Below are 72,089 nucleotides of genomic sequence, written 5' to 3'. Positions count from 1 at the left end.
TGCTGAAGCACTTTGTGGGATCAGGGCCTAGGAAAGTTTTTTAAAAAAGAGAGAGACAAAGAGGAGGTAGTAATGGGGATCACTTAACATTTTGGAATTATGGAAGAGGGGGAGAGCTAAGGTTTCTTAGGTGTGTTTAGTGCTACCTTAAGCTTTGGGTTCTGTGCTTACTGTTTAAATACCATAGTGAACAAACGTGACAGATCAGATTGTAGTGAACTTCACAACAATACCTGTTGTTTAAAATAGCTTTAAGCATTATAGCAGCTGTCTCCTTGTTTGTACCTGGAAGTGGATCTCAGGGCGCAAGACTAATATATTCAACATGACGTACTTTGCTGCAAATTTCGCAGCTGCATCCCCTGCCTCCCCACCCTCTGCAGTGTCAGGAGAGTTCCAGTTTTAAATGGGCCATGTAGCCCAGCAGTGATGGGCTTTCACAAGAAGTCTGATGATCATCTGCACCACTGAAACTTCAGACGTGGCTGAAAGGTTTTCGGGCTGGAAGTTTCACTTTCCACTTTCCGCATGCTCCTGCCACAGAGTGAGAAGGCATTAGTGACTTCAGTCTCCTGGGCTTCTCCACTTCTGCAGAGCTCCCCACATGACTCAGCAAGCCAGAGAGCAGTCTTTCTGTGGCCATGGAACTAGCATTTGAATCCAGCTCAGACCTAGATTAACTGGTGCAGAAGGTTAGCATGCCAATAATAAAAAGCACTAAAGAAAATAGGGCTCCCTCGTATAAAAACTTTATAGTTCAATACAATGAACATTTAGGGCTTAATTCTAATCATAGATATGTAGGCGGGTACCATTTTATAGCACAAGTTGGAACGTCAGCTGCAGTGCTGACATCCTGTTGAAATGCAGACTAAGCTACTGGCCCATTAAAAGTTGAGCTAAAAGTCGGCGTACTTGCTTAGTTTGTAAACTGTTTGGAGCAAAGACTGTCTTCGTAATAAGGGTTGATTATGGTAGCTCAGTGCTTGAGTGGGGCTCTCAGGCACTCTCATAACACAAATAATAAATAATATTTAGAGTGCTCTTGGTACATATCTGAATCCTGAAGCACTGAAGCTATTCAGTACTTTAAATGTATGTGGTTCAACTGAGAAAAAATTCAGTTCACCAACTTTTTAGCACAATGCCTGCACTTCTAACAGTCCATGCTAAGGAAACCTGCAAAGATTCATATGGACACCAGTGCTCAAATCTCCAGAGCTAGTTTGAGGACACTTGCAAGACCCAAAATGACAGAGTGCTGCAATCTTAGGGCTCAGCAAGATTATCTGAAGTGATGGATTCTTGTGGGGTTTTGTAGATGGCAGCACCCCTGTTGGTTTTGGGACAGAAAGATGTGAGGAGCCCTAGTGACTACCCTCTTGAAGAGAAGTTTGGAAAGGAATAGCTCCCAGCGTCCAAAGCTGGCTCTGCAAGCATCTTAACATTGTTAGGGGAAATGTTTCAGTTCAGTACATAGGTAGATAGGTATAGATACACTAGATAGGTACAATATATGATTATATTTATATACCACTCCCTGTAGACTTCAGTTACCATCTATGACATTTATGAACTATTACTAATCATTTGAGTTAATAAGTTTTATAATTACTAAACATTATGAGCCAAGTTTTCAGACATGGATGCCTAAATTATGCGTACACACTTTGCACCTGGGCATGTGATGATTCAGTGCAAGGACCTTTATATAATATACATAAATGCAGTGTTTTAGTTGACCACTAGGTGTTCACAATTATACGTATGTAATCATGAGTGTAAAAATGCACATTACTAAATCTGGGATTATATAAATACCACATCCAGAATATTTTAGGTTGTTGTTGGAAGAGAAACTTCAGAACACTCCAAAGGCATTAGATAAAGCAGAATGAAAACTTAAATTTGGAGAAAGAAAAATAAAATATTGTTACTTTTATGCTGGAGATTTATCTCTGTTTGTAGTATGTAAATAACACCATGGCAGTGGTATAGAATGTGAATTGTTTTTAAACACTCTGGTTATCTACTCTCCTCCTTTGGAAGCTTGTAATGGTTCAATTGGTCAGAGAGTCTAATCTTTTTAACCTTAATCAACTGATCTGTTTTCATTTGCCTTTTAGTAAAACAGCTGATTGTCAACAGATTTCTTTCAAATTACTGTAAATTTTACCTCAATCATCTGATCAGAATTTCTCAGATCAATCAGACTCCTTAGACTTCAATCAGTCTACAGGTTATATTCGGATTCCAGTTTGAAATTTCCAAGGCACAAATATTAAAACTTTCCTATTGTGCATCTTTTATCAGTATTCTTCCCTTTCATGATCATACAAAGATAAAAACTTAAATTTTCAAAAGTGACTAGTAATATTTAGTGTCCAATTCTGGATGCCTGCGAAGGGTCTACATTTCAGAAGTTGGGGCTCAGCACTTTTTGAAAAGCAGTCCCCTTTAAAATATTTCAAATTGGGCATTGAAAAACTGGGGCATCCAAAATCACTAGTCACTTTTGAAAATTAAGTTGATAGAGGCTAAGAACTACACCCACTTATACTGATTTTACTGTCCATACTCTTGAAGGCTGTTGAATAAGTGTTTTTTTGGTAAAGCAATTAGGGCATGGGAAAGATAGTATTCAAGTGTAGGCATGCTAGTCTCATCCTCAACTCAATTAACTACAATGATTCTAAACTCCTCATGGAGCATTATTATTTTTCTGCCACCAAATTCATATTAACAAAAGCCCAAAGCAGAGTTAATCTGTGAGAATACCCTGCAGCCGAAAACATCAGTATTGAACTTCCACCAATAGACATAATACTATTCCTAGCTGTTATTTGTTTACACAATGAATGGATGTTCACCACTAGTTCCAATCTGTGTAGCATTTTTCTCTTGTAATTTCAAGACGGTTTTCGAAAAGTCCCTGCAATCCCTGCAATAGCTAGAGGTAAGATGATAAACACTACCCTATTTTTAATTAGAAATGTTCTCTTTCTGCCTCCCCCTCTTTGCCCCATTTTTCACGTTTATCTGAATTTGTTTTCCACTCTGCCCACTCCCTGCTCTATTTTTTCATCCATTTCTTACTCTGACTTTTTTTTCCCACTTCGCTCCCTCATCCAAGGTTGCACCAAGAGAGCTTCCAATCTTCTGCAGGGGATCCATAGGAGGGGTACTGGCTGAGGTGAACTGAGAGATGAGCTAAAAAACTATGACCTTCCAGTGACTAAAGCCTCAATCCTGCAAAGACTTCAGGGGATGGAGAAAACAACATTACAGTGGTGAGTAGGATAGACTTAACTTTTAGAAAAGACAGTACCATTCTTAATACAAACTTTATCAAGGAAGAAATTTTGCAATATAATTTCTGAAATAATAAATAATATAATTTCTGGAAAATCTCCTGAAACTACAGTGATACTTTATTATCTATATAGGGAAATTTGAGATACATAGCCAGACAGTAGAAAAAGTGTTGGAACTGATATACTGGGCAGGTGAAAAACAGATGACAGAAACTGCCCTGAGGAAAATCATTATTAGAGCAGGTAGAATTTTTTGTTTGGTTGAAATGTGTTTTCAACACAGAATGGCTTTTTTCATCAAACAGAAATTGCTATGGGAAATGTTCATTTTCATTAAAAAAAAAAAATCTTATGGCAACCAAAAATCACATCTGAACAAGTTTTGGTTAGTTTTGTATGTTGGGCAGAAATGTATCTGGTTTTGGTTGCTGAAAACAAACATTTTTAGTGTACTTCCAGCAGCTAAACATCTGCTTGGTGAAGGTTCAAAGCATTACAAACATCCCACAACCTATTCTCCAGTGGTGGGCCCAGAAAAAGGAGGAGACCTGCTTGGGAAGGTAGTGGGATAATGGCACATGGTAAATTTGATGATCTTCTAGAATCTTCTCTCTATTTTGTGGTTAACCATTCTTTACGTTTCTCTCCTCTGTCTTCTCCATTTCCCACTGGGGGTATTCCTTTCTTTTCTTTGTTAGCTGCAGGTCTTAGGGAATCTCATTATTTCTCTGATCTTGCATATTTTTGCCAGGTAGAGTTCATTTATTTTAATTAACCCTCTGAAATAATTACATGTCTGTGTTCTTTCAAAAGACAAAATACAGGAATTGAATGATGAGTCACACAAAACATACTGATTTTTAAAAATACATAAAATTCAACAGGACTAGTGCACAAAAATGAGCACCATAGAAACAGTTAAGTGTAGTGAAAAAACTGGTCTTCTTTTAGCTATCATTTATATATAAGAGAGTGAACTAAAAAATGAAGCCTAAAAGGTTATAGAAAAATGAAGCATCACAAGATATTATTGATATTTAGATAGCAAGATTGCATCAGATCTTTCAACAGCTGTATCCAGTTATTCACCTGTAAGAAGTACTATTATTTATTAAACTAATACAATTAGAGACTTTGCATTATAATAGAAAAAATATATCACTTATTTTGAATTGAATATAGTTTATGATAATGATAACACGGATGTCTAAAACACCAGAGAATATAAGTCAGATGATAAAGATAATATTTGTTGCATCAATTGTGTGTTATTTTAGCAATATCAGGAAAAAAGTGAAATATTATTTTCATTTAACTGCAGATGGCGTATGCATTTCCAGGCCTAATTATCTGATCTTTGTGATATGCTGTTGTGAAAATGAGTATAATATTTCTAGTTACAGCAGAAGTATTTTAAAAAATAGAGGATGTCTTAAAACATATATAACACACTTACAGTATGTTTAAAAGAGGCTCAATTGCAATCAATTAAATTTTAAAGGTTGAAACTTTAACTAAGAGCTTCTTAGCAACAATAAATTCAGGAATGCTCCCAAATCTAAATATTTGTAGATTTAATGAAGTTTTTAGTGAGTTCTAATTTACAGCAAACAAGCAAGTTATCTTTGATAAGTGTTCCAATTAGTGCTTTAGGCACCAATTCAGCAAACAGAGATGCGTGCACTTAACCTTACTCACATGAGCAAAGTTAATGATAAGAACATAAGAACAGTCATACTGGGTCAGACCAAACTCCATCTAGTCCATATCCTTTCTTCCGACAGTGGCCAATGCCAGATGCCCCAGAGGGAATGAACAGAACAGATAATTATCAAGTGATCCATCCCCTGTCGCCCATTCCCAGCTTCTGGCAAACACAGGCTAGGATCACCATTCCTGCCCATCCTGTATCATTCTGTACAGAAAATCCCTTAATCTTGCTGGTTTTCTCATCTACAGCTGTAGAGGCAAGTAAAGTCTGTACCACTTGCACTGAGTGATAAGCTCAAGTCCCCTAAAGATATCTCATTTAAAGATATCTCTTTCCAGCCTTCAGATTCTTTTATCACTAGCATCCTGATATAATAAGAATAAACCCACACATTAGTCCAATTTGGACCAAAACCAAACATTTAATTAGCTCTTTTTTGGTTTTAGATTTTCTCAAATGTCTGTGCTTATTATAGGTCACAACCTGGGGCGAAAATCCCTCAAAGAAGATGTTTCTCCCCCTGCATCTCCCTTGATCCAAACTTGAAAGTTCTGAAAATCTCACAAGAAAGACATCCTCACAAGATTTCCAGCCTGTTTTTTTCAGCCAAACTATTTCAATACGTTCAATAAGTTCCTGATAAGCATCTGGTTTTTAGATGTTTATCCAAAATTTTGAACCTACCGAGGTTTATTCTTGCTAATCTGTCACCACTGTATGTTAACATCGCATTTATCTCATATTCCTGTAACCACACAGCAAAGACGGAGATAATTTATAAATCTGCAACTTCTCCCTTGTCTTGGTTTAGATAATGAGGTTACCTAAGAAACCTAACAGTCACGGGCAAAAATTCAGACTGCTTCTCTGCTTTTCAAAAGTATGGAAAAGGTGAGTTGCTACAAACACCTTACTTTAAAAAACTCTTCACTGGCTTTTCTTGCATAAAATGCAAATTTTAATATTGATATTCATTTTCCATGTTACTGGGTCACCAACATGAGAGGATGTGTACAGGGAATGTTCTGTTACTGATTTTAAAATAGAAATGGAAAACTTAGGAAATATCTACAGGGGAAATATGAATTCACACTGTTGCTGCCTAGATGTTCTTAAAGTAAAAATCAATAACAATATGTAAAGCTTTTCACCTGCCAACACTTATACAAGTAAGCGGTCCCATTGGAGTCAGTGCAATTATTCATGTCAGTAAAGTTAAGCATGTGTGCACATTTCTGAAGGATCAAGGCCTAAGTCACTGGTTTTATTTAGGCTATGTCTACACTAGGGGGCTTATGGCAGTGCAGGTATACCGACTCTGTATGATCTCTCATGTAGCCACCCTATGCTGAAGAGGAAGAGCTCTCCTATCGACATAATTAATCCACCCTCAAAGAGCAGCAGTAGCTATGTCAGTGGGAGAAGCTCTCCTGCCAACATAACACTGTGCACAGTAGCGCTTATGGTGGCGTAACTTGTGTCACTCAGGGGAATGTAATATTCACCTCCCTGAGCAACATAAGTTTTGCCAACATAGGTTGTAGTGTAGACATAGCCTCAGCTTTCATAGGTGAAGTGTCCAAAAGTCATCACCATGTGACCAACGCATCACTGCAAGATACAAAATGAGTTGACCATCTCAGACTTCTTCCTTCTAGGCAGATCTCCATGTAGCAGAAACCCCCTCACACCCTAGCTGCCCCACCAGTAAGCTTTGTGCATCACCCTTTCAAGTGCACCACTTAAACGCATGTGAACCCTTTTCACCGCATTGTGGAGTTGCATAACTGTTTCTTTTAACCACCACCATAGCACTACCAGAAGTAGTAGAATGTTGCTCTGCACTTGTGTGAATGTTAAAGGTGAACATCTATATATATTTTTATTATATTGTTTGTAAATGCTGCTCTTAGCAAAGCAACTATTCTTCACTGGGAAAGAGCCACATGCAGTGTGGGAATCCTCCAAGTTCAACCATTTTTGAGTTATCAGTGTGCAAAACGAGGCTGAGAAAGTGCCATTACCTAACTCAGGGACTCTCAGCCTGGGGTTAGAACCACTATCCTTTAGGTGGGAGCACAGAGTGGGGGGAAGACTGCAATTTTTTCCTCTCATAACATGCGAGGGTTCACAATATAGAAAGGCTTGAAAAACCACTGACCTCATTCCAAAATGACGGAAGAGGTTTTACTCAAACCTGTGAGAAAAGTTTATCAAAGATGAAGGATGGAGAGTTTGGAAAGTTAGGAACAAATGACAATCAGGTGTTATAATGGACATCTGTATATAATCTTAACATGAGTGAATTCTACAATAACTCTAGTTCCCCAGGGAATCGTCAATAATGGGAGTTTTTGGAGCACAGCTCCCATAAGACAGCATTGATTCTTCACTTCCACTTTAACAAATGTATTAAAATGTTGATAATATTGCAGTATAATTCAGTCAGTATAAACACAGATTAAGAACCTGAGCCTGCACCCTTTGAAATCAGTGGGAATTTTGTCACTAATGTCAGTGGGATCAGGAATGGGCTCTTGAGGACCTGGGTAGTTTGTTACAACCCATATATATCAATGAGTAATGAAAACCAAATCCAGAAACCTCAAGAATAGATTTATCACAAAAAAACTGACTAGTTTATCACAAATTTATCACAAATAAATTTATCACAAATAAATGAGTGGGCTCCCTGCACATTTTCAGGCATCTGGGTCCTATGCCAGATGCCAATTGGAAAGCTAACTAAGCTAAAATGGTAGGTTTTTTATCAATGCAACCTTGCAATTCTCAGGAAACAACATCGTTTCACATTCAGTCATTCTGAAACTGGGACTCAGATTTCCATGGTAGAGTCTCACAAGTTCTCATAGACAAGGATACCCTAAAGTTTTAAGTGGGGCAACAGTCAAATATAAGTTTTCACTCAATTTCTTCACAGTATTTCAATCTGACGTATTTTTACTAAAACAGGGAGTGGTTTTTGGTTTTGAAACACTTGCCATGTGTCCATACCTCAATTTCTACAAAGAAAACTGGCCCAATTCTGCCAGTATTTAATCCTGCCCCTTAAATGGTGATGATATGTTTAAAGCAATGGTTCTCAACCTATTTACCATTGTGGAACACATATGCAGTTCTCTATGCATTATGTGGGCCACATCCACACAATATATATACTACCTGTAGGGCCTTCAGGATGTCACATAGGCTGCAGCTGTGTGCTGATCGGGCCACAAGTAATCCATGGGCCGCAGGTTGAGAACCATTAGTTTAAAGACTACTTTTGTTTATTTATTTGGGTGCGCTGTTGGGTTATTTTTGCTGAAGGAAAGTGAATGGTTGTTTTCAAAATATTTTTTATTTTCTCCCTGGAGGTGGGAAGGAATAGGAATACTTTTCTTTTTAAAAACATTCATCAATATATTCCTATTAATAGTAAGGAAACCAAAATCTGTATATTTCACCTGAGGATTGGTACCTAATGTTAAACAGAGACAGACTCCTCTGATTTACATAACTTCTGAAATGCTTAATACTTTTGTTCGTGATGAACATGCCTAATTGGCCAAAGCCACTCTCATTTGACTATCTCTGAAGTTACATATTAACAAACAATCCACACACCAGGAGACATATATTACAAATGTGTAAATGGATAGCGATGTATTACAGACACAGACCTGTTATCACCCCTACCATAGTTTCAATTACACCAGTTACCTATCCTGCACATGTGGCTTATTAGCAACGTTGTTCGATTTTCTTGAATTATGGTCAGGAATCTTAGGGATGGTATGTTATTTTCAATCTTATAGTTGCATATGTGGCATGTTGTTGGGTAGATGTCCTTTAAACTATACAACCCCTCAAGGTTGTATTCCAGGCTTTATTCTTTTGCACTTTTATAATCTTTCTCATGACAGCATCATTCATAGACCTGGGACTGATTGTAACCTCTGTGCCAATGTTAGCTCACTCTAGGGACCAGATTCTCCTCTCAGTTAAGCCTGTTTTATACAGATTGTAAATCTACTGACTCCTGAGTAACACTGAAGTGAGTAAGAGCAATATCAGGTCCTAGGTATCTATTGCTAGGGATCCCAATGGGGAAGATTTATTCAGCTCACCCTTTAGATTATTCAGATCTGGGCTTGGACTACTATTTGTATCTCAAAGCCACAAGCTGACATGATACAACCATTTTTGGGCAGCCCCTCTGGATATTTGCACCTTTCATTTGTCCAGATTTTGCATCCAGCAACAGCGGATATTAGACATGTCAGTGCTCTCATTGATTCTGGGTCACTTGTAAAGCATGGAAATGTCACCATTGAGAAACCCTGTGATTACTGTGACTAAGAGATAGTTAGGCTGTCACCCATACTTACTCAGCAAGATGTGGAAACTGCTCTCCAAGCTTTGGGCTTCACTATCTCTGCTGTGTGAAGTCCAGAAGTTGCTTTGTAATTATCTATGAGCAAAAAAGCAGGTCTGCTTGCTCTGTATTCTGAGGTGGCTCTTGCCCCCTCCCCACCCCCCCCCAGCCCCTTGTTCTCCCAGGTCACCCTAGTTTATGGATGATCTGCGATAAATGAAGCAAGAGGGAAGACATCTGGAGTGACAGTAGTGAAAGTCTCATGCCAAGGCTGATTGGTTCCAACATGCAGATTTTTTAAGAACTCTGTTGCTGAGGCTCCGGGTAGAGGGCAAAAAAAAAAGTTCTTTTCCTCCACCATAGCATCTACAAAATCTCAATCAGCAAGTTCATTTTAGATGGTAGATAGTTTGGATTTACCAGGCTATCTCAGCTCAGTAGCTGGTCTGAGATCTTCCCATTGAGAGGGCATTGTTTATTATTTTGCTGACAAGACTGATCACATTAGGGATAGGTTTTCTTCTTCAGTGGTCACAGTGCAAACTCCTGAGGGGACAAAGGCCTTGTCTTCTCTGCTAGAGTTTTGGCCAACAATGCTCCTGAGTTGTTGGAAGAACTTCATACCACAACCTGTGCTTTGGATCCAGAAGATTCATGTCTTTTCTGGTTGGTGAAAGGCAGTAGGGAAGTAATGGGTCCCTTTTGTGTGAAGATTGTCAAGGCCTCTTTCAGAGCGGGCAGGCTGCCTATTGCTTGCCTGGTCCAAAAGAGCTCAAGTGTGGTGACTTTGCGGGCATGCTGCAAAAGACAGCTGTTTGAGAGGCCTCCTAGAGAGAGCTGAGGATATGCATCCCACAGTGATGCAGAGGACCAGTGGCTGGCTGGCTGGCCAACCGCGTTCCTATGGAATGACTTTCAGATTGGCTGAGGTTTAAAATAATTGTGTTTATTCCATGATTAGTTATGGTAGCGTGCCTAGAGCTGGGGATAGTCATTGTGGTAAATGAAGGGAGGGGGGGAAGTAGCTGCTTTTTATGGACACCCAGCCAGTTAGCTATAAAGTCCTTCTTGGTGACTGTTTTCTGCTTGCTTTACATGCAAAGGGTTAAAAAGTCTCCCTGGCTATTTAAAAGAAAGGGAATGGGCACCTGACCAAAAGAGCCCATGGGAGGGCTAGAACTTTTTAAAATTGGGGAAAAAAACTTCCCTTTGTTTGCTGTTGTTCTCTGAAGAGGGGGGACAGAGTAGGACAGGGCTGGAGCTATGCTGTAAAAAGCTTTAAAACCAGGTAGGAAAAGCATCAACTCATACCTCAACCCTACTTATCTGAAACCCCAGATATGTAAGTAATAAGGGAATGTCTAGGAAGATGCAATTAGGGTTATTTCTTTTATTTCTTATTGGCTTGTGGACTCCTCTGTGCTAACCCCAGATGCTTTTGTTTTGCTTGTAACCTTTAAGTTGAACCTCAAGAAAGCTATCTTGATGCTTAATTTTTGTAATTGTTTCTTTTGTAACTTTTTGGATCTAGCAAAAAGCCTAAGTTCCAAATGTATTTCCTTTCTTTTTGGGATTTAATAAAATTTACCTTTTTTAAGATTAGGATTGGATTTTTGTGTCCCTAAGAGGTTTATGCATATGTTGTTTAATTAGCTTGTGGCAACAGCTGATTTCCTTTGTTATTTTCTCAGTTCTTCCCGGGAAGGGTGGTGAAAGGGCTTGAGGGTACCTCACAGGAAGGAATTCCCAAGTGTTCCTTCCTGGGTTCTCAAAAGAGCCGGGGGGAGAGCTTGCACTTGGGTGGTGGTGGCATCTAGCTATCCAAGGTCAGAGAGAAGCTGTGACCTTGGGAGCTTAATACCAGCCTGGAGTGGCCAGTATTAATTTTTAAAATCCTTGCGGGGCCCACCTTCCGCACTCAAAGTGCCAGAGTACGGAATCAGCCTTGACAGGCATCTTTATTATTTTAAAAGCTATATAAATAACTATTAGAACTAATAGAAAAATTAGGGCCAGACAAAGAATGGGCTATCCGTGGGTCACCCACAAAGGCTCACCAGCAGGCAACACAAAACGTTCCCTTTATGTTCTCCAGATGAGCCTACCAGTTCAGGCAGTGAACGACCAGCCTCAGGAGCCTGAATTACCTCTCACTTCAACCAGTGTAAATCAGGAATAACTCCACTGACGTTAATGTCCCTTCCCCAGTGCAAATCTATTACAAAAGGGCAGGTGGGAATTCATTACTGAGCTATAACCAGTGGAGTTGATAAGGTGGGGCAGGCAGGGATGAATTGCACTTGGCACAAGGGGGGTGCAGAGTTAGCTACACCAGCTTTGTGCCCAAATCCTGTGCAGCCGGACTCCCGAGCATAGGGCATTCCTTTACTCTGTCTGTTACTCACTGCTGCAATGACCATCCGGGGCTGATCTGGTTCCACCTGCCTGGTCCTGCATAGGGGAAATGCAAAGATGCCCCTCTGAGGCCCTGCACTGTTCTATTGAATTCTCACTACAGAGGGAGAAGCATGTCCCAGAACTTGACCCTGCATCCCCCATGATACTGTGCGGCCAGTGGACCGTCAGCCAAGCAGCATCTTCCTGCATGTGCAGGTGTTTGAGTTAGAAAGAAAAGCCTCAGGAAACTGCAATATTTGGAAAATCAAAGTATTTATTATAATAAATAACAATGAAAGAGATATCAAATAAGCAGCTCTTTCAAATGTATCATTCTATAAATATTATAATAACAGTTGTAAGTTATACCATATTTCATGTAAAAGCCTCTGGTACATTTTTATAAATAAATTCACACTATTAATTTATATAAATAAATGTATAATTATTGCTGTTCAATAAATTAGCATTAAATATTAAAAGCCTGTAAATACTTTTTGCTAAAAGAACCTGAAATACTTGTTTTCTAGAGAAGGATCAATTTGACAAAAGGACGGCAACATTTCCGAGAAAATTTTTCAAGTTAAAGACATTGGGACAGATGCAGGCAAGCACCACCGCATAGCTTTCAAAATATCCACTTGTGCTTGCGCACATAGGCCCCAATCAACAAAATACTTAAGCACTTGGTTGAAGTTGAAATGTTTGGCACTGTTAAATAAGTACCACTCCAAAAGGTGCTTTTTCCTAATAGATATATGGTTTGTATCATAGCAGTGGTTTCCTGGAGGTTCTTTCAGTTTTTCCTCTTGTTTCCTCCCTTACTAGTAACAATTTTCTTCGGTGCTTCAGTGCATGCATTTTCCAGGTAATCAAAGAGCAAATCCAGCTCCCCAATTGCTTTGTTCTTTCCACTAACTCCCAACTATATAGAGAGAAAAAAAAAAGAAAATTCTTTAATATCTCATTATGTCACCAAAGATTTAGATTGGAATATAATATTTTCATAGAAATAGGGCTAAATTCTGTTCACTTTACTCTTACAAATAATCCTGTTAATGTCAGTAGACATCAAGATGGAAACTACCTAATCCAAACCAATGCAATGCTGGATTGTTCCCTCCAGTCTGTATTCCAGGACCTTGCCCAATTCCATTTTAAATTACTCAAGAGATGTATCAAATGAACATAGAAATCACACAATATACAGTAGCATCATAACAGTGCTGAGGTTTGGCTTATGATGCTTTTAATATGACATCTGAGGAAGTTGTCCCTAACTGATTGCCCGATTGGCTGAACAGTCCAGCCTACAGTCTCTTTCCAATAAAAGATCACATTGTACACTACAGCAACCATGACACAGTTGGTGGAGGAAGTTTTTAAGTTCTAAAAATCTATTTATTTTCTTTTAAGGTTAAAAATTGCAATGACTTGTCAGTAGCGTTACATTCATTCAGTCATTAAGTGCACATGGTGATATCTCTATTACAGTTTGCATATCATTATAGTCTCAGTTTGGGCAATAAAGAACATAAAGTCCAGGTTACCATTTCAGGGACATACTTGCATAGCACCATTAACAAACACAGGCCCCAATCCTGCCAGTGCTTACACATGGGAGTAATTTTATGCAAGTGAGTAGTCTCTTAACTTCACTGGAAATATTCACTTGGTGGTTCAGAGCTATAGATAAGAAATGATCTCTATGCCAAAAATCTTACAATCTAAATAAGACAAAGGAGAAGTAGAAATGTCCCTAGCCCCCCTATCACCACTGCAGCCCTTACTCCTTAAATAATGTCTGCTCACTTTAGAAGGTTAACTTCACAACTGTGTTTTTTTCTGCATTAAACTGTTTATCATTTTGGATTACACAAGAGCCAACTGAAATGGGTATTTTTTCATCATTGGTCACAGCTGATAATGGGCCTAATCCAAAATTCATTGGAGTCAACAGAAAGACCCCAACTGACTTCAGTCGGCTTTGGATCAAGCTCAATAGGGACATTGGAACAACAATGAAAAATAATGACCTGGCAAATCACAGCCAATTCATTAATCTGTTAGTCTTAAAATCAGCAAAGTAAGTTATTTGTAATAGCTCCTTGGGGGCCTGGCACTGGTCTTGTTAAAACAAACGTACCTGCTTAATTTTGTCTTTCATTTCTTCCAGGTTCTTTTCGACATGTTCTCTGTGTCCTGAGAATTTCTGAAAAACAAAAGCCAGGGTTTGGTTGGTGAAGGTGTGACAGTGCGGTTTTTCTGTTTCACACCTTTCTATTAATCTATTTGATTTCACAAGCCTGAATTTGGGTATCTTGATCTGAGGTTTCCTTTGATTTCAGCACCCAGTGGGTGCTCACCTTGCCACTACAGCACACTGCTAAGGCTACACTTGAAATTCAGAAGCCACCTGAGAGCAGAACGAAGGATGGGAACCAGAGACGAGAAGGTGCAGGAGAGGTAGGGTGGGAAACAGCCAGGGTCTGTCGAAGTGTGCAGTACTTACGCAGTCACTTAGCTCCGTGCTCAGAGCTGCTAAGAACTGTGCCACCTCATGGATATATGGGTAACGGTTGCTGGTCGCAGAGAGAAGTACTTCGTTCACTATGATCTCTATTACCCTCTTCATCACATAGCAGCGATTAGTCTCCTACAAAACACAGAGTAGGAGGGTCACCCTATATAATAATAAACCAAGAAATGCAGCTTAGGCAGCTGGCTTTGTGCAGCGTATGTAAAGCTCACCTGGACGTTAATGTACAGCTGCTGTCCAATGAGCCTGTTGTCCGTGTCCTGGTCCGAGAGACTAGCCTGAGAGGTAGAAAGGAAGTCAGTATTCTACAACAATAGTGCAGGACACTACAACTGACACCCTGCTTTGAGTGACAGCTGCCGGATTGAGGGATTATACCTCAGAGGGGACCCCGGGTGAGATGGAGAAGGCTGAGCCTACTGGGGAGGAGGGAGAGTCAGAAGAAGTGTATAGGAGGTTGTGCTCTTCGGAGGAGCTTACTAGTTATTCCTAGAGTAATGTCCGTGGCCAGCTTTGAATGGGGCTAGGGGGAGAGAGAAATGAAAACTCTTTTTTCAAAATTTGCCAGCCCCAGGGAAAGCAGAAGAAATTTAGTGGAGTGCACAGCAGTTCATTAGAAATGAGCTACGCTTCACCGGTAGGTTATCCCTCCACAGATCGTTGAGGGAGTTTCACAAAACTATGTATTTAGCAGGTAGTGTACTATACCTGCCTCTAAAAGCATCACTGCAGCGTACGTACATGTCCATGTAGAGGTGGGGGCGGGGGTAGAAAGAAAGTGGAATATGGGAGGGGAGACGCATTGCAATGGAGAGGAGAGAGGACAGTCAAGTACTACCATAATAGATAGATAGGTTACTATACCAGTTTGGCCAACGTGTAAGTGCGATTCCTGATGTAGGATTGCTGGAAGCTGATCTTTCTCAGTCTGCAGGAGTGACTGGCAGGAGCAAATCCTGCTCGTTTTGGAGGCATGGGGAGGGCCAGGAGAAGGAGAGGAAGACAGCAGAAGCAGAAAAAGATCCAGGCCGGGGAGCACCTCATCCAGTTCTGTATGGACACCATAGCTCAAAATCCAAAGTAGTGAGTTCAGCTGGGCCGCAGCAAGAGTATTCTGCACCGATGAGAAAGAGAGACGGCCATCATCAGAGAGAGAGACTGGGTAAGACAAAGCAAGAAAGCCAGGTAGACTTCAAATCTTACCTTTGCCGGGATTCTTGTTGTGCTGTGCTGGAGTCTAGGTGCATCTTATATAGACCCATCAGCATCTTTTTCCTGGGTGTCTGGTGATGAATTAAAAATGACATCAGCAAGTCTCTTACTTTCCAGCATCCTCTTCTGAGAATAACCACCACCCAAACCCACACAGAACACAACCACAAGGGCTTTGCACTCTTCCGTTTCTTATAAGAAGTAACCCCATTTTTAATGTTGGGGTGGACAGGGGCTTTTCCTGACGTATTGTTGAAGTTACACGGATGTGAACCCGGGATGCTCTTTTGAAAAAATTGTTTATTGTAAAGTTGACAGGTTTTGTGACCTTTGTCTTGATCATAACACACCAGCTCACTCAGCAGTTTGATTTTAGACTTGATTCAATTTTGTAAACATGTTCTACATTTATACTTATTTATTATTTGTATTACTGTAGTGCCGAGAGGCATTAGTGGAGACTGGGGCCCCATTGTGCTAGGTGCTGTCAAATACACAGTCAGACGCTGTCCCTGCCCCCCAAGAGTTGGGGTCCATGCACCTGCCCAGAGCCCTACTGACATTGATGGAGTTCCGCCTATGTCCACACAGCTCTCTTTGAAAGATCAAGGTCTAAATATAATCAATATAGTAAGACCTCATTTATAGGACCCCCCTTTGCTCCCAAATCCTCATTTTCCAAAACTGAAACATGTCCCACAGTGAGCATCATTTGCACTGAACTGCCTCACATTTGTACAACTGTTTATCTAAATGAATTCCGTGTTCTTCATTCTATTCAGATAAACCAGGATCTTCAGAGCACAAATACTACACTTTGTGCTTAAAATAATGGTGGGGGCGGTGGAAGGGCTACAAGCTAAGGAGGAATTTAACTTTTTGTAAATATTACCCAAAATCAAATGGTAAGAAAGATGTATTATTATTCTTTATTAGGCACCGACAATATTCACAAGTAACGAATATTGAGATAGTCCATGTCCTGACGCGCTTGCAAATTAAGGCCCCAATCCTGCAGCTAACTGTGCAGGGGGCCATCCCTGTAATTGGATCCAGGGCAGGTGCAGGGCAGTTCCCTTGTACAGTCACTGGCAAACTGAGGTGTAAAAGATGGACACAGGTAAGACAAGATGAGCTGGGAGAGCGAAAGGAGAGTTAACTAAGATTATGTTTTATTTTTAATATAATGTTGTGATGGGAAGGGCACTTAATGTGGGTTAATTATAGTCCTAGGCTGGGAAAAGGAAGGAGAGGATTAGAAGATGGGAGGGCTTGAGGATTTGGCTACCCAATGGCTAAACCCAGAAGCCAACGCAGTGGCAGAGCTCATGGACAATATTGTCCTAGAACAATAACGGCATGTTCTCCCTATGTTGGTACAAACCTGGGTTTGATGGTTTTGCCCTACATCTACTGTGGAGGCAGTCTAAGACAACTAATTGGTTCTTGGAGGTCAACTTAGCAAGGAATGGGAAGGCTGGTCTACCTGTTAGCTGGCCGCATTTAGAACGGAGGTGAGAGATGATAACCTACCAACCTCACAAGGGTTACAGTATTGGTCCACCTCGAGCGACTGAAACGTTCCTCCCCATCACAAGGTCCCCACCAGGAACAGGGGCCCCAAGATCCCAGACTTTCAAGAGATTACTATCGCCCTCCCACAAAGGGCCAGTGGTATGTTATAACTGTGGGCAACCTGGGCACATTCAACGGGAATCCCCTACAATGGAATGCAACTAGATAGGATGCCTCTTCAGTCAAGTGGGTGAGAATCCAAACCAATCAATAGAACTGATCCCAAGGTACTTCGTGGTCTTGATAAAAATAGGGCCAAACATGGAGGAAGAATTGATAGATTTGGGGTGTGGACAAAATCTACTTCAGCTGGACTTAGTCTTACCCAAAGCCCTGGATCCTGAGCAATACGTCCAGTATTCCTGCATCCAGGGAGAAATCAATACATACCCAACGACCTCTGTCATTTTGTAGGAAGCAGACCAGCTAGGGCGCCTCCAGGCAGGAGTGGCAGATTGCCTACCCTGGCCAGTGATCCTGGAATGCAACTGGGAACATCTTTGGACCCTCCTGGAAGAGAAATTGTTCCCTCCAAACCAGACCCTCTTCAGCCACAAGAGAAGACACCCTCCGCCCCTGAGGATACCTAGGACATATTTCCCCATCACTCCATCTGATCTTTTTGAAGTCTCAAGAAGGTCCCAGAGATCAGAAAAACAGCAAAAGAAGCCTTGGATGGAGGACAAGCCTGGGCCTGTGCAGGAGGCAACTCCATGGAGCCTGGAGAAGAACCTTCCCAAAGGGTGGACCCTGGGGAGGGAACATTCCAACTGTTTGTAGGTTATCCCCATCCACAGACACTGCAGGCCCCCTTCACGACCTAGACTGCAGCATCCTGAGTGACATCCGTGATGTTGTGGCAACTCAACATGACAACCAAACACTCCAGGAATGTTTCAACCAACTCCCCATAGTCAACAGGGTGGTCACCACTCAACATGCATCTCATCAGTTTCCCTGCTTTGAATTATGGGATGAGGTTTTTTTGTACAAAGTAGAGAGACATCCCCAAACTGAAGAACACAGATACCAACTCCTAGTCCCCAAGCCCATCTGACAGGAGTTCCTATGGCTACCCCATACTCTTCCCAACGGACACCTAGGTAAGGTGAAAACCCAAGAAAGATTGTTGGCCCAATTCTTTTGGCCAGGGATATATAAAGAGGTAGCCAATTTCTGTTTATCATGTCTCAGTTGCCAAAAAGTAGCCCCAAAGGATAAGGACTGGGCCCCCAGCAGTTCCCTTCCCTCATGGCAACCCCCTTTGAGGGGTGGGGATTGATATAATAGACCCTCAGGAGAAGTTCACCTAAGGTCATTACTTTGGTACTTGTGGACTATATTGCCCAATAGCTAGAGGCAATTCATTTATGAAACACCTTTGCCTCCACCCTAGTGTGAGAGCTACTCCAAATGTTTTACTGGGTTGGCCTTTCATCAGAAGTCATCACTGATCAAGGGATTAATTTCATATCCCAGGTGTTCCAACATGTTTGGGCACTGTTGAAAGTATGACCGCTCTGGACCTCAATCTACTTTCCCTAGACAGATATGTTAAATAAGTTTCTGGGAACAGAGGCCAAAGACAGCTGCTCCCCTATCATTTCTTTGGAGTGCAAGAGGTACCACAGTCCTCCATGGGCTTCTCCCCTTTCGAGCTTTTTAATGGGAGTCAGCCTTGAGAAAGATTAGACTTGGTTAGGAAGTTTTGGGGAGCTCACCTCCACCCACTCTACCACTGTCTTCCAATATGTCATTCAAATGAGGGAAAGGTTAGAAAGCTTGGACCACTTGGCCCAAACTAACCTCTCTCTCTCAGGCCCAATAGACCCAGATGCAACAATATGATTTCTGGGAGACTGAGTGCTCCTGCTCCCTCCCCACTCATACAGAAAGTTCCCTGCCAAATGGCAGGGCCTGTATGAAGTGTTCCATGGGGTGGGACCAATAGATAAATAAATAAACAAAATAAATAAAAATAAACAAAATTTATTGCCCAGACCAGCAAAAACAAAGCAGATTTATCATGTATCATTTATCATTAAAACCCTGGCAGGGGAGGGGTAAAGGAGATCCTTCATCCACCTGGAGGAGGAGAAGAGGATCTGGGGCCTGAGGTCCCTAAGAGGGCCAAAACTGGGATAGAGGAGATGTCACTTGGGGAGGAGCTGTCTAATGAGCAGAGAAGACAAATAAACAAGCTCCTGGGATCTTATAAGGAGGTGTTCTTCCCACTCAGGGACAAACCTTACTGGTGACTTGCCACATCCACAGAGGGCTGGGGCCAAGCCCATTTGGAAGTCATATCAAATACCAGAAGGTGTAAAACCTCTGTTAGTTCAGGAAGTCCAGGAAATGTAAAGATTGGAAGTAACTGCAGAGTTTCATAGTCCCTGGTGAAGTCTGATGGTTTTGGCACCAAAGCCAGATGGAATTGTACAATTTTGTGTTTCCATCAGTTAAACACCATTTCTGACATCGATGCGTATCCAATGCCCCAAGTCAATGATCGCCTGCTGGATCACCTCAGTCAGGCCCATTTTATCACATTAGATCTAACTAAGGACTATTGGTAAATTCTCCTTACTCCCAACTGCTGAAAAAAACCATCTTTTCTACCCAAGTGAGCCTGTTCCAATTTGTTACCATTCCCTTTGGGCTGCCTGGGGTTCTGGCCACCTATCAAAGGCTGATGTACAAGGTGTTATGACCCCACCATCACTGTGCCATGACCTACCTAGATAATGTGGTTGTCCGGACTGGGCCACATGCCTCTGGAACCTAGCAGCCATACTTCAAGGCCTACAGGAGGCCCAGCTAACAGCAAACCCAAAGAAATGCAAGGTGGGAAAATGGGAAAAGAAATATTTGGGCTATCTAGGGAACAGTAATGTCCAAGCCCTAGTGGACAAAGTTGACACCCTAGCAAACACCCCATACAAAAAACTAAAAAGCATGTCTAGGCCTTCCTAGACCTAGCAAGGTATTATAGCAAATTTGTGCCCAATTTTGCCTTATTGGTTGTATATCTTACCAACCTTGTTAAAAAATCAGCCCCTCGACAAGTTACATGGTCCCCATGTGTGATCAAGCATTTCAAAAAATTAAACAGATTCTCTGCAGCAAGGCAGCATTGCACATCGCTGATTTCTCTCAAGAATTCAGTTTACAAAGAGACATCTGAGGTGTGGTGCTATCCCAAACTTTCCACGGACAAGACAAAACCCTTGCCTTTACAAAAGTAGAAAACCTTTAGACTGGGAAACCCAGTACTCTGTCCTCAAGAAGGAATGCCTGGCGTACACTGGGTCATAAAGGCACTGAGCTACTTCCTGGTTGGAACATCCTTTGTCTTAGTCACTGATCATGCAGCACTAAGGACTCGAATGGCCTCAAAGTACTCAAATGCCTGTAGGAGACAAGTTAGTACTTACTTAGCTTTACAGCCTTTTCAATTTCAAACAGAACATTGGCCCAGGAAAGCAGATTTCCTTCCAAGAACCAAAGAAGGCAAAGGGCTCTGTAGTGAGTGTTCCTACAGGGCCACTCAAATGGAGGTGGCAGGGAGGTATGTCAAGGTATATGGGATGCCATTCCTCTGGGGTCAAAGGCCTGCCGCTGGCTGGCTTATTGATTAGCCCTTCCTGCTGCACCTGAGAAAAGAGCTGGAAATTAATTAGCTGATCGTTATAAAAGAGGGCAGCAGGCAATGGAGAAGGGGAGATTGCAATTCTGTCCAGAAAGCTGAGGGAGACACTGTGATGTCCTTTGTTGCTGAGGTAAGAGCCAGGAAATTTTGAGTTGCTGAAGTTACTGGTGTGAGGGACAGACTTGGAGAGGGAACTACTCGGCCTGCACAGGCTCTTGAGGGAAGAGTCTGCCAGGTTTTGATTTGTTTTGTGAAGAAGGCTTAAAATAAAACTACTAACTCCACTGGAAACTGCTTCCCTGGATTCCTTGAGTGAGCTCAGGCAGATCTGACCAGGGAGTGAGCTGGCTCAGCAAGAGCAAAACCTGGCCCACTGGGAGGAGGGCACTATAAGACAGACAGCATGTGAAGAGGCGGGAAGGAGAGTGGGAGGAAAGCTACAAAGAGAGAGGTTGGGTATGAGGCTTGAGTTTCTTTCAAGTTTCCTGCTTGAACCATTCCCCTGTTACTAACTGCTGTCCTGTAGCCAACCCCCTTTTGCCTTAGTAAGGCTCGGGTGATTTTCTCTCACCTTTCCATCCACCACTGCAAGAGAACTGCCAGGGATCGACCATTGTCAATGAGGATTCAGACATCCTCCTTCACAGTAATTAACTACTGACCCCTGGGCTTCGCATCTGTCTCCTCTGGTTTGACCTGACCCCACACTGGTTGTTTGTCTGTTCTGTCAATCACCCTCTCCATGATCATGCCAATCAAGACCCAGTTTTGCCTGCACTTTTCTCTCTGGGTTTGAATCCTATGGGCCAGACTTATCAGCTGTGTAAGTGACTCCACTGACTTTAGTGGAACTGTATCTACCTACACCAGTGGTGAATTTGGTCCAACCCCAGCCAGTCTCTTTCCTTTCTGCTGAAGGCTTTGAAGGCCCAGTTCCTCACTGCTTTTGGCCTTGTTTCATCATTTATACTTATGAAACATGGGTGTAAAATGCTATTCAGCTGCGGTAGCATTTTACATGTGCCCACCCCAACATGGCATAGGTGTAAATGATTACAGGAGGTGCAAGGCAGTGAAGAACTGGGCCCTGAATCTTTCCTTCATCCCTGCTTTTATGTAGTGATTGAAGGCTTAACCTTCGTCCTTTCCTCCACCAGTCTTCTCCTGTGTTGCTAATTGCAAATTTGGACGTATGTTGTTGTTTTCCAGACAACACAAGTAATACTTCATGAGCCTCTCTCTTCCATCTGTATAGTAAATGACTGTCTCAATCATATCCTAACCCCTGACTACGTCATGTCGTCTTACTGCCGAGTCCTCCAAAGTGTTAACCTCCTCCTGGTAAAAGCTTTTTTACGCCACATGTCTGACTCCATGGTCACCCTCCTTTGCTCTTATGATCAGAAATCTTGAGAGTCAGAGGTTGGCCATGAATTTTCTCTTTCCTTCCATGTTGCCCTTCACTGTGTCTGCCTAGTCCCACAGCTGAAGTTCAGATTTAATTTGGCTATACTGACAGTCTCCCCCATGTATTAATTACTTCCTATTGCACAGTACTCACTTTTATGAATTTCCTAAATCTCTCTAATCTTGGAGAGTCCAGGATTCTGGACTATATCAACTCATCCTTCTAGCCCTTCCAGTTGCAGAGGAAAGCTTGAAAGTGCAAACTCTAAAACTCTCAGAAAACAGAAGGCAAATGAAAAGATTACAACTTATATATTTTTTTAAAGTCTTATGATTTTTTTTGCAGGGCCTGACTCATATAATTTTTAATGCTTGGGGTTAGCCACCCTGTTTAGCAAAGGTGCTTGCCAGAGGATAGCCAGCCTTCTGAAACGGTCAAGTGTGCCGCATATCTCTGATAGGCTCCACAAGAAATGAGGCAACTCGGATTCAGACAGGACTAATTAACTTATTGAGTAACTGGGAGGCAGTTAATTAGGCAGGGAAGTCCCTGGGCTTGATGAAAGGAAAGAAACAACCCCCTGTATGAGAGTGTTCCCGAGGGGAGGGCTTCTTATGAGGAACCATGTGAGGAGGGCTCACCAGGAAAGGAAACTATGGAAGAATGTTCCTAGATGGGAGAAGTTCCAAATGGGATGAACCACGAGGGCCTAGTCTCACCAGAATGTGCCCCCGATGGAAGGACTTCACTAGATAGCACCAGAATCCCCAGATCAGAGAGAGTATATGCTGTTCTGAGGAAGGGTTGTTGCAGTTTCCCTTCTGTGGGCACCTAGACCCAAGAGGAGAGACACTTCCCCAGCTGATAACAAGAGGCCCTGGCTCCTGAAAAGGGTTCCAGGTCAAGAAGGCTTCACTCTTTAAAGGGACTTGGACATAAGTGGGGTTGCTGGACGAAAGTAACTCAGTCCCCTTCTCCTCCTGCTTGAGATGCTGGGATGAGGCCTATTTGTATAAAGTTTCATCTCTGAGTTAAAGAAAGTAGACCCCTGAAAGGGCACTGCTCATAGATATAAGCCTTTGTGTGCTTATTGAAAGCCCATTGGGGAAACTGAGGCAGAGATGTAATGGTGATGCTGCACTGGGCTGCCAGAGGGATGCTCCCATAACAGTGTCTAAATCAAGTAAATTGATCCATGGTAATTCTGTTTAAACTGAAAAAAAAATTGATCCTCAGTAAAATGTTCTTAACGTTTTTTGAAAAATCAGCCCAACTAACTATTAAAACTGCACAAGATGAGCTTCTATATCGTTAACCTCATTTTTTCCAGTGATGTCTCAGAAATTAGCAGTGTCCCCCATGACTGACCCCCCAATGATAACCATTTAGGTGTAATTACGTATGGAGTTTCCCTAATTTACTGGGAAACTATTGTGGTTTTACATTCTCGACAACGACTTACTAACCCATATATCATTTTTGGGGAGGACTGGAAGTTTACATCACTTCTGCCCCTAAAGCCACAAAAGCTTCCTCGTTGCTGTTCAATGAATCCACAGGTAAACAGCCAACACTGTACTTTGATGTACATCCATTATGCACACCATCAGGACAGTCATGCAGGAATTGGCTTGTAGTTGACTAGGTATAGGTTAGGAAAATTCAGTCCTCTCCAGTTCATGGGCTGGTCCTTGGCACAAAGCCTATGTACTCCGGCATTGCATGACGGATGTGAGTGTCATCCATTTCCCATGATTATAACACTTCTAGTTTCTCTCGTACTACTGGGATTCCTCTACAAGTTGAGTCCTCTCTGACTTTAACTTGGTGCAGTTATGTAATTTCTAGGTACATTAAATAAGAGATGCTACTTAAACATTATAATCTAAAGGTTTTGTTCTTGAAAGGGTCATACTGTGATGCTTTTTTAATAATAAAGAAACTGAATAGAGAAGGAACTATTAGCTAATTGTGGGCTAATCTTTGAACAACCTTGTGCGGCTGGTTTTTTAAATAGTCTTCTACCAAAAGCACTGAGATGAATGTGGTCTCAATAGAACCCGCTACTGAGCCAATTTTACATATCAGTATATGGATACTACATGTATTATTCTGCTTGATGTGATTATAACTTCTGTTGTAGTGACATGAAGATTCAACACAATTTGCAAACAAATAAAATTGGACTCAGTTTCTTTATTTCAACGGTGCTACAATAGAAGAAAGCTAGCCCATTGTCTGGTGATAGTAATCATCCATAGATGTACTGTACAACAGTAATGCATAAACAAGAGTTATTAATAAGATCTGCTGTGGTAGGCGCCATCCCTCTGAAGTGGAGGTTTACACACAGAAACCAGAATCTCATTGTACCTGTTAATGGTTTAGAATTTATTTACCATAACATTTTTATCAGCTATTCCACCATATGTATGATTCCTTTAATTTTTAGAAATTAAAACCAAGCTATATCATGCTAATTATGAGATACTGCTGATCTACTTAGTGACCTACATATATACAACTCTTGAGAAGTTAGGTCAGGTGTACTGAAACTTCTGTATTTCCTGTTGTGTGGTGGTTGCTCTGACTGCAAGGCAGTGACTCAGTGACTTGGCAAAGTGGAATTACTTGCATTTGCAAAAACCCTGCTGCTAATGGGAGTAGAATTTTTCAAAGCTGTGTTAAAATCTGAAGTTCAATGCTGCCTTAATATTACCTCGCACTGAATTTATCCAGTAGACTAGGTCTTATTACATAATCGTTCAAGGTATCTGCAGCAATAGGTGAGGGAAACTCAGGCCAAAGATTAGCATAAATGAGGCCACCGAACCACAACTCCCATAAGTAGGGCCTACCAAATTCACAGCTGTGAAAAACACGTCATGGACTGTGAAACCTGGTCTCCCCCATGAAATCTGGTCTTTTGTGTGCTTCTACCCTATGCTATACAGATTTCACAGAGGGAGACCAGCGTTTCTCAAAGTGGGGGTCCTGACCCAAAAAAGGGTCGCAGGGGTGCTGCGGTATTGCCACCCTTACTTCTGCACTGCCTTCAGACCTGGGTGGCCAGAGAACAGCGGCTGCTGGCCAGGTGCCCAGCTCTGAAGGCAGCAGCACAGAAGGAAGGGTGGCAATACCGTACCAGGCCACCCTTACTGCTGCGCTGTTGCTGGCGACGGCGCTGCCTTCAGAGCTGAGCAGTTGGAGAGCGGCGGCTGATGACTAGAAGCCCAGCTCTGAAGGCAGTGCCGCTGCCAGCAACAGCGCAGCAGTAAGGGTGGCAACACTGCAACCTCCCTACAATAACCTTGCATCTCCCCCGTTACCTTATCTGACAAAATATGACCAGGTAGATCATTGTTGCTGCCACAGTTATATAACTGCAACAAACTTCGTACAAAGGTTGTCAAGTAAGGTGTCGACAAAGGTTATGATTTGTTGAGTACGATTATGCTATCTGTATGCATGTATCATTTTTGTATCTGAAGTTATGATTGACTATGTACCTGTATTTCAAATGATTGCTCCTGTGGTAACCCCCACACGGTATTTAGCCTGCACGTCTTGGGACTATTCAAATTTAAAGGCTCATCAAGGAACACTTAACTCACAATGGACCATGGAAGACGCCTATCTACGCTTAGTGGACTTTCCTGTGATGGCCTCTGCTAGGACTAAGCAAAATCATGCATGGAAATGTGACTTGCCCACGTGACTCCAAGCACCATCTTGTTACCTGTAATTTTCCACAGTAATTTTCCTTCACTTGACAGAAGCTATAAAAGGCCCATCTCCATTTTGCCTCTTTCCTGCCCAAACCTCTGGACTATGAATGTATACTAATGGGAGCATTCTAACCAAGGGACTGAAGACCTTCCAATGATTTAGAAGCCACCAGAGACTTAACAAGCCAGCAGTTTATTCCATCACCGCTACAAGCCTGAACCAAGAACTTCACAATTATTGTGTGTATTTGATTCCTTTAATTTTAACTCGCACCTTTCTTTCTTTTTATAAATAAACCTTTAAATTTTAGATACAAAATGATTGGCAACAGCGTGATTATTGGATAAGATCTGAGTTATATATTGACCTTGGTGCATGGCTGGTCCTTTGGGATTAAAAGAACCTTTTGTTTGATGACACTGGTTTTAAATAACCACTCATCATGAAGTCTCGTGTCTGGGTGTTGAATCCAGGCCTGGAATACCTAAAGAGGCTGTATTTCTGACTTATTAGCCAGTGTGGTGAGACAGAAGTTTACTTTTGTTGCTGGTTTGGTATATCTCATGGAAGAATAACCACCAGTATTGGGGTATGTCTGCCCTTTTCCCCAGCAGCTTGTCCTAAATTTGGTATTCTAAGTTGTGATCCACAGAGGCATGGTGACACACCCCACAACCCCATTTTGGGTCAGGACCCTAAAGTTACAACACTGTGAAATTTCAGATTTAAATATCTGAAATAATGAAATGTATGATTTTTTTAAATCCTGTGACTGTGAAATTAACCAAAATGGACTGAGAATTGAGTAGGGCCCTATCCCTAAGGCACCACAGCACTATTTCCAAATAAGTATTTCTGGTTCCAGCCATTCCATTTGGGCAAAAAATGGAAAGACTGGGTGGGAAATTATTTTTTAAAACAAAAATATGCTTTATCAAAAACCCAGTTTTCTATCAAAAACACTCTGGAAAATTTTCAACCAACACCATTTTAAATGGTATTTGAGTCCTTGTGAAATGGGCATGAAGAGCTTGATAGGAAAGGGTAAACATTTCTAAAGGAAATCATTCAGCTGAGGAAACTTTACTTCCTTTTTTTTTTTTTAAGACAACCTCCCCTTCTGGGGTTAACAGTTGTATAAAAGTTTCTTACATCTTGTTTATAGTGGTAGGAGCTCATTCCTGATACCAACATAGAGCAGCAAGCTGGTCTGTAAGGGCCCAGTTCAGAGGAAGCCTTGGTCTTTCAACTTGGACTATGGTCTTTGGCTCTGGATCCAGTTAATCAATGATTCCAAATGTCAACTTGTCTATAGTGTGAGTAACTGAGCTTTTATAAAGAGCAGTTCTGGACTCTTCCAGGGCAGCAGCTTGTCTTCCAAAAGGCCACAGAGATTGTCTGACCAGCTGCCTCTGTCTGTTGGAAGAGACAGGTTCACTGAGACGGACTCTCAGTGGCCTTCTCGAAGGCAAGCTACTGCCCATGTTGGGCACAATAAGCTGAACAGAAACAAGACAAACTTGATTTATTTTATTTTTAAATATATACAAAATTCAAATTCTTTATTGTACAAATATTTAAAAACAGCAAACATTAACTTAATTTTTTTAAATGGCTAAGCAATTATTTCACCTACTTCATGTAACTTGCTTTTGTCAATTAAAAAGAAAAAAATAGGCCATCAGCATAAATCACCATCAATTTTAGCTGTGACCATCATTACAGTAGTTCACTCACCCAGAAACAGACAACTAGAAGAGGTAATTGAGTATGAGAGGGTAATTAAATACATGTTTGAAATGAAGGTTTACCCCCTAGTATCTAAAACCAACATTTAAAAACTGGTCTTGACAACAGTACAGCCATCCATATGGATACTCCAGACATGGCTAACAGTGATCCCATATAGTAAGCTGTCAAAGTCTTCTAGGCAAGAAACAAGTGTGTGGGTTTTTTTAATTATTTATTTTTAACTAGAACAACCCTAGAGTCCTAACCAAAACCTCAACATGTGTTGCATATTTTACATCACATTTGTTGAAATATTAAATGTTGCTTTTTTGGTAGTAGGGTCAGATACTGCTAAATGACTTCATGACAACACCGTCCTGTACATATTCAGAATTCATACAGGATTATGAACAAACCCCTAACATAACTATCTCCTAACTCAGCCATGCTTGAAATCAAATGTCTGAGGTACAGTATTAGGTGAACGATGGTATCGTCCCATAATACTGTTCTTGGAGTACTATATTCTTGTAGTAAAACATCTTTAGAAACTATATACAAGTTGTATACAAATAATTACTGTCAATTTCAAGAGATGCCGTAACTGAAAGATTAAAAGCAGGCTATTGTAAAATAGTACATACTGTCTACCCACAGCTCCCATCTCTTTCAACAGAAGTGTCAAATGTTTGACACCTCTCAGGGTCAGGCCATCTTACCAGTATATGAAAGGCCCAAAATACAAAATTTCCCAAAAAATTCCACAAAACTGCAACAAAAATACATCATTGTACAAAACAGTGACTCCCTGGTGGAACACACTACGACTTGCCCCAGAAATTCTCTTTCCTCTTCTGAGCTCGTTCCAGAATCTGAGATGCTAGTGAGCTAGAGGCTGCAGAGCGAGCAGAGATCTGGGACAATCTGTCATCTGTGAGTGCATGCAACAAGGAAAACAAATCTATAACTAAATCCACAGATCAGACATAAATTTTAAACAATTAAGACAGCTGTGGCTGACTTCTCAAATACAAAAGTTTTTATGCCACTTATGACCATGAATGCTACAAAATCAAATACAAACAAATTTCTAAATTGTTAGCTTTGTTGTTGAAGGGGAAGCTAATTAGAAAGCTACAAGCATGCTGACTGGGATTTTTAAATTAGGTGCTCAATTCCCAATGAAATGCAACGGGAGTTGAGCAGCGAGCTCTCTTTTGAAAACTGGAGTCATTGTGCCCAATCTTTACAGCATTAAATGATCCTCCAGTAGCACAGAATTGGCATAGTAACTCCTATGCTTTTTTCCCCTTCCCCAGCATATTTGGTGTGGTTTTGGTTCGTGTGTTCTAGTAATCCCTGGGTGCTGTATGGTTCCTTGGTGCTTATGGCAGCTAGTGTAAATTAGAGCTGTCCTCAACCTGTTCTCAGTTACACCAGGGGACCAGCTTAAAGCTCCTCTGTACCCTCCCCGGCCTTGAGATGCATTGTGTGCTCCTTGGTTGTAGATGAGGATCAGGGCAATTCTTTTTATTTTAGTCACCGCAGCTGGCTGGAAAGCATGTGGGCAGTGCAAATTGCTCAGCAAAGCATCTGTATATCTGCATAAAGTATGTGAAACTCTGTAGCATCCCACAACCTCACCACACATTTTAGATAACAGCGCTGTACCAGACTGCATCTTTGTTACTAAAAACTAGTGACAAAGCATGAGCTGTCATAAATAGACTCAATTATGCCCAAATGCAGGCATTTTGAGTGTACAAATTTGTTATGCATACAAATGCATTGAAATCCCAACCATATACTTATATACACAGCTACCATTAGCAGTATGCTCATAAAGGGGATTTTTTTGTACGTGCAATTTAGGAACCTATTTTAAGAATGTTTTAACCAAAGGCTTTCAAAGATCTAAGGAAAGTTTCAGAGATGGTACTAAATGTTAAACAATCTGATTTAAAGTCACAGAAAACACAGCACATTGTGGCGTGTAGTGTCAAGTTCTGTTTGATTTCTGAAAAGTCACAGTACTATTTGTTCTCTTTGTCTGGAAAACTGATAATCTAAGACTGTTCCTGATAGTGACCATTTTGCTAGAGCAGTGACAAAATCTGTAATAACACTATGGATGTACAGCAGTGCATCAGGTCAGAGAGGCACTCTCCTGGCATAGACACTCAATTTTGAAAGCTCCCTTGGAGAATACATAGAGCCTGTATTCAAATGCTCATGAGGACAAGATATCCAATAAGATTACAAATACTTCTATGTTCTATCTAGTTGGATTAAAAATACCAAAGCACCCTCAGGCATAATACTTTTGCACTTTGCATGTAGTCAAGGCTTGAACCAGAAAGCAGAAAGGCTTGTGAAAATGTCGGGGGGCTAAAGGGGTAGTTAAATCTGAGTTTGGAACAAATATTTATATTAGCCATACTGAACCACAGTTATGAACGGTTTCATTTTTAACAACATTTCATGGTTTGTTCATAGGGTTTGTACTTAACTTTTCAGATTACTGGGCAGAGAAAAATATTTGGATTTTTTTTGATGACATGATCTGGTTATGCATAAAGGTTTTACTGGTCTAGGTATGAGATGGCTGCATTATGTCCTGTATACACCCATCTCCCACTGGGGTGCAGATAAAGTCAGAAGTCATCCATATGATACATACTGTTTAATATTTCAGAATGAAAAATACCTTCATCATTATAGTTTCTTTCCTGCAGTGGTAACTGGAAATGGCTCATCTTTGGACTTGCAATGTTCCCTAGAAGAAAAGACCACAAGTGTTATTTTTACACCATTAAAAAGAGCTGTTTCTGCATCACAACCCTATATGGGATGACACTTCATGTCAAAAACTATTTAGAACATTACTTCTAAAAATGTAACTATCAATTAAGATACTGCATACTTGCTAGTTACAGGACTGAGACTCCCTTATCCCCATAATAACAACTCCCATTATAATAAGTTTCTTATAAGGGTACCCTGAAAATGGTGCTGAGATGAGGATGGAATAAGTGTATTGGACTGTATACTTTTCAAGGCAGCATCTTTGGAGGCTGTTACTGTAGTTACACATTGAAATAAGATCTAATGATTTGCATTCAGGACTTGGAGGTAGGATATGGCCCTAGTTCTAATCCCAGCTCTAAGTGACTTTTCTCTGGATTTAGGCAACTCACTGAACCTGTTTACCTCTTGCTCCATTGTAAAATGGAACTATTACCTTACTTCATCCATCTCTGAAGATGCAAGGACTTTGTGTGCTTTTCAAGAGCAGGACCTTAAGCATGTGATTAAAGTTTTGTGGAACTGGGATTTAAGTATATAAATTTCACTTCGACATTTAAGTGCTTGAGGGGTTTTGTTATTTATCACATAGATGCCACCATAGTATGGTTACTATTGTCGTTTAAAACTACTCTGAGCCACTCTGGCCCAAATCGCTCCTCTAATGAAGAGTTCACACAGGGTATGTGTACACTGCATTGTAAACCTGGGTCTGTGGGACCCAGGCTTATGGACTCAGTGTTTACAATCCTGTGCTTGTGCCCACACTGCATTGTAAACCTGGGTCTGTGGGACCCAGGCTTATGGACTCAGTGTTTACAATCCTGTGCTTGTGCCCACACTGCATTGTAAGCCTGGACCCAGGTCTCTCAGTTGTCCTAACACAGCCATACTGTGGTATGCAGACCTTCTGGCTCTGGCCTTTGGCCTCAGCTGCATCCACACTGCAACGCGACAAGGACTGGGCCCAAGGCACAGCACGCACTAGGGCTCTGACTCACACTACCAGCAGGCCCTTAGGGCCTGGGTCCTGAGTACTTGCCGACCTAAGTTGGACTGATTTGTGTGAGGATGGAAGGGTGGCTTGGGCTCAAATGTGAGTTAGAGCATGGACTTACTGTGCAGTTTAGACACAGCTGCAGGGACCAGGAAATGCTGCTGAGATTCCAACAGACCTTTTAAAGATAGAGATGGCTGGATTGTCCCCTTCTCTCCCACTCCACACACAAGGGTCCTCAAAAACCTACAGTTCTCTCAAAATCCACAGAGATGTCTGGTGATCCTGTAGAGGCCAGGGCCACCTCACAGATGGGACTATGATGACAGATTTTCGTCTGCCAGCAACCCTCTCCTGAACATCCCAGCCCTGCAAAGGTGGGTGCTCCACAGCACATAAAAGGGCACGTAAACATCACAGCCTCAGCTTTTCAGCTGATTCCCCCTGGAAAACTATGGTGAGAGAGGGAAATAAGGGTTGTATCACACCTAGCCTACTGTCCTTGCTCTTCTCACACAGGGTGCACTGTAGAGTGGTATGATGATGTTGTGGAGGTGTCCAATTACTCATCTGTGTGAGTAACCCTAAAAGGAAATGTACTAGATTCCCCCCCTGCTGTCTACAGAAGAGATAACAAAACTGTTCACACAGAACCAATTATTTGAGGTATCCAGTAATTCCTTACTAAAATCAAGAAAGCTCTATTAGACAGACAGATACTAGAACCTAAGCATAGAACAAAGGCCAGATCTCCCCATAGCAGTGTAGCTCAAAGTATCTCATTTAGGTGGAGAATAGTACAGTTGTTCTAGCAAGATGAAACATACTGGTACAAAAGAGTTTCTCTGCAATAAGCAGTCATTCTTTGTTGAAGTCACAAAATTTTGGGCCCTGCACATTTGCAAGATAGCAATTACCCTGCAAACTAAGTGGATGGAAAAATCCTAATTAAAAAAAAAAAAACCAACCATTATGCTGGAACTCGGGATCCCTGAGAGTCCCTTGAATGCGACAGCATGGATTCCAGGAGGAGAGAGTAGCGCTTTTGACTGATTTCTGCACAGGAGCTGTAGTTGGATGTGCTGAAGTGGGAGACGCTCTTTCATCAGCAGCATTGACAGTGGGCCAAGAATCCTTCCTCAGAGGCAAAGGATCTAAAGTTTTCAATCCAGCAGCTTGGGAGGCAAGTAGTGATACAGCTTCTGCTTCCCCTTCAAACTGAAATACCATAGAAAAGGCTACTATTAGTTTATACACACAACTGAAAATTTGAGTTATATCAAACATCAAGTACAGAGGCATATGCAGCTGATACATGTTGGCTGTGTCTTGCTGGAGCTTCCAGGCCAGGCAAGTGACTTGAGGCTTTGGGACAGTGTTAAGCAAAGCTCACATTATGAGGGATAATCTAAACATGACCCAAAAAAGGCTTTACACTTGTGTAAAAGCACTAGACTGCTTTCTCAATTTCATCTGGCCCTACACTATTAGGCCATGTGTGCATTCACGTACAATACCAGGTCAGATTCTTGCCTTTGGAAAATAAATCACTTCCAAGCTTCCATTACCATCTCTAGGAGCAGAGAAAACATGGAGACAGTTTAAACTAATGGATTGAGCAAAAGCCTGGTAGTTGGATTCCTGAATTTCTAATCCTACCTCTAACAACAACTTTGTGGTCACAATCTTTGTGTTTTGATTCCTCATCTGCAAAGCGGGACTATGAGATTAATATGGGGATTAATACTCAGTTACCTCAGAGGAGCTTTGTGAAGGTTAATGTTTATGAATTGCTCAGTATTATTAACACTGAAGGCCAGTGTAGGACTTTGAAAAGTGGGCTGACTCTTTTATAACAATAAAACAGCATTAACTTAGTCACAAAACCCCTAAAGGATTTAAAACACTACTAAAAGACAGCCAGCAACTAAAAGATGTTTGGAACACTTGGGAAGCCAGGAACATTGCTATAGTGACAGGATCCTAGGTATCCCAAGCAGGAAATTGGGAGACAGGATGCAATAATATTTGTGGCACTGTTAAAATACCAACTATTAGATATTGAGGAAAATCCTGAATAAAGGGAACAACCAATATTTTATATCCATGAGGGAAAACAGCGAAGGATATAAAGAGAGAAGGAATTATGATTATGAATAAATTTTAGTGGGTAGCCAAATAGGAAAGCTGAAGACATAAGATAGTTATAGCTGACTTGTCATTTCAGACTGAGGCTTATTACCCAGGGCAAAAGTTGAACTCTGAATTTAAAAAAAAATTTCATTAATATTCCTGCTTCTACTAGATATTCTACCTCACTGGGAGAAATCTGCAGTGAAATCCTATACATATTTAGAAATTGAGACCACACACCTGCTTGTGAAGTGATGTGACTAAGGACTGGGAAGGTTTTTGGAACGCAAGAAGCTCAATCTATTTCACTTAAACAGAAAGCTAAGGGGTGAATTAATCAGAGTTTATAAGTACTTACATGGGGAACAAAAATATAATGGGCTCTAGAATACAGAAGCATAACAAAATCCAATTGTCAGAAATTGAAGCTAGACTAACTCAGATTGGAAATAAAATGTACATTTTTAACAATGAGGGTAATTAACCATTGGAAAAACTTGCCAAGTGTTGTAGTGGATTCTCCATCACTGACAGTTTTAAAATCAAGATTGGATGTTTCTCTAAAAGATATGCTCTAGTTCAAATATGAATTAATTCAGGAAAATTCTGTAGCCTGTTATGCAAGATGCCAGACCAGATGACCACAGTGGTCCTGTCTGGCCTTAGAATCTATAAGCCACAAAGACCCGTGAAACTAAATACTGTCCTAGTATCTTTTTGACCCCTACACTAGGATGCACAGAGAAATCAAATCTGAAGTAAAATGAAGCAGAAAATTCCAAGAACAATGGAAAGGGAGACTGACACCAATGCGGCATACTTCTCTACCCAACTCATGGAGTTCGGAGCTCTGCATGACTTCAGGAATGAGCTGGGATAAGGGTAGCAGGGAGATCAGCTGCTCTTGGCAGCAGGCTTTCCGCTGGACTCCGCACACTTCAGAGCAGAAATATATATGGGAAATAATGCAGCATTCCCTCCCATAGTCCTTCAGTTTCCATTGCTTAACAAAAATATGTAACTATCGGCATAGGTGCTGACTCCGTGGGTGCTCCAGGGCTGGAGCACCCATGGTAAAAAATGAGTGGGTGCTCTGCACCCACTGGCAGCCAAGCTCCCCCCGCATGCCCTACCTGCTCCTCCTCCTCCTCCCCCTCCCCTGAGCTTGCTGAGTCCCCACTCCTCTGCCTACCTCCCAGCGCTTCCCACCCGACAGCCACCAAACAGCTGTTTGGCAGGGTTAGCACACTCCGGGAGGGAGGAGGAGCAGTGGAAAAGTAGCATGCTCAGGGGAGGATTCAGGGAAGAGGCGGGGCTGGGGCAGGGATTTGGGGTAGGAGTTGGAATAGGGGCAGGGATGGAAAGAGGCGGGGCAGGGGCGGGGGCAGGAGGAGGGTTGAGCACCCACAGGGAAGAGGGGAAGTTGGCGCCTATGACTATCAGCCTCTCCATCACAGATAACATTGAAAATTTTAGACTGGAACATCCCAATCCTTAAACAAGCTTAAAACAATTATTCAAATTGACATAAAAAGGATATCCTATCTGTATCTTTCTACACTGCATATTGACAAATGCTTGCTTTGTCTCACCCTTCTGGATTTTCTTTCTCCTGAGGCTTGTTTAGATGAAGAATACTGTGTTTCTAAAGACTTTTTCTTTCTCTGCTGTGGCGATGAAGACTTCACTTTAGATGGGGACACTAAAACTGCACCTCCTAGAGTAACAGAAGATAAAATATTTTGTTACATTAAAAACTTTTAATAAATGAATTCCCTCAAAATGTTGTTTTTCATTTTAAATATTGTTACCGACAGCTGGCGTGGTAAGATCATGATGAGTTCTTTGGGCTCCACCAATTGTTTTCAACTTTGGAGTAGAAAGCCTGCCACGTTCTCCTGAAGATACTGAAGAAGAATCTGACCTATCTGCTGAAGGTTTCGGTAGTGAGGCATTTTCTCTGAAAAAATGAGGAAGGATGGTTCAGTGGTTAGGGCTCTGGCCTCAGTCCCTGTTCTACCACAGACTTCCTGCATGACCCTGGGCATGTCACTTAGTCTATTTGTCCCCAGTCTGTTGAATGAGATAACAGCACTTCTCTATCTCACATGAGTGTTGTGAGGATAAATATGTTAAAGACACAGATCCTCAGATACTACCGTGATGGAGAGTCATAAAAGTATTTTCTAAGATAGTAACACATGATGTTCAGTCATATTTTCTAACGGAGTTTGTAAAACATGCAAGGTAAAAGGCCTAGAACTCAACTGTAATTAGAGGAAACATGGGAAAGTTGACTGCCAAATACTGTACTCAGAAATAAGTCCTTGATATTTCTAAATATCTTCCTACTTTTTTTCCTACACCCAGACATTTTCAGAACTCCAAGGTTACCAATACATCCCCTCCCCCTCCCCCGTAACAGGAAACCACACCCAGGGAGATCTGGACATAGCTTCCTGCAAAGCCCATCAACACTGTTCAAGTTTGCTGAAAAAGTCAAAGGGTATGTCTACACAGCAGCTAGGAGGGTGCTTCCCAGTGCACGTAGATAGACACACTAACTCTGCTCAAGCTAGCATGCTAAAAACAGCAGGGTGGATGCAGCAGCAGGGGGAGTGGATTGGGCTAGCCACCTGAGTACAATCCTGCCTAATCCTCTGGGTACATACATGCCACCCTGCTATTTTTAGTGTGCTAGCTCGGGCGGAGCTCGTGCATGTCTGTCTTCCCACACTGGGAGGCACTCTTCCACCTGCAGTGTAGACATACTCTTAAGCACTATATTATGCAGTCCATTCAACAGTGACAGAACAGACTATCCTTTCAGTCCTACCAATCCTTCCAAATTGAGTATGAAGCAGACTCCTAATTTTAGTTTTCCACGTGGCTATATGTTGTGCTATCACTTGCCTACTCTGAGTGGCCTTCTGTACAACTTTTAACATTTTAAATGTTATGCATTAAGTTTAGTCATATTAATCACAATAGTATTTTGTGTTTAGTTTCTACAAATTACACTTTAAAAAAAAAGTTTTGCATTACTAAAATCTAATTTTCTTTGACGGAAATCATTCGCTGAGCCAAATCTGCGAAGCAGCTCAGGGTCTATTTCTTCCTCCATTTTGCCCTTCACCTCTGAAGGAAATTGGTGGTAGAAACAAATCCTCTCTTATTCTGAAGTTTAAGACACTTGTTGCTAATTATTAACATACAGAACTTGTCAAACTAGTGCCCTAGCTAATTACCTGTTAAGTGCATTAGCATGTAAAGTTTAGTTTATTTTTAAATCACCCCATAAAGCATGGAAAGGTAAGAAGAAAGACAATGAAATTTTAAAATGTACCCTTTTACTTTGTTGTCCACAGTAGGATCCTTATTTTCTTTCAATTTCTGAGCCTCTGCTGACTCTTGTTTATTTTCTTTTTCTTCATCTTCCTCTAATCCTGGTGGCTGATTTTCCACTTGTTCAGTACTGTCTTGTTCACCCCAAGCTAGACGTCTTCTGACTGGTACAGTAGAGGCATCTGACATGCCTAACTTCTCTGTATTGTTCTGTTGGGACTGTTCTATTGAGTCAGGCTGCCGCAGTATGTTTTGGCTTGCAGACATCTGTTTCTCAGGAACTCTATAAAACAAAGCAAACTATGTTTCCCTCACCAAATATTCACTTGTTTTTTTCCAATTTACTACGTATGTGTCTCCATAAACTGCATACATCCAATTCAAGAACCTGTCAGAAATTAAGAGTTTAGTTATTAAAATGAATACAGATTAATCAGTCATTTTCAAAAAAAGGACCTTACAGTAGACTTTTAAGTCCATACTTCAGCACCTACTTAATTTTCACATGTGCTGAGCACCTCAGTCAATGGGAATTGTTTGATGCTGAACACTTTTGAAAATTAGGCTGGTGTTAAACAGACTTTAGAGCCTATCTTAAGGCTCCATCTTTTGAAAATCTTGGTCTTTAAATTGTTCATAGAAATCAGGCATTTGTGCATGCAAATGAAACTAGTGTACAAAAGATCCATTTTGCACAAAAACAAACCAGACAGTTTTGAAAATCTGGCCTTGTATTTGATATCAGACATTATGGTGTAATTAACCATAATGTCTTAAGTTTCATCTTGCTTTTATTATGGCTACAATTACACAAATAGATCAATTATTCTCCCTCCCCCCTAACCCCATGCCTCCAAGACACTGCCTGGGAGAAAGTGGGTTGTATATATAGTATCCCATACAATGTTTTGAACAATCAGATTTAAGGTGAGGTGACCAAACTGCTTTTTTTGGTTTAGGAATAATTACCTATACAACATTATTAATAAAAGTCTCTAAAACTTATTAGCAATAAATGACAAAATTAGTATCTGCTCAATCCATCTTTATGGTCCCCAAGGGGCAGAGGCAAAAAAATGTGAATACATAATTGCTTTTTCTTGATTTTAGAAACAGAAGTGCAGTGGGACTAGATCTGCTAATCACAAGCCTATTGATTTGTTTCTACAAAAACACCAATACAAATGTATGTAGGCATGACAAAATTTACATAATGTAGGGTTGTGATAGCCTGGGAGTAGCCTAAGGCTAACTCACCACTCTGTAAACTTCCCTGCAGATGCTAAATTAGGAGATAATTGATTAAGGACTGAATGATTAATCAGTTAACAGGGGTATTCAGTTCATCAGATGGGGATGGTTAAAAGGGAGACAGGAACAGAGAGGGAAAAGGAAGGGCAAAGCAGCCCAGGATCTCAGAGAGAGGAGATTTCTTCCCTCCACCCCCAGCTTGTACTTAGAGAGAAGGGTGAAGCTTGGGGAAAGTCTTATTCTGCAGAGAGACAACCATAGGCATGCGCAGCACATTTCATTAGGGTATGCACCCAGGGAATTTTTTTTTAAGGCGACCATTTATTAAATACTCAAACATAAAGGACATTATTTTTATTTATCAAACAAACTAAAGAAACTAAAACTTAATTAAACTTAATTTTTTTTAAATTAACAACTAAACTTTACTTAAAAAATGAGACACAAAATACTAAATTTTTGCTGTAGTGATAACCAGGCGTATACAAAGATACAGTCAATTTTCATGATCTTTATCTTTAACCAGATAATGAGCTAACCCAAACTGACCAAAACAGATTAAGATTTCTTCATCTTCCTGTCCTAGAGAATGACGTCGCTCACCAGGTTTTATGGACTTAAATTCCTCAATCACATAACTGTAATTAACTGACGAAGCCAATTCTTGTTCAATGTACAAAATAATAAGTGAATCGAGGCGCTGTTACGACATTGTACTTCTTAGTTTGTTTTTCACATGTGCTAGTTTCAAAAATGCTCTTTCACGTGAACAGCTTGTCTGCTCCTTTTCTTAACAACAAACCGATCCATATTTTAAAATTAAAAGGGGGTATCATACAATTGAATTAAAACGTAAAGCCACGGGCTTGTTATGCTGTTTCAGTAGAGTACACGTGACAAACATTACCAACACAGTAGACACTGCACTGGGCACGCCTCACGTGGCCACTTATATAGGTCAAAGAATTTTCTAGAATAGTAGTCGGAAGGGGAGGGGAGGACCAATGGTAATGTGGCACCACAGTAGTGGGGACGCATGCTGTGAGCAAACACGGGTTTTCTATATAGAGCATATCATGCAATTAAATTAAAACGCAAAGCCACTTTTTTCTTTTTGAGACATTAGGGCAGGCGTGGGCAAACTTTTTGGCCCAAGGGCCACATCGGGGTTCCAAAATTGTATGAAGGGCCAGGTAGGAAAGGCTGTGCCTCCCCAAACAGCCTGGCCCTGCCCCCCACCCATTTCCTGCCCCCCTCAGAATCCCTGATCTATCCTGCTCCTTGTCCCCTGACCCCCCCACCCAAGGTCCCACCCCCTACCCAACCCTCCCTGCTCCCTGGCCCCTGACTGCCCCAACTCCTATCCACCCCCCCGTCTCCTGACAGACCCCCAGGTTTTCCACGATCCAACCCCCATTCCCCGTCCCCTGACCACCACCCCCAGAACCTCTGATCCATCCAACCGCCCTGCTCCCTGTCCCCGGGACTCCCTGCCCCTTATCCAACTCCCCCGGCCCCCTTACCATGCCGCTTACCCTCGCCTCCCCCGCTGCAGCGGCGTGGCTCCGGCGGGACCTGAGCTCCTGCTGCTTGGCCAGAGGGAGCTCGCAGCCCCACCCCCTTACCACGCGGCTCCGAGTGGCAGGAGCTCAGGTCCCGCCGGAGCCACGCTGCTGTCCAAGGCCACTCTTGGACGCACCACGCTGAGGCTCTGGGGGACGAGGGAAGGCAGGGGCGGGGGGAGCCTCCCTGGCCGGGAGCTCAGGCGAGCCGGGCAGGACAAGCTTGCCCACCCCCGCATTAGGGTGTGCCTGGGCTCACCCGACACACCCCGTACACATGCCTATGGACACAACTGTACATGACAAACATAGGTGCTGGAAGTAGGGGTGCTACCGCACTCCCTGACTTGAAGTGGTTTCCATTATATCCAGGGTTTACAGTTTGGTTCAGTGGCTCTCAGTGCTCCCACTATACAAATTGTTCTAGCACCCCTAATGACAAATAAAACACTGGTGAACCTACACAGGAGTGTGTGAGGACTGCTTGCCAAGTGAGAAGCAGGCTGCGGGGGAGCATATCCTATCTTGTTCCTTCAGTAAATGAAGTCAAACTTCTTATTTGGGTTCTCAACACATTACAATAAAATTTTAGTAGAAAAGTATTTGAAATTCCATCTGCTTTAAATACATTTATGCAAAGTCTTGTAAACATTAGGGATCTTAAAGTTGTGTTAAATCTCAATTTACTTTTTAAAAATTTCAGTTTTTAAAGCTACAATTCTACATTCCCTTCACATCCAGGATAAGCACCTTACCCAGCTAGATCTAGAGCTCTGATGGTGTTGCTAATGGTTTCTTCTGAACTGGAATTTGAGGACACGTCCCAAAGTCTGTTGTTATCTGAAAGAATCTGATTCAGATGATATCGAGAGAAGTGGGTTCCCTGTACTCGTTGCCTGTAAGCCTCCGCTTTCTCTCGAAGTTCTTTCACCTGCATATACAGATGTCACAGGGTACATTTGTTTGATATTTTAAAAATCAGTTAAGTTATTGTGAAGTATTATTTGCGCTTGCTAATGCTAATTACAATAGAAAGGCATGTTACACACAGAACAGGACCAGTCACAGCAAAAATACTGCAAGGTGCAATAAAAGCAAAAAAACAAAAAGTTAAGCCAAAATAGCAAATGTATTTATTTAGAAAGCATGTGTTTGAGCAGTCAAGCTAATGCATAGTTACCGATCACTTATTCAATAAGCATGAAAAAATTATGCAGCATCTATGGACAAGTTTAGTGCTGGATTCTATTTCTTCGTCAATGTTCAGAAACCATGTAATTGTTCCAAGCATTAAAACAAGAACTTAGGTGCAACCAACCTCCATATACCACATGTAATTTAGGATGTTTTGAGAATCCTAGGGGGAGGAATACAGAAACAGTCTTAATATTTCTTTTCTACGACATGACGTTAACATAACTACTGTGTGAACCATTGTAAAACTGTCACCGTAGCACTATGCTGCCTCCTAGAGATTAGGTACAAAAATGTTGTAATCCGTTATATTTTAGCAATATTTTGCATTTCTTGCAGTGATGCATTTAAGCATCTAAGTCTAACTGATCACTTTTAAATCCATAACTTCTGAACACTTCAAGGTGGATATTTAAGTCAATAGACCTTCTCATATGTATAAAGTTAAGTATGTGCAAATGTGTTTGCAGGATCAGGACCTTAGACTGAGTTCTTTGACACTGCAATAGTCATTTGCTATACGTTTGTACACCACCTACCACAACGGGGAACTGATTTTGCAAGGGGCCTCTAGATGCTACTATAATATCAATATCAATAGCTACGGCATTCATGCTAAGATACCAGTCACTGTAACATCGAGGCATGAGATGGAAAACACACATTTTAAGAACAGTAAGAAATTACTTTTGGCCTTAAAATATAAACGTTTTAACTCCTTAGTTTTAGTCATTATAATGCCATAATAATATTGCTAAAAATATTTTCACAAAATTAAGAAATTAGATTGTGAGAGCTCTCCCATTTCTCTCTCTCTCACACACACACACACACACACAATCTTGCCCTCCACCCAAACACTGTTTGCTAATAAAAAAATCTTGCTTATATTTTTATATTCTTAAGAATTATACAAGGTCCCTGATAGCAGCAGTATTATTGCTATACTGATACTGGCTCGTGAAAAAGGTTAATGGAAATGCAGAAGAATAATATAATGGCTGAGAGCACGCATGCTTTTGTATTAAATCTCAACTAGTTTATTTTATTTACCCTTCATTCATATATTAGATTTCTCTGTTTATCTGCTAGAAGAATTATACTAAGGGGGCAAGTTCTGCCTTCTGTTTTACCCATGTAATCACAGTGCAGACAAATGAATAGAGGAGTGAAAATTCACTGGGGTTGCACTGATGTAACTGCAGACTTTGGCCTACTGGGCCTCTCAATTTAAAAACAAACAAACTATTCTTTGAGAATCTGTCATTTAAGACTACAGCATGATGATAATACGATGAAATTTGTAAGATTATTCAGTTTAAGCAGAGGGATGAAAATTAATGATAGTTGATAGGCTGAACTATAACAGGCGGATATAAATTCAGAGCAATAGGACTCTGCATGGGAAGGAAAGGCATACTGAGAATGTCTGCCTCCAGTGAATTGTGAAGTACAAAGAACAACCAAGCTCTTTCAATGACCCAGGAGCTAGCATTATCTCAGCAGGACACAGACCCTAGACAGTCCTACTGTGATTATGAATTACCTCACATTAATTTTTTAAAAGGATAATTCAAGGCGATTTTTATTCTACTGCTGAAAAATAACCCTTACTAATACATCTTAGAACAAAAATAACAAGGAGTCCTTGTAGCACTGTAGAGACTAACAAATTTATTTGGGCATAAGCGGTCATGGGTTAGAACCCACTTCATCAGATGCATGGAGTGAAAATACAGGAGCAGGTATAAATACATGAAAGGATGGGGGTTGCTTTACCAAGTGTGAGGTCAGTCTAACGAGATAAATCAATTAACAGCAGGATACCAAGAGAGGAAAAATAACTTCCGAAGTGGTAAGAGAGTGGCCCATTACAAATAGTTGACAAGAAGGTGTGAGTAACAGTAGGGAGAAATTAATATTGGGGAAATTAAGTTTAGGTTTTGTAATGGCCTAACCACTCCCAGTCTCTATTCAGGCCTAATCTGATGGTATCCAGTTTGCAAATTAATTCCAGTTCTGCAGCTTCATGTTGGGAGTCTGTTTTTGAAGTTTTTTTGTTGAAGAATTGCCACTACCATTCTAAAATATATTAGAACAGTTTCCTGGAAGCAGTCACTATAGCTAAAGCTATAATGAGACTTTCATTATAACCCTTGTTTTCACATGCTTTAGAACATCTCTTTTGGGGCTGAAATTGTGTGGTCTCAGCTCATAGGTGAACGCTTTTGCAAAATTTGAGAACAGCTTCAGATGTTTAAATTACTAAAGAGTGAAAAAACAGTTTAGTTTATGGGGGTGTGATGATGTGTGAACCCCTGACTGACATGTGTGTGCTGGCAAGGACCCCCGTACTGTAGATACAGTTACACCAGCAAGACTGCACTTTGGCTGAGGAGAGGCTTGAATAAGCTATGTGGCCGACTGACAATATCTTGAATAAATCTTATTGAATTAAGAAACTTTTTTGAATTTGGTTAAACCTTATTCAATTAAGGTTAGTACCTTTGGGCTACACTGTATTAAAAATGCAATTGTGTATGTGCAATTGTGGCACTATAGGTACCTTCTCTAGTAGGAAGGGGGATGCTAATGTACTTCCTCCATTATCAGCCCTTTGAGGCGACCTCTCTGCTAAGATGTACATACACTAATTCAAACTGGATTCTCCAGGGAACAACAGACAAAGAAAGGCTTTTTGGATAAACACCCTGGTTTTAAACTAGCTCATGGCCTTCTTCCTGATCCAGCAAATGGAGAGGATGCTTTGTCCTGAGGGCCCTTATTCTTTGGGAAGAGTTAAAAGGACTGGATCTATTGAGGCCTCATAAATCTGGGTGCTTGTTCTGAACTGAAGCTGTGATGAACTTGTAGCCACAAGCAGTCCCTTTGGATGTCAGAATCCATGTTAGGGTGAACTCTGGTAAACTTATTAGCATGCATGTAATTTCTTTTATTTTTAATATATTTTCTCTGTAATGTTTTTTATCTTAAGAATAAAGTAGGCTTGCATAGGAAGTGCTGGGTAATACCTTATAACTGTAGCAATTATACCTATTAATCGCCTCTGAAGAGAAAGCAAGCATGTGTCCTTGAGCAACCTGTCTGTGCTGGGGATAATACAGTGAAGGCAGAGAACTGTGTATGCTGGAAATATCCCTGTTGGGAGGGAGAGAGATGCAGGTCTTCACACAGAAAGGCATCAACTGGGGATCTGGAAGCCTGAGAGTGGGTCCCTTCGCTGCGGAAACACAGGTGCAGTTGCCATGACTATACCAGTAAAAATGCAGTTTTGTCATTATATTCTGCGTCCGCTCTAGGAGCACGTTGCCAGAACAGAATACTGATATAACTATTAGAGTGGTAGCCATGTTAGTCTGTATCAGCAAAAATAACAAGGAGTTATAAATAAATTTGTTAGTCTCTAAGGTGCCACAAGGACTCCTCGTTATTTTTGCTGATATAACTATATTGGTAAAACCTTCAGAGTGTAGATCTGACAAAAGGCCTGGGAATGGGGATATAACACTCAAGGAAATAAATACAGGCATGATTGGCACAGTTTTGTTACACTTTTTAAATTGGAGGTAGAGGTCAAGTAAGAGGAATGGTAGGAATGCGGGAACCTATCTAGCTAGAATCAGCAAGCAATATTTTGTAGATGTCAGAGCAGAGGCCAGTTTTAAGGAGAGATTTGACAGAGTTAAGATAGTAGTTGTATAGATCTTTTCATGGAACTTTTCCACATGCATCCGGGATGGCATGGAGAAGGCAGGGTGGTGGTTGAACGGAGAAGCTGACAGGGTGGACAGTAAAAGCTAGCGTTGTTGGCAAAGTGACAGTGGTGGATGACAGCATGATAAATTACGAGATCAGCTAGGCACAAAAGGTCTAAGTTGTGAAGGACCAAAGCACATTTGTGTCACTGTTTTTTATTTTCTTTTTTTTGGAAAAGGAGGGGCGATTGTTTTGGGGGGTTTTATTTAACTGATCATAGCTTCACTTTTTCTTCCAGTTAGGGATTTATATTCGTCTCACTGATTTGCAGAAATCTATTTCTCAGATGGTGGAAATCTTTTAAATTGCAAATGTATCTGAAATATTTTATTCGGTTCTATTTATTATTTGTCACATATGGCCTGATCTTGCAGGCCTTAACTCAAGGAAAACTAGTGGAGAAGCAAAGATCAGGTCCATAAGAGTTATTAACTTGTTTTAAGTCCTTCCTGTACCTTTTCTCCTGAAGCTTGGTAAATTCCCAGCTTTAACTTACTTTTCAGCCTTTACTACTTCAACTCATTTTTAATTAGTTAAAAGGTATAATAAAAATAACTGCAAGCCTCCCTAGTGAAACTATTTCAGAGACAAAGGGTTATATTGTATTCTCATTTCATTGTGTGAGGATATTAGTCAGACACAGTAATAAGAGCCAGCAAGATGAGAACACCCCTCTAGAACAGTGGTGTTGGAACACTTTTTACAGTGGAAGTGCTCAAAGCCATTGAACCAAACTGTAAACCGTGTATATGAGGGAAAGCTACTGCACCCCTGCTCTAAGAGCTATATACTGCTCTCTGTCTACAGGCAGAACTAGTCTGATATACTCTCAGGTGAAGTATAAATCAGAATCTGAATGGCAGAGCCCAGTCAAGGAAGATGAAAGGGAAAGTTAAACAACTTTTGAAGTATACACTATAAAAATATACTGTCATAAGTAAAAGAGAATCTGGTGGAGAGAAGAGTGAGTGAGTGAGTGTACAATCCTACCAGTTTTTTTTTGAATACTTCATCATGGAACCTCTTCGTTCCCATGTGACTTCCAACTAGCTTTCTCTGTGACTCCCCATAAACAAAAAATCTCCTGGGGAAGGCCAGGCTCAACTGGAAACATACGTCTATTGTCCTAGAATGTGGGAATTTGCTCATTTCTCTTACTCTCTAATGAAAGGCCACAAACATTTACCTCCTAAAATTCTCCACCTCACCCCAGTAAGGATCACTATTGCCTGATAAGGCACAAAGTAGTTCTCCATTAACAGCAGCTTCATCCATGATTTTGATAAGTACTGCATGATTAGACTAAAAAGTAGTAGGAAAAAAGATTCTAGCAGATAAACATTTTATTTCCTTGTCCTCACCCACCCCATAACCAGTTTGGGTCACCTTACAGCCACACACTATCTCAAACTCCCTCCCTGGAGTTTTTAGTGTTACCTTCACAATATCTCAAATCCTACGGGCATGGGAAATTGTCATCTGACAAAATGGTATTTCACTTTAAAAGCAAAGGGTTTCCATAACACTTGCAATCAGAGTGTGCTCAATAACTTAGAAATTCCTAAAATTTTAATTGTACTAAGCTGAGGTTTAATACATACCAAAACTAAAAAATACTGTTTGTTTTTAGTCCTCTTAGGTCCTCATGAGTTTGGTTTCACAGTAATTATTATGAGGTTCAATTGTTCTAAAATTTTACAGTGACACATCTCAACAAATTACAAAATTAGTTCCCCATATAATACTATATATACACATTTAGGCAAAACATATCTTTATCTCAACAAAGCAAAGTAAACTTGCTTGGTATCGCAAGTGAAGCAAGGGGTCGGAATACAATTCCTTTTCACTCCCTCTGCATTAGTGTCTTTGGACGCTGACTCTGCAAACACTCAGAATGAGAGGCCTTTCCCACAGACCATCTCAATTACATTTCCACTCTGGTTTGATCATAACTAGTTGGACCCTACCTTCTCAGCATGTCCTAGGCACAGAAATCCCACTGTGGAGTCACAATGTCTGCCCCATGGACCACATAAAGATATTGCAAGGATTTGATAGAATGGAGTACCTTGGGGTTGGGCCCCCTACAAAGGGGGTGAATCCTGAATTTCCTCAATGGGAGATGAGGACCCTCAGCACCTTGCTCACTGGGGCCCTAAAAGAATGCTTAGAAAATTTTATATGGATACTCACTTGATCTGGTATGTTTCTCCTGATACGTGACCAAGCTCCATCTTTGTATAAATATTGAGCTGGGGACAAAAATTTTGATCTATATTCAGTGTTCACCTTCCTAGAACATTAAGGGGGGAGGGGGGGAGACAGTAAAATTTTATTTTTTTTGTTTATCATCTAGGAGACTGTTTAAAAACAAATTTCATAATTACATAAATATAATTATAAGTGCTCTTGCACAGTAAAAGCTGCATGACAATTAAAGATGAATTCCAAAGCCAAAACTTTGAAAAATGTGTGCCTCAAGTTAGGCATATTTAGGCACCTAAAGAAGTACTGTGATTTTCAATAGTGCTCAGCACTTACTAAAATTAATTAGTCTTCACACATTTCCCCTCATGTGAAATATACAAACATATAAACATATACTGAAATTAGCTCTGTCTACCTAAAAAATTGCTGAGCAGTTCAATCATCCTCTTTTAATCTTGGCCCAAAATACAACTAACTTCATTTTCAGCATAAACGTGAAATAACCCTTTTGTCCAACACCTCTTCAGGAATACAGACTATAAAAGGCAAAAGTTAAAAAGTAAAATTAACCCAGTATATATTAATATGTAGGAAAAATTCAGTTGACATCTCTCCTAACTTTTGACCAGAGTCCTGTTTTCCCTTCCCTGAAACTGACACAACTTGGTCTCATATGTTCTACTAATGACAGTGTGACTGAACCAGCTCAAGAAGCAACACTGCAGCACATCCACACTAGTCATTCTGTTTCAGGAGTATATATTGCAAAGCATTGACACATATCAGATGCAGTTTCTTTCTATCAAAAGATAAGTGTTGTGTGTTTGCATGTGTTCACAATTTGGATTTGCTCTAGTAACTGCTTTGAATGCTTCTGTCCTGCACAAATAGCCACTGTAGAATCATGAAGGGCAGCGGCTACAGTCTTACAGAAAGCAGATACCATGGCAGAGGATCACCACCCTTCCCTCAAAAGCCACTGCCAAACTGACTCTGAGCCTGAAGGCCAAAACACTGACAACCAAAGAGTTAAGGAGCCTAATCTCATTTTATTTTCATTTATTTTTCCATAAATAAATTGCATCTGTTGCCTTTGTGTTTTTTCTTGGTTTGTAGCAAAACAAACTTATCTTCCAAGGTCCAGAGACAGGAGTGGCCCAGGCTTAGACAGAAGACACAGAGCCACCCCATCCCAGTAAAACCTTAAAGAAAACAAGTGGGTGAAGGAGCACAATAGGGAGGCACATGGATTTACTAGAGAATGAAGGTGGTGGGGTGGATTGTACGTTTCTGATTAATGTCCATTTTCTGGGGTTTTCTCTTTCTCTTTTTCAGATCTTAGAAGCATAGGAGCTGCTGCTTTAAAAAAAAATTAAAAAGTGTATGGACTGCCAAGGCAATCCTGGCAATGTAAGTAATGCTGAGAGGCAGAAGGTATATGCAATACCCATAGCATCATCTGACTAACTCAGTTTTCTCCATGTTTTTCAGGTGACTCTATGGCTCAGGAAAGTTTTCATGTTAATCTTGTGTGCCTTCCTGTGATGAGGCATGGCGGGAACTGGGCAGAGCAGAGAACAACCAAGTACCTCAAGGCCAGCATGCAACCAGTAAGTGAGCAGCTTGACAGGTGACTGAGTTAGCAGTCTACATTTTCAAAGCAGTCACTGAAAGATAAACAGCAGCAATAGGGGACTGGACTGGGAGAACTAACCGAACTCCTGCTTTTGTTTCCAGCACTACACTGGTCCAGCGTGAGCTGGTGAAGGATGAAGCAGTGTTTTGGTTTATCCACAGCAAGCACAATCACAATGCTAGTATGAAGTTGAAAAAAAAAGAGGTATGTGGACAAGAGGTGTTAGACAGATATGCTAAGGTAATGCACTTGATTCCAATGTCAAAATGATGAATGCCCACCACACCTCACAATATTAGGGTGCTGAATACCTAAGTTCAGTTTTTCTATACATACATACCTAAGACTTGTATGTAAAGAGCGGGGCTTTTGAGTAATATGTTGTTTATTTTTTTGTTTGGGTGGTTTCTGTTCTGTTTCTGATTTCCCTTGTTTTGGTGAATCTCCCGCTGGCTTTAGGAATGTTTCTTTCCTTTTATTCTAAGGCAAAGATAATTTTAGAAATACCATATTAGCTAACAAACTAAACAAACTCTGTAAATGCAAATTCTATGTCACACTAGCCTTTTTTTTTTTTTTTTAACATTTTAAATGATAGAATCATAGAAATATAGGGCTGGAAGGGACCTCAAGAAGTTATCAAGTCCAGTACCTTGCACTGAGGCAGAACCAAGTATCCCAAGGCCATCCCTGACAGGTGCTTGACCAATCTGTTTTTTAAAACCTCCTATGATGCAAATTCCACAACCTTCCTGGGAAGTCTATTTCAGAACTTAAATACCCTTATAGGTAGAAAGTTTTTCCTAATATCTAATCTGCATATCCATTGCTGCAAATTAAGCCCTTTACATCGTGTCCTACCTTCAGCGGACATGGAGAACAAATGATCATAGTCCTTTTTATAACACCCCTTAATATATCTGATGACTGTTCTGAGGTCTCTCCCAGCCTCCTTTTCTCAAGACTAAACATGTCCAGTTTTTTTAACCTTTCTTCACAGGTCAGGTTTTCTAAACCTTTTATCATTTTTATTGCTTCCCTCTGAACTATCTCCAATTTGTCCCCACCATTCTTAAAGCGTGGAGCCCAAAACTGGACACAGTCTCCAGTTGAGGCCTCACCAATGCTCAATAAAGTGGAACATTTACCTCCTGTGTTTTACATATGACACTCTTGTTAATACATCCCAGAATTATATTAGCCTTTTTTGCAACTGCATCCCGTTGTTGGCTTATATTCAGTTTATGATCCACTATAACCCCCAATCCTTTTCTGCAGTACTGTTGGCTAGCCAGCTATTCAGTGCACACTAGGGAACTTTTAGTGTACGCCAGCAGGGTCTACATGGCCAGTATGTTGCGCACTAACACACATGTAGACAAGCTCTCATACACATATTTAATGTAATCTCTACAAGACAGCAATGTTAAGCTTGCTTGTTTTGAAAAAATCTCAAAGCCTGGAAATGCCAATATTCAGGTTCCTACTGCAACATTCACTCAGCCACATCATACGTCCTATATACTTTATGGAATACATTTAACATAAAACTACACATTTAATAAGAAACCACAGGAATAAAACAGCACTACACCTATGCAAGGTGGCTAAGTTAATACTGCTATATAAATCTTATCTTTGTATTTCTGAAATTTAAAAAATATGGTACATCTTTAATGTTGCACTAAAGTAGGGGGAATTTTTGTATTTCTTCTGTTATTTTGTGAGAAAGCCCCTAAAAGTGACGTGAGAAGAATTTTAGGATTTTTTAGAAAACTTGGCTTGCGCTCTTTTTTGCTGCGTTGTGATTTACAAAAGGTTTGAGGGTTTTTCCCCTGTTCAAATTTTTCATTTTTCCTGCTTGTTTTTTACCTTAAATCTCAGCTTTGTCACATGTGGCTATCTGGTTTTGCTGGAGGCCCTCAGATATATATTGCAAGAGCACACTGAACTGAAGGGGCGGGTGTGATGAACCTTTAGAAACATACTGTTCTCCAAAATATATATTCATCACTGAAGATAAATATATATAAAAAAATGTTTCCGACAGCGTAACTAAAAATTCCTTACTCCTTCATTTGCTCAACTGTCTCTTCTCTTGTAACGTTATAATTTTACTTACTTCTCCTGTTCTCTTCCAGGGTACACTATAACCTGTATTTCCAATGTTTAAAAATAAGCAGAAAACTTAAACCAAACCCCAAACTTTTCAGACTTTCTTCATACTTGCTAGAGAAGCAAAACAGAGGGCAAAAGCTAGTTTATCAAGAAACAGATATGATGGACTGAACAGAGTCCCATCCAGACCTCATTACTGAAGGATGCATAGCCTACTCTGTAGGGCTTTAAAATGGGTAAAACAGTGAGCAGCATACTAGAAAAATCTTGTTTATCCTACGACTGTGCAAAGTAGGTTAGATTTTACGTAGTTTGGAACTCTCAGCCAGACAGAATACCATTATTCCAGTGGATCTGAATTTAATAAAAAGACTATCGTCATGTTCCCTGAAGGCTGTGTCTACACAGATATTTTTTCTAAACATTTTCTACTACTGGTATAATTAGTTCAGCTCTGCTATCAGGAAAAAAAGCCCGTCACTACCAGTGTTCTTACCATAGTGTATTCTAAACCAACTCAAGATGAATTGGTGCCAAACCTGCACCAACAACCCACACCTTCTCTAAACTTCAAGTGCACTGGTGGTAGTGCAGCTGAACTGGCAATAGCAATGGTTAAGAAATCTTTGCAAAAATAATTTAGTGTATGCAAGACCTAAAAGGTAGTTGACTGCTGTCTGGGCTTTACAAAAGACATCCTAACGTTTGAACTAGACACTGGAATCTGTCTATACTACATGGTGTGCTATCAACTTAAAAAGTGAGTTGAATAAAAGTTACAATCCCTGCACCCATTTTTTCTTTAAGTGTAACTATAGTCTGAAAATTGACTGTAAAATTGGTACCTTTACACAGACTGGATTTGTTCCTTGTACATGTTCAAATGCATAGCTTTGGAGTTTTGTGATTACAAAAAAATATTGCTTTTTACTCCTGTTAGACTTGGAGAACCAACACACTCAATAGAAAGTTCACTGAATTCTACTCCTTGTTGGTCATCAAGAGACTGCACAGGTGCCAAGCAGGGCATAACTTGCCTGGTAGAATCCATATTGCTAGCAGCAGTACACAGAAAGGAAAGAATCTCAGAGCCAAGCTAAGGATTTGGGTTGGCAGTTAGCAAAAAGAAAAATCTTTTATTTTGGAAACTGAGCACACTTCACACAGAAATCACAGAGATAAATCCAGGGAGCCTCACAATGTTATTTTTAGAGTCCTTTTTTAGAGCAGAACCATTCCCAATGGACTGCAATGTCAAATGTAATAATTATAAAACTTAACAGAAAAAAACACTATAAACAGACTACTGAAATACCATTCAAAGATGTATATGAATACCTTTCTTTCAGGGGAGATATTTACTGGTGCACATACAGGAAATTCTCTCTCTTCCAAATCACACTTCAGTTTTGGTCCCATCACTGGAGGAGAAACTTTGAAACTTCTCTCATATTCAGTTTCAGGGATAATTGTGGGAGACTTAAATGGGGGAATGGATTTACTTGTATTGTGAATAACCTTTGAATTTAAAAAACAAAAGAAGTTAATTTCCTAACCTTAAAGTCAAATTTTCAAAATTAGTTACCTTAGTGATTCCTCCAGTATGCACACAGAGAAGCAAAGGGTGAACAAATACTGCATGAGGAAAAGTTACCTATTAGATTTATAGGCTAAATGGGGAAATTACTTAATTTCAGAAATTATTTTTCAGTTTATTCCTTTGCATGAATGTAATTCAGAGACCTTTCTAAGTCTAGACCCAACTACTTTTCCTTATTTGTGACTTTATTTTATTTTTTCTAAAAGAGCATATTTTCTTCAGTTGGGGACGAAGGTAGTTGGCAAATCTTTGCAATTCACCTTTAGATTGGTTTTCAGGATCATAGATTTTTGAAACAATATACGATAAAACCTACATTACAGCCTGTCAGTAAGTACTGATGGACTCTTTCATGGTTTAAAATAAGGCTCTTATTGCACAGTAATTTGATCCATTCCTTTTTCTGCAATTAATTCTGTGTTATAAACGAAGATGTAATAGTCAAGCAAATTCTACAACTGGTCAGACCTGATCTTCCCACAGATTATTGAAACTTAAAGGACACGCCATATGCCATAGAGATAAATTTTCCTCAACTTTGCTATATGGGCTTGGATTAGAACAATTATCTTGAGGTCAAGATAATTTGGGCATTCTTAATACACCTGTTTAAGGATCAGGTATCTCTATTACTGTAATATTCAGATGTACTTTTCATCAGGTTGTTTACAGATATAAGTCAGAAAGTCAAGATACAATACTCTGTTAATAACACTAGAATCTCATGATAAAAATTTCAATCTTAAATCCTGATACTGCTAACACTTTACATGTGTATAACTTTACTATTCTGAGTAGTCCCACTGATCTCAAATTTGTAGTAAACAGTAGTAAATTTAAACACATGTGTAAACATTTGCAGGATCAGGGCCCTTACACTGTATGTTTTTGGAGTAAACTTCAAAAGAAAAAAACCTTACAGCTTCAGACTTCCTGTTCTTTGCAATGGAACAGCTGTTTTAATGAGCACCAATTAGGAGAGCATCGTACGGATTAGTAATAAAATCTCAATGAAAAGGAGCGCTCTGTGAAGTCTTTCATAATTTAAACAATGTGATATTACAACACCTACCTATTATTGAACTGATCCTGCAGACTCTACACAAGCAAAATTCCCACTGAAGTACATAAAATTGCAATGAGAGTTTTGCTTGCATAGGGGGAGGCAGGATCAGATCCTTTTATAAGGGATCATATGTGAATTAATGGGCTTTTATATATTATAAAACAAAAGTGGCACTGTAAATAACATACCAATCTACCATAACAAAATATAAGGAAAGTATTGTAATTAAATGACTTTATTGACTGATAAACTAAATTATATATTTACTTTTCAGATTCTTTAAAATTACCTGGTCAGCTGCAAGCATTGGAGAGTTTTTTGGGGGGGTTTTCCATAAAAACTGCCTTTGATATTCAGAATTTCTGGGGAAACTATTTGAAGGTGAAATATTCATGCCCGATTTCTTTTGCAGGACTCTGTGAAACTGTCAATGAATCAGAAAAATCTCCACTTATTGTTCTCCTCTACTTTCTGTTGCTGCAATTTTCTTTTAACTAAGCTGTTATAATCCACATCCTTAGATCAGGCCAACTAACTGAATGAAAGATACGCTATCTCATTCTCGACAATATCTTGGAAGACTACAAATCATGGGCTAAATTCTAGTTCACTTGAAGTAAATGGTAAAACTCCCATGGACTTAAGTGGAATCAGAATCTGGTCCTAACAAACAGCTCTTCCAACATAATGGGGTCTTAACATAGATTAACATCAAAATACAGAGTTGCATAGAGACAAAGTTATAAGAAAAAGAAGAAAGTTTTAAGCATGAAAGCTTGCTTAACTGTATTTAATATACTGTAATAGTCACATTATTAACTTCAACCATAGACTATAAGAAAGGGAAAAGTTTTTCTAATGATCCCTACCCCATTATCCATTTTTTCTAAGTGCTTTTTTGGAGATACAAATACTGCTTTCTGGTTCACTGGAGTTGCGGGTGGCAACTTCTTCCTACTGTTTTCTGCAAGGGTGATGGCTGATTCAATCCTAGAATCTGCAGAGTGAGACCGAATTTTTTTAGGAAGCCTGGGTGCTTCAGGTGTTTCAATGTTTTCCAGATTTCTATCATTATCGTGGTTATCTGTGTGTGACTCTGCAGGCCCAGTGCCTTCGAATTCTGGTGCGTCGTCCAAATATCCCTCCAAATCGCTGTCCCCTCTCCAATCAAAGGACTTTGAAATCTGTGGGTTGAAGTAAGGCACCCTTCTCTTGGAAATGAAGTTTGGCTCTCTTGTGATTCCTGCAAAATATGCATTAAGCTTGAGCACAATAAAATAAGTCTATTAGGATTTAAAGACACTGGAACACAAGATCAGAATGTTAACATACTGGGATGAGAATCTGAATATATAATACTGGATTGATTTTTAATAAATTTTGTAGATCTTTGAGCAAAGACAGTTTACAAACTATGGGCCTGTGAAATGTTGAGCTCTTACATACATGCTGAGTGCCTTTAATTCCCAGCTGAGTCAGTGGGAGATGTGGGTGCTTAGCCTGTCACAAGATCAAAAAGAAAAGGAGTACTTGTGATCTTGTGAGGTTTCAGAGTAACAGCTGTGTTAGTCTGTATTCGCAAAAAGAAAAGGAGTACTTGTGGCACCTTAGAGACTAACCAATTTATTTGAGCATAAGCTTTCGTGAGCTACAGCTTACTTCATCGGATGCATACTGTGGAAAGTACAGAAGATCTTTTTATACACACAAACCATGAAAAAATGGGTTGTCATAAATATAAAGGGAAGGGTAAACCCCTTTAAAATCCCTCCTGGCCAGAGGAAAAATCCTCTCACCTATAAAGGATTAAGAAGCTGACCAAAATGACCAATGAGGAGACAAGATACTTTCAAAAGCTGGGAGGAGGGAGAAAAACAAAGGGTCTGTGTGTCTGTCTATATGCTGCTTTTGCCAGGGACAGACCAGGAATGGAGTCTTAGAACTTTTAGTAAGTAATCTAGCTAGGTATGTGTTAGATTATGATTTCTTTAAATGGCTGAGAAAAGAATTGTGCTGAATAGAATGACTATTTCTGTCTGTGTGTCTTTTTTGTAACTTAAGGTTTTGCCTAGAGGGATTTTCTATGTTTTGAATCTAATTACCCTGTAAGGTATCTACTATCCTGATTTTATAGGGGTGATTCCTTTACCTCTATTTACTTCTATTGCTTTTAAAAGTCTTCTTGTAAGAAAACTGAATGCTTTTTCATTGTTCTCAGATCCAAGGGTTTGGGTCTGTGGTCACCATGCAAATTCGTGAGGATTTTTACCAAACCTTTCCCAGGAAGTGGGATGCAAGGTTTGGGAGGATTTTGGGGGAAAAGATGTGTCCAAACTACGTTTCCCAGTAAACCCAGTTAGAGTTTGGTGGTGGCAGTGGATATTCCAAGGACAAAGGATAAAATTAATTTGTACCTTAGGGAAGTTTTAACCTAAGCTGGTAAAAGTAAGCTTAGGAGGTTTTCATGCAGGTCCCCACATCTGTACCCTAGAGTTCAGAGTGGGGGAGGAATCTTGACATGGGTGTTTACCACTACAAAAGGTTTTCTCTCCCCCCACCCCACTCTCCTGCTGGTAATAGCTTATCTAAAGTGATCACTCTCCTTACAATGTGTATGATAATCAAGGTGGGCCATTTCCAGCACAAATCCAGGTTTTCTCCCCACCCCCCACAAACCCACTCTCCTGTTGGTAATAGCAACAGAGACAAACACCTACAAGATCTCTATCAAGCATTCTTACAACTACAATACCCACCTGCGGAAGTGAAGAAACAGATTGATAGAGCCAGAAGAGTTCCCAGAAGTCACCTACTACAGGACAGGCCTAACAAAGACAATAACAGAACGCCACTAGCCATCACCTTCAGCCCCCAACTAAAACCCCTCCAAAGCATTATTAAGGATCTACAACCTATCCTGAAGGATGACCCAACACTCTCTCAAATCTTGGGAGACAGGCCAGTCCTTGCCTACAGACAGCCCCCCAACCTGAAGCAAATACTCAAAAGCAACCACATACCACACAACAGAACCACTAACCCAAGAACCTATCCTTGCAATAAAGCCCGTTGCCAACCGTGCCCACATATCTGTTCAGGGGACACCATCACAGGGCCCAATAATATCAGCCACACTATCAGAGGCTCGTTCACCTGCACATCCACCAATGTGATATATGCCATCATGTGCCAGCAATGCCCCTCTGCCATGTACATTGGTCAAACTGGACAGTCTCTACGTAAAAGAATAAATGGACACAAATCAGATGTCAAGAATGATAACATTCATAAATAGTCGGAGAACACTTCAATCTCTCTGGTCACATGATTACAGACATGAAAGTTGCGATATTACAAGAGAAAAACTTCAAATCCAGACTCCAGCGAGAGACTGTTGAATTGGAATTCATTTGCAAATTGGATACAATTAACTTAGGCTTGAATAGAGACTGGGAGTGGCTAAGTCATTATGCAAGGTAACCTATTTCCCCTTGTTTTTTCCTACCCCTCCCCCCCGACGTTCTTGTTAAACCCTGGATTTGTGCTGGAAATGGCCCACCTTGATTATCATACACATTGTAAGGAGAGTGATCACTTTAGATTAGCTATTACCAGCAGGAGAGTGGGGTGGGGGGAGAGAAAACCTTTTGTAGTGGTAAACACCCATTTTTTCATGGTTTGTGTGTATAAAAAGATCTTCTGTGCTTTCCACAGTATACATCCGATGAAGTGAGCTGTAGCTCACGAAAGCTTACGCTCAAATAAATTGGTTAGTCTCTAAGGTGCCACAAGTACTCCTTTTCTTTTTGCGAATACAGACTAACACAGCTGTTACTCTGAAACCTCACAAGATCAAGTCGTACAAGCCTCTTTTGCAACTTCCAGTGTAATCAATGGGAGTCAGTGAGAATAGCTGAGGGCAGAAATTTAACCCGCAGCCACTACAAAGATTAATTTGGCTAAAATTATCAAATCATCAATCTGCACTGGCCAAGCATGGCATGGAACTTCCTAAACTACTTATGTATGTTGCATAGGTGCATTGCTGAATAGGTTTTAACCTTACAGTCACTGGAGAGCAGTAACCTGTCACCATATGCATAATAACATTCTGCACAGACACCTGCACAGATTTCTTCTTTCAAAAAAAAAAAAAAATCTTCGAGAGTAGCCTTTAAAATAACTTAGTATCTTTAATACATTACACAATATTTTTAAAGCTTAGGAAACATCTTTCCCTATTTACACAAAAAAGAGACACTGATTATCTGAGATGATTTTAAACAATTAAAAAATAGCTGATTTATGTAAGATAAGGAGAACAAAATTAATCATTTTAAGAGGGAAATGGGTGGTTAAACATATAGTAGTTAAATAAAGTGTGACAACAGAATCCTGCTGGAGAGTGTTAAACAACTAACAAAGGACTCTATTTGGCTGAGATGAATAGTTGCAGAGTATATAAACTAATCTGTGAGGAACTAGGGTACAGCTGGAAAGAGAATATACTGTCTTTCAGGCAGAAGGTAGCATATTAAATGTCAGATGCATAGAATGTTTGGGCTACAAAGCATATAAATGCCAAAAGTAGTAATGTAACATTTGGAGGAACACTCGGAATATGACAGAATTAAATTTTCAGCACTCAAGCTGACCTATCTGTTTGTTTGGATAAGTGTTATGAGTAATTCTTAAATTGCCACAATCTGTTAAGAGAAACTATTAAGTATGCATTTCAACAGAAAAGAGCCAAAAGTGAGCCAAACATTATCAGTCAGTGGAGACACCAATCTGTGTCTGTGAGTAGTGTTCCAAGGATGTGTGTGATTAAATGTGATCAGACAAAGAGGTGGGCATATAAAATGGAAGCAAAGGTCTGGGGGAGACATAACCTAAGCACAACAAAAGCTATGAAAACAGATGGCTTTTTTGCCAACCCACATGATTTTGAGTCTTGATATCTGATGTTTAGCTTAAATCCCTAGCTCCCAGAGGCATGTGAGTAGATGAGAATCTTAGTTTAAAGTTTCTAGCCCACACGGTTATGGAAAAAAGCTTGAAAATGTGACAGTTTACAAAGGCTCAAATCAGAAGGCAATAAAAATTACCCAATTTTTTAATTGAGATTTTAGCCATTTCTGTGACTTTGGGTCTAAGACATGATTTTTGAATGTTTGGTGTTAGTAATACTGGATTCAAATAAAAGGGAATGCTTGTAGCTTTCTTGGAATTGCTTTGAAAGTCTTGCTGTCACTGACCACTTGAAGACCATGTTGGTTTGAGAGACCAGAGAGAACCAGCACAGATAACACAGTTCCAAACTCTTATTTTGTGTCCTGAGACACACACACACACAGAAGACTCTGATGGCCAGGTGATTTTTAAATGCCACCTGCAAAACTCCATCTGAGGACTTTCCAAAAAGGGTGTGGGGAGCTGTTTAACTTAAAAATCAACACTGCTGAATTCATTCAAAGTTACATTAAACTCCATCTTGTGCAACAGACTGAAGCAAAAGGAATGGAAAAGCAATTTCAAAAGCATCACTGCAATTTTTAAGATATTCATTTTGGAAATAATTTGACTAAATAAAATCCAGTAACATGGATACAACTTGTTGATTATAAATTGTTAAAATGCAAGTACTAGTTTAAGACACAAATGGTACTTAAAATGTAGTATTCCTATGAAAACAATGGGTAGAAATGTGCAGTTTCCTTAATAAGAAAATGCAAGTGCAAATGTTGGGACTTGTACAACAATGGCACTTTTGTTAGAGAACTGCCATGATACTGTTAAATTAACTCTCCATGCTAACAAGGATTGTAATTTTATTTTTAGCTCAAGAGAAAAAAAAAGCTTTCTGTTTTCCTAAAGTAGATATTTTCCTATCCTGTGATTTGATCTTTCTTGAAGTTATCTTTTTTAAAAAACCTAAACTGAGATTACTTACAGCTCAATTTTTAAAAAAAGATCCAGGCCAGGGAGAAGGGCATGATGAACTATCCAAACCCTGATTGTGCACAGGGCTGAGCACAGTGCCCTCACTTTGGAGCTGAATGTGCTCAGCACCTCCCACAAAACCCTAGTTCCATGAAGAATTGAGCTCTTGGGTCTTGATAGTCAAGGCACTCAGCATCTCACAGAATTGAGTCCCAGGTGCCTAATAATTCACATTTCATGAAATCTCATTGTAACTCACCTCTATTCTATACTATGCATGTTCTTATACTACTCTCATCACCATAGTATGGAAGTCTCAGAAACTTCCAGTAGTGCATTAATCAACATGACTGCAACCTGTCAGGTGTTTATTCTCATTCTTTTGGCAGGGGAACAAGTGTTCTGTTTTGGGAATATTTTTAATAATACCATACACATTGCTATATGATTGTTAGAAAAGGCAAGGTCAAAGACACTACCTCGCACTTAGAGCAGAAGGTGGTGAGATGGAAGATAGGATAATTACTTGTCTTGACAAAGCTACCAAATTGCCTGATGCTTACACTGACAACCAATTTTACTACCAGTAGATGACTCTTATAATGCTTAAATGTCAAGCTCAAACAAGGCAACCAATCTTACTCTAATATGTACACTCTGCAGATTATTTCATATCTATATCCCTTCATTAATCGCTTATGCCTATTCACTAGTTCAAACTTCTCCTACTCATCTTTTGCCTTCCACTTAATGTGTGGCCTCTTTTGTCATCTCTTCCCATTCCTGCCTCTGTCTTGTTTCATGCAAAGAGTAATAGTGCCTAATTATTTTACTGTAACTAATTTGCTTTATTACCTCCACCCTGTACCCCTGCAATACAACCCATCTCGTGCTAACTCTGTGCCTATGTTTAGAGCTGGACATACACCATTGAATGACATGTACATTTCTCACTTTAGATAAAAATGTAAACTAGTTCACTCTCTGCAAAACTTGGGCTCTGTGCAAAGATGATGTATGAGTTATGGCAGTTATTTCTAATAGCTTACCTAGTTGATCAGACCGAAGTCCAGCCCTTGAGGATTTTTGCTCTCGTGAAGGGTTACAAAACTCTGACAGATCTGACTTTTTCCATTTGAAGTTCCTCTTATATTCACTCAATCCCTACAGCAAATGGACATACACTGTGAGTAGTGCCATTTTTCCACCTACCTCCCAACAACAGATCTCCCAGCACTTAAATATCCACAGGCACATTGTAAAGCATAATCGGTCAGATAAGCAGGTAGGTACCTCTGCTTCTAAAACAATCTTGATCAAAGTAAGCAAAAAGTTTTTGTTCTGTTTTCTGACAGCAATGTCAGAAACAGTGCAAATACAAAGTCATTTCACATGTCAAGGATACCATCTAGAATGTGCATACTATTTTAAGTTTTAACTACATTTTTAAAAATAAATACTATGGATCCAGTTCATCTCAAATTTATTCCTTGGATCATATTTGTCTGAATCAATCTTCTTTGGAGCAAGAACCTTATTTTTCTACATATTCTGCTGAACACCTCGTACATCTCTTGTACTACATAAATAAGAGTGAGATGCCACATCCCCTTAGTTCGTCTCAGTTAAGAGACCTGCTACTGGATGAGCACCCACATGCCACCCCCATCTTGTGCTAGCCTGGTGCCACACTGTACCTGTACCAACACACAACCCTCCTCCTGTACTCTACCTCAGTACCCCAGTGCCCACACAAACGATTCTATGCCAGTGCAGTGCCCACACAGATCCTGCACCATCCGCCTATCCTGTACCATCCCCCCATCCCGTGCCAGCCTAGTGCCCACACAGGTCCTGTACCATCCCGCCATCCCATGCCAGCCTAGCGTCCACACAGGTCCTGCACCATCCCCTTATCCCCTGCCAGCCCTGTGCCCGCACAGGTCCCATACCATCGCCCCTGCCTGTGCCAGCCCCGTGCCCGCACAGGTCTTGTAACATCCCCCATTTCCTGTGCCGGCCCAGTGCCCACACAGGTCCTGCACCATCCCGTGCCAGCCTAGTGCCCACACAGGTCCTGCACCATCCTCCCCAATGCCGTGCCAGCCTAGTGCCCAGACAGGTCCTGCACCATCCTCCCCAATGCCGTGCCAGCCTAGTGCCCACACAGGTCCTGCACCATCCTCCCCAATGCCGTGCCAGCCTAGTGCCCAGACAGGTCCTGTACCATCCCCCCATCCCATGCCAGCCCTGTGTCCGCACAGGTCCCGTACCATCGCCCCTGCCTGTGCCAGCCCCGTGCCCGCACAGGTCTTGTAACATCCCCCCATCCTGTGCCGGCCCAGAGTCCACACAGGTCCTGTACAATCCTCCCATACCCTGGCAGCCCCGTGCCCACACGGGTCCTGCACCATCCCCGGCCAGCCCAGTGCCCACACAGGACCAGGACCGACCGGCCCTGACCCCACTCCACGCAGCTCATCACCCGCTCCGTGCCTGCTTGGTTCGCACAGCGCCGGTGCCCGGCCGGACGGCGCGGGGGACAGGCCGGAGACTAAGCCAGGGCCCGGGAAGGCCTGGCGGGCGGCCGCCCTCACCTTGAAGCGCACGGGCATGGCGGCGGCGGCGGCGGCGGCGGGGCCGCTCCGGGCAGGCGGCTGTAAACACTCCCGTTTCCCTGGCAAAGCCCCCGGCCCGGCTTCCCTGCCCCGGCGCCTGCGCGGGGAGCCGCCCAATCAGGCGCGGCAGCCGGCTTCCCCCCGCGGGGCGGGGCGGGGCGACAGGCCAGAGGAGCCGCAGCGGGAGCGGAGCCTGGCGTCCCCACGCCTCGGCTGCCAGGCAGCCGGCCCGGGCCCTGCCCCTGCCCATCCCCACCCGCGCGCGGGCTGCCCCTGCTGGGGGCTGCTCCGGGGAGCCCCGAGCGCGAGGCCGGCGCCCAGCACGAGCCCGCTGGCTTCCCCCGCCGCGAGGCGGATGGTCGCTCCGCGCGGGGCTTCTGCTTCCCCGGGCTGGCTCCTAGCTGGGCCTTCCGCCGCCACCCCGCAGCGGGTCCGCTGGCCCGGTGCTGAAGGGCTCCAGGAGCGGGCTCGGCCCCAGCCGCGCGTCGCTGGTGGATTGGTGGGGAGGGGCTCGCTGTGAGGTGCGGGCACACGCGCCTGCTCGCTGCTGGGAGCCGTGCGGGTACGTGGCGCACCGCTCCCAGTGAGGGAAAGGCGGAGAGGAGCCCAGGGTGCCCCAAAGAGGAGCCCAAGGCTGCAGGTGCCCAGGAAGGGGAATGAGCTGTGCTGGTACAAGGTGCACTACTAGAGTCCACTGTAACCGAGGCCAGGTGTACACTATAAATAGGGTGACCCGGTGTCCCGATGTTTAGGGACAGTTCCGATTTTGGGGTCTTTTTCTCATAATAGGCGCCTATTACCCTCTACCCCCTGTCCCGATTTTTCACACTTGCTGTCTGGTCACCCTAAACTGTCTGGTTTTACTGTCTGGTAAACTGTCACCCTAAACTTCCATTGGTATAACTGTCGGCTGAAAAATTCACACCCCTGAGCAATACCTAATCCCCGTGTAGACGGGGCTATGTTGACTGGAGAGCTTCTCCCCTCTATATAGCTACCGCCTCAGGGAGGTGGATTAACTACCCCAGTGGGAGAACCTCTCCGGTGGGTGTAGTAGTGTCTTCACTGAACTGCTACAGCGGTGCAGCTGCATCAGTGCAGCATTTTAAGTGTAGACCTGTCCTGAATTCGCACTAGGGAGTTACACCCGTTTAACTATATGGGTAAAAAAATCACATCCCTAATCTGTTAGTTACTTACATCAGTACCAAACCTGAAAGTAGGTTTTAGAGAAATAGAGCAAAATTGTGTTTCATGTCTTTCTGAAGCCTGTTTAGGCACTGTGCCACTAGTGCTCCTCCACTCTTTGCAGCCATTCACTGACCCTTATGGAGCCAGCAGACCTTAATCTGTCTCCTCCCAAATCTCTGCTCAAGGCTCACTTCTTTTGACTAGCTTTCCACTCCTAATCTCCATTGTGGCAGTATGTGTGCCTGATCATACTGAATTAAAAAAACATGGTATAGAGAGGCGCAAAACACTAGAAATATTAAACAAGTTTTATGGAGTATTTTACATACCCTTTCTGTCCTCTGCTGTTGACCCTCTCCACCTTCGTACCTAGCATGATCTGCTGTTGCTATTCACTGATTTGTCTGTCTAGTGTAGACTAAGCTTCTTGAGATAGGGATCTTATTGTCTTTATGTCTGGAAAGCACTATGCGCTCCAACTGAAATATGGCCTATTCCAGCTCCCACTGATTTCACCGAAAGTTAGGTGGGGCCAGGCCCTGTATAAAAGGTAAATAATAATCATTCCTCTGCAATTTGTTGATTGGTGTGAGGTGATGGGGAACTTAATAACTAGCTTATAAGCAAAATAAAACATTTGTGTATATTCAAGGAAATAAAGGAGGAAGCGATGTTCTGCATTCCAAATGTTCAGGAAGTTTCACATCTTGTATTAAGGGATATCAAAGGCCAAAAAATCCTAATGTTGATATGTAATATACCGGTACCCATTGGATATTTTTGAAATTGAAACCATGGGCTTCACTAAGTCAGACAACTTGATTTGCTGCTGTTATGGTTCTTTGTATTGTTCAAGAAGCTCCACCTCGATACACTTCCTTAAAGAGCCATTTAAGTGGCTAAAACCCATTTACCTCTCTGTGCATTATGTATGGCCTCCTATTTGTCAGCAGGTTCCTTGTTCAAAATGCAGACCTCCAAGTGAGAGCTGATCTCTGTTTCCTCAAATATATTGAAACTGGATCGAAACGTCACTTGCATTATATCTGTCAAGACTATTCCCAATTAACCAAGTTATAGACACAAGCCAACTGGCTGCTGTTGGACTCTTAGGGACTCAAAGGGATGGTGGGTTTTGATCCTTTGCTTGGAGAAGCAGTTATAACATGGCATCACCTCCCTTAGTTGTCTTCACTACCACCCAAAAATATATTATAGCATATTTCTTTACTATGGATTTCCCTGTTGAATAAAATAAGGCTCAATAAGTTATCCTGCAGGAGTGAAAAACATATTCCTGTGCAGACATTGGTCACATTTGAATCATGGGAATACCACCTATTCCTTTACAGCTGTGTGTGAGGAACGGCTAATGAGGAGGAAGTCCTGCAGCAATAAATTCAACATGGAACCTCCAGAGTCCTCATAATTGTTTCTGTAATGCTATTAACTAGGCAACTGTGTTAGGCTTGATGATGCAAACTATCTGCCTCTGAATAACCCATAAACATTAGTGAGGAATAAAACAGTTATACAAGGTAACATAATGTAATAGTGTTGAAGCACTCAGACTAGTCAGATATTTTATGTGCATGCTGTAAATGTACAAATGGTTTATAGTCTTACTCGATCCAAATGTTCAGAACAGTAATATACATCCCAAAACTTATGGAAATATGGTACTAAAAATGTGGAATACATTATGCCTATAATATTAAATGGATCAATGTGTTTGTTGCATAAAAATAGTCTGTCACTTAGGGGACTATATATGATATACACAAATGGTTTGTTTGTACGATTATTCCCTGGCTATCTTATTACATGACATAATTAGGTGGTTTTGGACTTGTAGATCTGCTAATACAAGACACTTCTGCCTTCCAAGCATTCATCAAATCTGAACAACACATCCTTTTATTTCCTATGATATACACATAAGCATTTTATTTTGTTTGGACAATATTTATTACAGATTCTGATGGATTCTTTTCCTCCCACTGAATCAACAAATTCAGCTTTTGTGATTGAGTCCCACATAAAGCTCTATTTTTATTTGTTTTGGTGTGTGTGTGCATGTGTCCTTCTCTCTTTCTCTAAACCTGATGATGGATATTTTTCTGGTTCAAATTCTTTCCCCCCAACACTCACCCATCTGTTTGCCTCTTGGCATCACTGGGTCCCACTGCATATCCTGACCCTTGCCTTGGTTCTGTGCTGACCTATCTTCTGACCTTAACTCTGCCTCCAGGGTCCTGATTTCAATAAGCTTTGCAAGTGCTCAAAGCCTCCCAGCATTTGATCCATTAATAACTCTGGCAAGATTTGTGATTAAGTGTGCTGAGCTGACCTGCCTTTCACTTGCTTGTTAGACTTTTGATAGCAAAAAGCTTATCATCTTTATTAGGAACATAGGGATCCCTTCATAACTCTATTATCCATGTTGCTTATAAGTTACAGATAACCTTCTTTAAAGAGAAATCCACAGATCAGTTCCACAGAATTATTTTTTTTTACATGGAAGTCCCTCTTGCCATCACTCAAAGGCTCCATGTCTCTGCAATCCTCCCTCCAGCTAAAGAGGGCTAGACACAGCTTGCTCTGGAGCCTGTCAGTTCCACTCCATGTGTCAGCCTCAGGGGGTCAAATGAGACATGTTCTCTTCCTCCAGAGTCTGTAGCCTCCAGCGCTTGCTGTTATAGGAGCAAAGGAGGAGCCCAGCTGGGCTGTCCTCAGTTCTATAGTTTAACACTATAAATAGCCAATGTTTCTCAGACAAGCTTGTAAATTTATTTCACATGTCATTTAATAACTACAACTTACTATACGTCATAATTCTGTTTAAGTTGTGGAACTGCTTCACGGGTCATCAGAAACGTGGGTTTTGTTGCCATGCGGGACTGTGGATTCAAAAATAGCTTCCAAAGTCTATAATCCTGGCCTGATGCCTCAATATTGTTCTATGTCTTTGTGGGAGACGTAAAACACCCTCTTCCAACTGACAGATGGTTTGACTCAGAATTTTGGGGAGCCCAATACCCCATCTGTCTGGTTGCAAAAGTGGGCTAAAAGTAAGGATATCCTGGTTCTATTCTCAACTCATCCACTAACTTTTGTGTAATGTGAGCAAGTCAATTGGGTCACCCTTTTTTAAAGTAACTATAGATTTGGGGTGCCTCCATTTTTAGGGTGGCCATCTGAAGACACCTTGGCTCTGATCTTCTGGAGTGCTAAACGCCCATAACGCCACTGAAAGTTAGTGAGAGAAGTGTTCAGCACCTTTGAAGAGATGCACTGGGTGATAATGCTTATGTACTCTTGTAACATACTTTGGTATCTATAAAAAGAAAAGGAGTACTTGTGGCACCTTAGAGACTAACCAATTTATTTGAGCATGAGCTTTCGTGAGCTACAGCTCACTTCATCGGATGCATACCGTGGAAACTGCAGCAGACTTTATATACACACAGAGATCATAAAACAATACCTCCTCCCACCCCACTGTCCTGCTGGTAATAGCTTATCTAAAGTGATCATCAAGTTGGGCCATTTCCAGCACAAATCCAGGTTTTCTCACCCTCCACCCCCCACACACAAACTCACTCTCCTGAGAAAACCTGGATTTGTGCTGGAAATGGCCCAACTTGATGATCACTTTAGATAAGCTATTACCAGCAGGACAGTGGGGTGGGAGGAGGTATTGTTTTATGATCTCTGTGTGTATATAAAGTCTGCTGCAGTTTCCACGGTATGCAAACGATGAAGTGAGCTGTAGCTCACGAAAGCTCATGCTCAAATAAATTGGTTAGTCTCTAAGGTGCCACAAGTACTCCTTTTCTTTTTGCGAATACAGACTAACACGGCTGTTACTCTGAAACCTGTCATTTGGTATCTATGGCTCATCCATTTTTATTTCTAAAGTATGTCACACCAAGAAGAGCAGAACTGGTGTTAACAGTAGAGTCAGTGCAAGACTGGAATAAAGAGGAGGTGGGTGAAGTTGGGATGATCTGGCACCTTAAGGGTAGTGGTGCCTAGGAGTTAGTGCACCCCGCACATGGCATGCTCCCTTTAAGATTTTGGGATGTCTAATATACAGGGACCTAGGAGACATTGTCAGAGAGAAAATGGTCCAGAGACGAAACAGTGTTTGGGAAGAAATCCCAGTACCGTTCCTCTCAAGGCCTTGAACTAGGAGCCTGGCAGAGTGAGCAGGGCAAGACTCTGCTCTCTCCCAGCTGACTAAGCTTTAGGAAGGGGACTAGCATATATGCTGCTCTTCCCTCACAGGAGGAGAGGCCTGCCTTGCTGAACCCAATCCTCTGAGCTTGGGGTGTAGTTAGTGGGGAAAGGAACCAGCTGGGATAGCTCAGTGGTTTGAGCATTGGCCTGCTAAACCCAGGGTTGTGAGTTTAATCCTTGAGGGGGCCATTTAGGGATCTGGGACAAAAATGGGAGATTGGGCCTGCTTGGAGCAGGGGGTTGGACTAGATGACCTCCTGAGGTCCCTTCCAACCCTGATATTCTATGTTCCTATGAAGGAGAAGCTGGCTAGGTCCTTCAGCTGACCTAAATTGCAACTTCACCTCTGAGGAGGAGAGCAGGGGGACTCCTGCATTAAATGGGGAGGGACTGGCTGTCTGAAGTGCAATTCTAGCAGGAAAGCTGAGCTGTTTGAGGGAGAAAGTTATTATCTGCCTGACCCACAACCCCAGCTTTAGGAGAAGTACTGGCGGGACTCCTGTCTTGCAGAGGGAAACCAGAGGGGTTGTGTGAAATACAGCCTCGTGGCTGCCAGAGAGGCGAGTTGCAGTGCGCAGGGAGCTCCTCAGCAGCCAGCTGTGAGGAGCCACAAACTCATGGTGGGAACAGCAGAGTCTGCAGACCAGTTTAAGATGCTGATAAGCAGGGAGAGGTAGGAGTGGCTCAGGGAAGTGGTGAGGGATTGAAGGAAGCGTCCTTAACCACCTAAAACAGGATCTATGGGCTGGAACCCAGAGAAGAGGCTGGGCCTGAGTTCTCCTGCCTCTGACCCAGACCAAGTGAGCACGTACAGCCTTCAAGAGCAAAAATGATGAGCCTCAGATGGGGACTGAGGGCCTGTTATAGAGTCTGCTAGACTGTAGGTCTTCCTGAAATTTTTTGGACCCTTCTATTAACAGCAGAAGGGGACTGGACTGAGAGGTGACCTGGCCAGAGAGCTAAAGAGGCTTGAAGTAGCAGACGCTTACAGAACAAGGTGGACAGACAAGGGTGTGTTATACTGGCAGAACCCTGCCATTCAGAGTCCTGGCACAAGAGGCTGCTCTGGCAGCGAGTATGCCCTATGACGTAGGACGAAGTTCAGATGTGTATGGTGTCCCATGCTACAAAGAAGTTAAGGGCTGGCCGCATTTCTGAGTACTAGAAGAATGAGGGAAGTAAGACAGCTAGTGGTGATATGTCATTTATTGAGCTAATGTTTGCCTTGGGAGTGCAGCAAAACAGCAGCTGCTCATACTCCATCAAATGAGCACATACACAGCTTGTAGCTATGAACTCATGATCACTGCTTCTGTGGGAAGCACTGAGCATTACTATGTGATATTCACACAGCAGAGTGTATTCTCTCCTTACCCTTCACATGAGTCCATGTAATGTAGCAATTTTTTTTATTTTTTTGTTTTTGTTTTTAAAAGTACATAGCACATACACATTCCAGTAACTCATGTCGGCAAAGTGTATGTAATTCCTGGGTGGCCTGAAGGATTGGTAGTACCAATGTGACAATAGAAACAAGAGACCGAGCCTGGCCTCTGGTATCTCATTACGTGGTCTTAGCTGTATTGGCCAGGTAACTTAGGTGGACTTCAGGGTGAGAGAAAAGTGGATGACAGTCCTTGACTGCATGCGGGCTATTTGCTAGATGATTCGAAGTATTTATACACAACTCATATACAATTCTTCATACAAAGGTTCTCTAAGTACAAAGGCACGTGCTAAACTGCCATTTAGTGCTGCTTTGTCACTTCTCATTCCCCCTCTCTCCATAAAATCTAGTTATGGACAGTGCATGCAGTGCTAGTCCCCAGTTGGTGCTGTACAAATAAACTGATAATTCACAGTTCTGTGACACTGACTTTAAGACTGCATAGCCATTTGGCGAAAAGAGAACTCATGGAGTGAATGGAAATTAGGTGAACAATAGAAAGGAAATTACACTTAACCTTTTGGCATTCAAATATGATTCTCCCGGTTCCTGATCCTAGTCAGTTCCATGTTATTGTAAACAGGGACCCATTTGATGATGATTGTTTCTAGTGGAGTTCTGCAGAGATTTGTGCTTGGCCCTATGCTATTTAACATTTTTATCAATAACCTGAGAAAAAACATAAAGCCATCACTGATCAAATTGGCAGATGACCACTGTGGGAATACCATGTCCAGTTCTGGTGCCCTGCAATGGGGTGTACAAACCCCACACTGGAGAGCAAGGGGTTAACAAACAGCTCAGGGCCCAGGAGGTTCTGCCCAGCCACATCTGCAAAGCCTGTACAAGCTGGAGGCAGGGCTTTACAAAGGGGAGTAGAGCAGCTTAGAAGGAGGCAGCTGACAGGAACAGAGGGCTGCTCTGAGCTCTGAAGGGAAAATACTACCCAGGAACTCGTTGTCTACAAAGAAGAGGCAGGCAACTGAGACTGCAGGCCAAAGACTTGATTAGAGTGAGTTACATCAGGAAGCTAAAGGGGACTGGGTGTGGTCCATGGGAGGGCAGTGGCTTAGCACTCCAAGATGTCGAGTGTAGCTGCCCACCATTGGACCCTGGACTGGAACCTGGTGGAGACAGCAGGCCCGAGAGAGCATTACCACACCAGGAGTCTTCACCTAGGTGACAGACCTGCTGGAAAAGACCTTGACTGTTCCAGAGCCTAGCCCCAACAAAGTCTCTATGCTAAAGGAGAGGATTGGTAAGCCTTGGGGCAGAGGCACTGAAGAACTAGACTGTGCTTTAAACAGGGAGGTGCTCTGCCAAAACCCAGCATAACCATTAGGTGGCACTGCTGATGATTGTTGTGCCTTCTATATGCCCACAATTCAAAAAGACTTGATAAATTAGAGCAGGTTCAGAAAAGTGCATGAGAATGATTAAAGGGTAGAAAATGTGCCTTATAGTGACAGATTGAGCTCTTTCAGTCTATTTAGCTTAACAAAGAGGTGGTTAAGGGGTGACTTGATTAGTCTGTATGTACCTATGTGAGGAACAAATATTTGATAATGGGCTGTTCAGTCTAGCAGAGAAAGGTCTAACACACTTCAACTTCCAGCCATTTGATCTAAACAAATTCAAATAGAAATAAGGTGCACATTTTAAACAATGAGGGTAATTGACCACTGAAACAATTTACCAAGGGTCAAAGTGGATTCTCATCACTAGAAACTTTTAAATCAAGATTGGGTGTTTTTCTAAAAGATCTGCTCTAGGAATTATTTTGGGGGAGTTCTGGGGCCTGTGTTATACAGGAGACCAGACTAGATGATCACAATGGTCCCTTCTGACCTTGGAATCTGTTAATCTGATGGCACTCTTAGGTGAGTGGCAAGGCAGAAGTCTACCTGATTGCCTTGTAGAATAGTGTGTGAACAGCGTATAGAAACAGTGCAGTCTTTCTAAGCATGGATTTGCATCTGTGCAAAATTTTTCATTTGACAGCATGTTCCCACTATCACAAATGTCTGATCACCACTCATTTAACAATATTTTTATTGCTTCTGCATAAAGACTTATAAAGCACAATGCAAAGGAAAGAGTCCCTGTCCCAAATAGCTAATGGTGTGAGGACCAAATTGCAGCATTTAGCCACTGGCCCACAGACGGGGAAATGCAGAGCTATTCTACCCTCGAGGGAGCTCAAGGAAGCACAGTCTCTCCTCGAGACACCTGGTGTGCAAGGGTACTGTACATTCTGTAGTATCCTAAATGATGGTGTAGGTTATTCCCCTAGTGCACGTGGCTGGCTTCACAGGCTGATACCTTCATCTGCTCCTTTCTGCCCCCTCTGAGGCAGTGTACAGGAATGGAGGTTGTTTGTAACTCTGAACAAAACATTGTGGTTGTTCTTTCCAAAGTTTACAACTGAACATTGACTTAACGCAGCTTTGAAACTTTACTCTGCAGCAGAAAAATGCTGCTTTTAACTGTCTTCATTTAAATTAAACAAGCACAGAAACAGTTTCCTTACCCTGTCAAAATTTTTTTAAACTTTGCCTTTATTTTTTTAGTAGTTTCATTTAATACTATACTGTGCGGTATAGTTGTTTTGGGGTGGGGGCTGGCTCTGCTGCTGCGCTGCCTGATTGCATACTTCTGGTTCCAAATGAGGTGCGTGGTTGTGGTAACTCTGGTGTTCATAACTCAGAGGTTCTACAGTATACCCCAGGTATGTTCCCTGTGATCTAGTGTAGGGATTACCTAGGAATTACCACATAGGTTAACTTCTGTACCACCCATGGTCCAGCTAGCTCAATATCTTGTCTGACAGTGGCCAGTATGATGCTTCAGAGGAATGTGCAGAAACCCTCAGTGGACTTGTTCATAAGGAAACATCTTCCTAATCACCATCCGTTGATAGCTGGTTTATTCCTCAGGATGTTGAACTTAATTATATTGTTGTCACAGCTTTTAGGAGCTCGCTATAGCTGCTGCTTGCACCAACTCCTGTGTGTTTTAGGACTAAATTGAGACTAGCCTCTTCTCTGGAGAATGCAATTGGGAGAGGCCTTTGCATGTGGTGGGACATGCTCCTCGGATATGTTTCCTCCATGCTTCACTCTTGTGCAGCTATGGAAGAACCGGTCCCAATCTGGCCCTATGAAGAGAAGCAGCAGGTGACAATAAACACAGAGAGGAGCTGGGCAGGTGGGATGAGGCAAGGCTGAAGACAATAAGATCATATGGCTGCTCAGAAGAGTAGTGCATTCCTCTTTGGGCTTGCAGGGCTTTTTGTTATATAACAAAGTAT

The 72,089-nt window shown here is 41.5% G+C and overlaps 2 protein-coding genes across 7 annotated transcripts; both read right to left on the bottom strand.

Moving 5' to 3' along the window:
• Positions 1–12,335: 12,335 nt before the first annotated feature.
• IL22 (interleukin 22) lies at positions 12,336–16,058 on the bottom strand. The gene is made up of 6 exons (XM_073331383.1): positions 15,543–16,058; positions 15,204–15,453; positions 14,552–14,617; positions 14,313–14,456; positions 13,947–14,012; positions 12,336–12,725 (listed from the first exon to the last, which is right to left on the bottom strand). Exons 2-6 carry the CDS (start codon positions 15,402–15,404, stop codon positions 12,597–12,599), a joined length of 606 nt encoding a protein of 201 aa, XP_073187484.1. The 5' UTR covers positions 15,405–15,453; positions 15,543–16,058; the 3' UTR covers positions 12,336–12,596.
• An 11,427-nt stretch (positions 16,059–27,485) lies between these two features.
• On the bottom strand, positions 27,486–61,981 carry MDM1 (Mdm1 nuclear protein). Of its 6 annotated transcripts, none has more exons than XM_073327839.1 (15): positions 61,879–61,981; positions 60,331–60,445; positions 54,208–54,581; positions 53,628–53,762; positions 52,011–52,190; positions 48,895–49,034; positions 46,904–47,003; positions 41,055–41,093; positions 40,492–40,667; positions 36,925–37,206; positions 35,390–35,538; positions 35,171–35,295; positions 32,414–32,663; positions 30,351–30,419; positions 27,486–28,574 (listed from the first exon to the last, which is right to left on the bottom strand). In XM_073327839.1, the coding sequence occupies exons 1-15, from the start codon at positions 61,894–61,896 to the stop codon at positions 28,465–28,467; spliced, it is 2,262 nt and encodes a 753-aa protein (XP_073183940.1). In that variant the 5' UTR covers positions 61,897–61,981; the 3' UTR covers positions 27,486–28,464. The 6 variants fall into 6 exon arrangements, with proteins under 6 accessions (XP_073183940.1, XP_073183939.1, XP_073183938.1 ...); XM_073327838.1 differs by lacking the exon at positions 61,879–61,981 and adding an exon at positions 61,660–61,701; XM_073327837.1 differs by lacking the exon at positions 61,879–61,981 and adding an exon at positions 61,555–61,629.
• Between the last annotated feature and the right edge of the window lie 10,108 nt (positions 61,982–72,089).

This window comes from Lepidochelys kempii, chromosome 1, assembly GCF_965140265.1.
Source record: "Lepidochelys kempii isolate rLepKem1 chromosome 1, rLepKem1.hap2, whole genome shotgun sequence".
NCBI lineage: Eukaryota > Metazoa > Chordata > Testudines > Cheloniidae > Lepidochelys > Lepidochelys kempii.
Note: the sequence above shows the minus strand (reverse complement) of the source record. Positions and strands in the feature narration are given on the sequence as shown.

Coding starts and splice junctions, on each gene's coding strand:
- IL22 (XM_073331383.1), bottom strand. CDS start 15,404: ATGGTGTCCATACAGAACTGGATGAGGTGCTCCCCGGCCTGGATCTTT. Junction 14,457..14,551: donor AGCTGTACATTAACGTCCAG/GTGAGCTTTACA, acceptor TGTGTTTTGTAG/GAGACTAATCGCTGCTATGT. Junction 14,013..14,312: donor GCACGGAGCTAAGTGACTGC/GTAAGTACTGCA, acceptor TTTGTTTTTCAG/AAATTCTCAGGACACAGAGA.
- MDM1 (XM_073327837.1), bottom strand. CDS start 61,611: ATGGGGGGATGTTACAAGACCTGTGCGGGCACGGGGCTGGCACAGGCA. Junction 47,004..48,894: donor TCTTTACATACAAGTCTTAG/GTATGTATGTAT, acceptor TTAATGTTCTAG/GAAGGTGAACACTGAATATA. Junction 37,207..40,491: donor AGAGCTCTAGATCTAGCTGG/GTAAGGTGCTTA, acceptor TTTGTTTTATAG/AGTTCCTGAGAAACAGATGT.